Raw genomic sequence first — 72089 nt, forward strand, 5'->3', positions numbered from 1 at the left:
AACAGTGGTGTATCGGGAGTAGCTGGGCAGTTGTATGGGCTCCCTGTGTGAAGCCTGAGAACCCCAATCCACTGCCTGACAGAACTAAAGGCAGAAGAATAAGACCCCCTTGCATCATTTTAATTGAGGAGAGAAATGCATTATGATATTGTTTTGAATAACAATGGTGCCAAGGAGCTTTTGGAAGGAAAATGTGTGTTCTAGCTAGCATTTATATAGTGTCTAATGTATTAAAAATATCCCTTATAAACAAAGAAGTAAGTGGACAACATTTTGTAAAAGTGTTTGTCCTTTGGGCTACATAAAACCAGGACAATGAGAGAATCGCACCCTCCTAGATCTACAGGGAAGAAAATGTTCATATCCAAGGCGTCAATGTTTTCACCACTATGGGAATGCTGTGATTGTGTGTGCAGTGGTGTGACATAATTGTAAGGAAGGGCTGACAAGCTGCATGCAAACAGATACACTCAAGAGGCCCTGAGACCTCTCCTCCAATTAACAGAGCTCTTGCTGTGGGCTGCAGGGCCTGAGGAGCAGTGCACGCTGGGGTGTGCTCTTTGTTTCATAGTGCTAATGATATCCCATCTCTCCAGGAATCATGGCTGAATGACAGTTCACCTCAGCCGACTGGAGCCTCATGTTTTAAAACGGGCTGACCACTACTGTCTGAGTATGTCACTGAGGACATCACTGTCCTGGCTGAGGTTGTGCACACACACAGACGCTCCCGCACGCACACGCATCAGTAAAGGGATTGATGCCCGTTACTGATGGACTACACTGATTGAGTCATCATGTCAAAGGTTACTTGAAATATTGAACATAGGAAATGTCTCTATGTTTCTGCGAGAGAAAACTTTTGGGATTTGGCAAGGATTTTATTAGGCCATCATTCAGACTGGCATTCATATACGGAAACTGTTTGGTATTTTTAATTTTTTTATTAGGATCTCCATTAGCTGTTGTGAAAGCAGCAGCTACTCTTCCTGAGGTCCACACAGAGCATGAAACTTGACATAGTACAGAACATTAATTGACAAGAACATCTCAAGGACAGAACTACATCAACTGTATGACACTCTTGATCCTCTCAGGACAGACATGAAAGGGTATGAAGTACTGACTAGGAAATCATGTGAAATGAAACAGCTGTCCACAAACTAATTCAGTGATTTAAACGATAGGAAAGCAAAAAGGTCATTTCTACCATGTTCCTTCATTTACACACAATAGAGAGGAATAGCTGTGGTGTGTAAAGTAAGCTGAGTGACAGACTATGTCAGAGAGAAGTTCTGGTGACAGCTTGCTCTGCGCTGTCCAGCAACATCTCCTCCTGTGGTGGCCAAAGATCCCAATTAACCCCCCCAACTACTACAAGTCACCCTCTCTATACACGCGCACTCACACACGCAGAGTGTGCGCATGCATACACAGCGCACCGATTCAAACTCTCTCAAACACACACACACACACACACACACACACACACACACACACACACACACACACACACACACACTTGAGTCTTGTGTAGTAGCGTGACAGCTGTAGGGCCGTGTCTTTATTAATCTGGCACGAAATTGAGCTCGTTCCGCTGGTTCAGACGTTGCTCGCAGTTGTCTCGCCCTATCCCAAGGTACCTCATTGTTTGCTGCTTGAGTGTTGTAGTATTCGAGTGGCCATGAAAAAAGTCTCTCGACATTTGACAATGGAGGAGGCAATAATTTATTCCTTCCTTTTATTAACACTAATATTGTCCGTTTGAATGTCATTATTAATTCAAGGGGAGAGACACATGCTGTACTGTCTTTTTTACAAAATGGATTCTGTAATAATTGCTTCAAAACCTTCATCTACATAATACTAGGATTTTAAGTGCATGTGGGCATTGAGAATGTAATGACGATGGTGGAGCTTGTTGCATCGACACAAACATGTTCCTTTGGGTCCCTCTAGTGTAGTGAGAGTGAAAAATAATGCAATGCACAATGCAAATAGTTCGGGTAGCCATTTGATTACCTGTTGAGGAATAAGCTTTGTCATGCCCTCTTCATGACTGTCTTGGTGTATTTGAACCATTCTAGTTTGTTGGTGATGTGGACAACAAGGAACTTGAAGCTCTCAACCTGCATGCTCAGTCCTCCTTTTCCTATAGTCCACAGTCATCTCCTTAGTCTTGGTTACGTTGAGGGATAGGTTGTTATTCTGGCACCACACAGCCAGGTCTCTGACCTCCTCCCTGTAGGTTGTCTCATCATTGTCGGTGATCAGGCCTACCACTGTTGTGTCGTCTGCAAACTTAATGATGGTGTTGGAGTCGTGCCTGGCCACGCAGTCGTCGGTGAGCAGGGAGTACAGGAAGGGACTGAGCACACACACCTGGGGGGCTCCAGTGTTGAGGATCAGCGTGGCAGATGTGTTGCTACCTACCCTCACCACCTGGGGACGGCCCGTCAGGAAGTCTAGGGTCCAGTTGAGGAGGGAGGTGTTTAGGCCTTTCAAATCTAAGCCATATGGGTCTGCCCAGAGTTTGCATACAGAGAAAAACATTCACATTAGTTTTTCTCTGATGATAACTTATGGGACATTAAAAGTCAAACTGCCTACCGCATTTTTGGTTACAGAATGTGGGCTTCTTAATTATGCAAGTATGATGCGTTGCCGCCAGGTATTGACCATGCATGTTGACAAACCCTCATATACAAAGTCGGTGTGGCAGCTGCACTTGTTCTGACACCATTTTAAAGTAGTCAACTGGGTGGGGATTCCTATGAGTTGGGAGAAATCAGCCAATGAAGAAGAAGAAAATGTACTACTTTAAAATTGAGATAGCCTCAATGGGAGCCTTTTGGGCTCCCGAGTGGTGCAGTGGTCTAAGCCTCTGCATCTCAGTGCTAGAGGCGTCACTACAGAACCTGGTTCGATTCCAGGCTGTATCACAACCGGCCATGATTTGGAGTCCTATAATTGGCTCGGCGTCATCCGGGTTAAGGTTTGGCCGGGGTAGGCCATCATTTTAAATAGTAATTTAATATTAACTGACTTGCATAGTTAAATAAAGGTTCATCAAAATAAAAGAAATCAAATGGCGCTGCCCATTCTGTCACAGAAGCTATAATGGCACAGATACAAAGGTCTCTATCTCTATGGAAGAGAGCTGTCGGACTCTCCTCTCTGTGTAAAGGTAGCCTACATTCTGCCCGCATTGAGTGCAGACTGGGCAGTTTTAAAGCACATTGTGCCACAACTTAAGATCTGATTCAAAGGGGTTGGGTTATATGCCGAAGACACATTTTGGTTTAATGCATTCAGCTGTGCAACTGACTAGGTTTCCTCTTTCCCCTTTCCCATATAATATAGCCAGGTCTCTATGTCTCTATTTGTCCACTTACTAAATTATCATGCATGGATAATGTCACTCTTTGTCATTTGAATGAATATATAAACAAAACCATTTATCAATACCATGTAGGTGACAGTACTTGGGACCCCAGTAGAAGAGGATGGAGGAGGGAAGGTCAACCTCATGGGCCTTTTGAAGACATGGGTGTTGCCTTCATGGCTCACTCCGCTCAACAGGATGTTGTCTTCATGGCTCACTTTGCTCAACAGGATGTTGTCTTCATGGCTCACTCCGCTCAACAGGATATTGTCTTCATGGCTCACCTTGCTCAACATGATGTTGTCTTCATGGCTCACTTTGCTCAACAGGATGTTGTCTTCATGGCTCACCTCGCTCAACATGATGTTGTCTCCATGGTTCACCACATTTCACAGGATGTTGTCTTCATGGCTCTCTCCGCTCAACAGGATGTTGTCTCCATGCCTCACCCCGTTCAACAGGATGTTTTATTCATGCTCTGTGTATCCATAACAGAGTAAGACACAGTTACCGTCTGTATCCAATTCAGGTCAACAACATTGTAATTGACTGTAATATGTATCAACTTTGGTTCACTTTTGGTTAATCTATTCTCAGTGTGACAGTGAAGTACCATAGGAAGGTGTCTCATGCTGCAGCCTACCCCTGGGACGGGATGCAGCCGTGCTGGCATACGACAGCCTGTCTGTTTTGAGGAAGCAGATGAAGCCAGACTGGAGATTCCATGGTAAGTACTAAATGAGAGGTTCATGGACATTAGATACTGAGTTAATTTTACTGTGTAAATAGATTATCTTAAGATAAATACACTCATTGTAAGTCATTGTAAGGATAAGTGCTTCTGGTAAATGACTAAAATGTAATGTAAAATGTCATTCACCCCTGCATTGATTAGGCTAGTACTTTTATGGTTTGTCATTGTGTTGATGTTGATGATATTGATGGTTCCATGTACTGCAACAAGCTTGTGGAACACACTACCATATTCACAGTCTCTGTGTACACCTCTTCCTTACCAGACTCAAACATGCAGTTGGTTTCTTATCTGTCTTTTTCTACAGGCATCATCAGACATGATGGAGTGAAGCCCAATATCATCTCAGCCTACACTGAGCTGGAGTACTATCTGCCAGGGACCTGTCTGACCTCTAAGTCAAGGCCGAGGCTGGCTTCAGGTCAGATGCCATGGCAACTGGTTGTCAAGTAAGCATGCTCAAAATAGTCCGGTTATTTAAGGACAGTTTCCGTTATTAAAGGACAGCCATGAAGATCAACGGAAATACATTGGTGGGTTACTCGTGTAGTATTTGGACGAAACTTATCCAAACCATACATACTCCAATATCCTTCCCAGAACCACCCTTGCACACCTCTATCAAGAGAATGGCAGAGCCCCAGGGATTGAGTTTGAGGAGGTGCCCAGCCCTTTCTCAGGTAGCAAAAATGAAATAATAATAATTGTAGAGATGTAAAGTGATAGATAAGAGTAGTCATGATATTACTGGCGATAAGCACTTGTCTACGTGATCTTGTCTATGTAGTCTTGTCTATGAAGTCTTGTCCACATAGTGTTGTCTACGTAGTCTTGTCTATGTAGTCGTGTCTATGTAGTCTTGTCTACGTAACATAGTCTTGCCTATGTAGTCTTGCCTATGTAGTCTTGTCTATGTGGTCTTGTCTATGTAGTCTTGTCTACATAGTCTTGTCTACGTAGTCTTGTCTATGTAGTCTTGTCTAAGTAGTCTTATCTATGTAGTCTTGTCTACGTAACATAGTCTTGTCTATGTAGTCTTGTCTATGTAGTCGTGTCTACGTAGTCTTGTCTACGTAACATAGTATTGTCTATATAGTACTGTGTCGTGTCTTTGGCTATGCCGTATTAAGTGATATGACATGCTATTCTATAAAATAATTTATCCGTAATTAATATTACCGGATTGAGCTAATCATGTAAATGTAATTAACTAGAGAGTCGGGCACCACAAAATAATATTTATAGAGCTGTTATCTTCCGAATAAACTCTTAAAGACCTAGTAATATTTTACATCAATAGCAGTCAACATTAATCGTCACCTTTATTCAGTCTCATCTGAAAGTTGTAAATTCTTAGTTATCTGCACGAACCCTGGCTAACAAGTTAAATCAGCAATACAAAATTGGGTTTAATTATTTATTTACTAAATACCTAACCAATCACACAGAATTACACATACACATATTTAAATCATAACTTGATTACAAATTACGTCACAAAGGAAAACGTCCCTAGCGGGCGGAACAGATATGACAGCTTGTTACACAAAGGAAAAGGGCTGGGTTTGAGTGAAAGAGCGGGAAGACTGAGGAACAAAGGCCGAAGCTGTGCTATCATAAATACAGTATCTTATGCATTCTAAATTAACACCCATTTGGGAAAGGAAAATGCAATAAATATTTACTCTGAGCTGTGCTTCTGTAGGTTGGTGGTAGATGGAAGGCCGTGTTGCCCTACCGAGTCCTTTGAAGAATGTCTATGGTTGTCAATTGGATACGTTGTAGTAACGTCGTTGTGTGGTAGACGGGATACTCTGTCTGTTCCTTCCTAACCTGCGTTTGCATCTGCTGTTGCTAACTCAATGGCTAGGAGGTATCACTTCTGTAGTGAATAGGAGGTTATATTGTCGTCAAGGGCTTATATAGGAAGGGAGAGGAGGGCGTGTTTGAAAAGTTTTATAGCCCATGTCCCTTCACAGGGGCGGGCCACTGATTGAGCAGCCCTATCTTATGAAAAACCAAATCTCTCATTTTAGAAGCTAACATCACATTTCATCCCATCACAAATAATTTCATATTCAAACATTTATATTGAACAACAATTCTATGTGAATCCGATAACTCTGTTGTGTAGACTTTCCACTGTAGAGTTTACGTCACCTGATCATTGATGAGAATGTCTCAGATGACAACCGAACTGACATCATATTCATTAAGTACCACCGCATATGTTCAATTGGTCGGATTACCAGAATACAGTTCATTTCCCCCACCTTCTGATGTTCCCAGAATCTCAATGTTAACCAAGGGTTTTGCAAATGTAACCTCAGTAGGGTAGAGAGAGGAAAAAGGGGGGAAGAGGGATTTATGACTGTCATAAACCTACCCCCCAGGCCAACGTCAGGACAACTGTCTACATAGTCTTGTCCATGTAATCTTGTCTATTTGGTCTTGTCTATGTATCAAATCAAATCAAATTTATTTATATAGCCCTTCGAACATCAGCTGATATCTCAAAGTGCTGTACAGAAATGCAACCTGAAACCCCAAACAGCAAGCAATGCAGGTGTTGAAGCACGTTGGCTAGGAAAAACTCCCTAGAAAGGCCAAAACCTAGGAAGAAACCTAGAAAGGAACCAGGCTATGAGGGGTGGCCAGTCCTCTTCTGGCTGTGTCGGGTGGAGATTATAACAGAACATGGCCAAGATGTTCAAATATTCATAAATAATAGGTCTGGGACATGTAGCAGCGGCACGGCCAGGTGGACTGGGGACAGCAAGGAGTCATCATGCCAGGTAGTCCTGAGGCATGGTCCTAGGGCTAGAAAGAGAGAAAAAGAGAATTAGAGAGCTCATACTTAAATTCACACAGGACACCGGATAAGACAGGAGAAGTACTCCAGATATAACAAACTGACCCTAGCCCCCGACACATAAACTACTGCAGCATAAATACTGGAGGCTGAGACAGGAGGGGTCAGGAGACACTGTGGCCCCATCCGATGACACCCGGACAGGGCCAAACAGGAAGGATATAACCCCACCCACTTTGCCAAAGCACAGCCCCCACACCACTAGAGGGATATCTTCAACCACCAACTTACCATTCTGAGACAAGGCCGAGTATAGCCCCCAAAGATCTCCGCCACGGCACAACCCAAGGGGGGGCGCCAACCCAGACAGGAAGATCACATCAGTGACTCAACCCACTCAAGTGACGCACCCCTCCTAGGGACGGCATGAAAGAGCACCAGACTATGTCGTCTTGTCTACGTGGTCTTGTCTACGTAGTCTTGTCTACGTAGTCTTGTCTATAAAATCTATGCCTTGGGATCCACCCTTTCTTTTACATTGGCTCTGATGCACTGAACCATGCACTGACACTACGCTATAAACTTCAAGTGAAGTTTCTAATGAGACACTACACCATTGCAATTAAATGTCTTAACTATGCAGGAGGCTGGTTCAACATGTGTTCTTCCATTTCAGATTCAATTACTTTCTCTTTCTCAGAAAACATGACATTAGCTAAATGTTTTTAACAGATCATTCATAACATATCTTTCCAAAGGTGTGACCGTGTGAGTGATCATACTGATATTACTTGTGAAAAGAAGGGGTGCTGTGGGACACGATCTTTCCTAGTAAGACAATAATATATCCATCCTGTTTGGAGACAATAATATCCAGTAGCCATATGAGAGGTTATCGAATAGGTTATTTATTCAAACGCATCAAAGTGGAAAAATACTAAAACCTAAAACTACTACTACTACAGTGAATCTCAAAGCCTCAGTATATAATATACAATATGAGCTTCAAAATGATGAAGCAGCTGTGCTCTGTCTTTTGATCACCTCACATCTCGTATGTTTCACCGTGACAACAGTATCAAATTAGTGAAAAAGATTGTGATTTGGCATCAAATAACATAAATGTAGTACTGTAGTAGTCAGTAGTAGTGAATCGTTATGCGTTGCTCATTTATTACTGTAACATGTAGTTGTGCTATTGTCAAGTGCACAATGAAAAGGTGACAAAGTTGCTTAGCAACAAACTAGTAGAAGCAACATTACAAAACATCCAAATAGTGTGTTCATATGATATTACAAAATTGCAAGTACGAAAATAAAATTCTAGATATAACTGGAAATTCCAGATTTAGAGTTTAACAGAGGCTAGCATTCTCCTGGGCACTAGCTCTAGTCATAGTCATGCCAAGTTAACCAATAGTCATAGTCATGCCAAGTTAACTATTAGTCGTAGTCATGCCAAGTTAACTAATAATCATAGTCATGCCAAGTTAACTAATAGTCATAGTCATGCCAAGTTAATTAATAGTCGTAGTCATGCCAAGTTAACTAATAGTCATAGTCATGCCAAGTTAACCAATAGTCGTAGTCATAAATGTTGCAATGTCAAACAACTGTCTCAGAGATTATGATCATGTCTAAACAACATTGTATTTCAAAATTTGACATTCCCAAAACATTGTGCTATCTCAAATGGTTTTTCAGTCCCCAAGCAACAGTTTATCAATGCTAATTAATCTGATGCATAATGTTTGGGCAATCATAGTGCAACTGAAATATCTCAGAGGATGTTCACAGAAAAATACTGCACCCAATTTATATAGTGTTTCCAAGCCAGGAGGATAAATACCTCAGTCTACCTTTGGTCCGTCTGAGTCATTGATAATATTGTACACAATCCTAAACCCTTACCGTCTAGCTAACCACAGGATCTACAAATTAACTTGACCCGGTGGCTCAGTGGAAATGATGAGAAACCCTTATAACTTTTTTCTTGGATACACATGGAAAGAGTACATATTAGGAAAGTATTCAGACCCCTTCCCGTTTTCCACATTTTGTTATGTTACAGCCTTATTCTAAAATGGATTAAATTAAACATTTTCCTCATCAATCTACACACAATACCCCATAATGACAAAGTGAAAACAGGTTTTACATTTTTTTTCCTTCAACTTTATAAAAAGAAAAAAACAGAAATACCTTATTTACATAATATTCAGACCCTTTGCTATGAGACTCGAAATTGAGCTCAGGTGCATCCTGTTTCCATTGATGATTCTCGAGATGTTTCGACAACTTCATTGGACTCCACCTGTGGTAAATTCAATTGATTGGACATGATTTGGAAAGGCACACACCTGTCTATATTAGGTCCCACAGTTGACAAGGTATTTCAGAGCAAAAACCAAGCCATGAGGTCGAAGGAATTGTCCGTAGACAGGATTGTGTCGAGGCAGCGATCTAGGGAAGGGTAACAAAAAATGTCTGCAGCATTGAAGGTCCCCAAGAACACAGTGGCCTCCATAATTCTGAAATGGAAGAAGTTAGGAACCACCAAGACTTCCTAGAGCTGACCACCCGGCCAAACAATCGGGGGAGAAGGGTCTTGGTCAGGCAGGTGACCAAGAACCCGATGGTCACCCTGACAGAGCTCCAGAGTTCCTTTGTGGAGATGGGGGAACATTCCAGAAGGACAACCATCTCTGCAGCACTCCACCAATCAGGCCTTTATGGTAGAGTGGCCAGACGGAAGCCACTCGTCAGTAAAAGGCACATGACAGCCCACTTGGAATTTGCCAGTAGGCACTAAAGGACTATCAGAACATGAGAAACAAGATTCTCCGGTCTGATGAAACCAAGATTCAACTCTTTGGCCTGAATGCCAGCATCACTTCTGGAAGAAACCTTGCATCATCCCTACTGTGAAGCAATATGGTGGTAGCATCATGCTGGGGGTGTTTTTCAGCAGCAGGTACTGGGAGACCTGTCAGGATCGAGGGAAAAACCTGCTCAAGTGTGCTCAGGACCTAAGAATGGGGTGAATGAAGGTTCACCTTGCAACAGGACAATGACCCTAAGCACACAGTCAAGACAACACAGGAGTGGCTCCAGGATAAGTCTTTGAATGTCCTTGAGTGACCCAGACAGAGCCCGAACTTGAACCCGATTGAACATCTCTGGAGAAACCTGAAAATAGCTGTGCAGTGACGTTCCCCATCCAACCTGAAAGAGCTTGAGAGGATCTGCAGAGAAGAATGGGAGAAACTCCCCAAATAGAGTCTGTAATCGCTGTCAAAGGTTTTCAATTTGCAACATTTTCTACAAACCAGCTTTTGCTTTATCATTATGGGGTATTGTGTGTAGATTGAGAAAGAAAAACAACAACATTTAATCCATTTGAGAATAAGGCTGTAATGTAACTAAATGTGGAAAAAGTCAAGGGTTCTGAATACTTTCCAAATGCACTGTACTGTACATGAATAGGTCCATCGTTCTGAATGCACTGTACTGTACATGAATAGGTCCATCTTTCTGAATGCACTGTACTGTACATGAATAGGTCCATCTTTCTGAATGCACTGTACTGTACATCAATAGGTCCATCTTTCTGAATGCACTGTACTGTACATGAATAGGTCCATCTTTCTGAATGCACTGTACTGTACATGAATAGGTCCATCTTTCTGAATGCACTGTACTGTACATTAATAGGTCCTTCTTTCTGAATGCACTGTACTGTACATGAATAGGTCCATCTTTCTGAATGCACTGTACTGTACATGAATAGGTCCATTTAAGAGGCTGGGTCAAGTAGGCAATGTTCACCTCACAATTTATAATCCATATCTCAGTCTTTTGTCTTGAAAACAGAAACATGTTTTCTCTCTGCGTGGCCGTTATCCCTGTTAATGGAGTTACAGTGGTGTCCTGTTTTATATTCATGAGGGTATACTGTTGCAAAATGTAGCAAACGTTTTGCCCTGAAAAACGAAAACTCGTGTTTCTTATTGGACAAGTTCAGGTAGTCGATCCCTGCTTCAGTCAATTTTGTGCCGTTTGGTGCCTAATGAAATCAAACATGTTGTGCTCTAACTGCAGCATGTGGATGTGTTAGGGTAGTATGGTCCTTCCCCATTTGCCAGGCGTTAGGAGTAGATGGACCAGTAGATGATGTTGAACAGGACGTAGGAACCAGGGAAGACCATCCGTGAGTACTTGTCTATGGCATGGGTGTCTATCCAAATGTTCACATAGCCTGGCCTCTTTACCTGGCCCGTGAGCTGGGGATCCCCCAGAACCACCTGGGCAAACATCCTCTCCTGCCTGCCTCCGTTCTCCGGCATCCCATAGTTCCCTGCGCTACCATAGTTCCCTATACTGTTGACGTCCATGGTGGTGTAACCAGTGATCTGGGGGTCGTACATGGCGTCGTCAGGGTTTCCGATGCCACATGTACACGGCAACTGCAGATAGCAGGGAGTAAAAAAGAAAAAGGTTGAATTAAAGGACAATACTTTGAAACGGTAAAACTTAAGTGGCTTTAAATCTACTGATGTCTAATGTATTTAGTAATTTTCGAGCTTAGGGCTTGTTGTTCGTGGCCATCACTAACATTGATTTGCTGCTGCCAACATACTGACTCAACTCTAGCCACTTTAATAATGGAAAAATTGATGTAATAAATGTATCACTAGCCACTTTAACACTTGAAACAATGCCACTTTATATAATGTTTACATACCCTACATTACTCATCTCATATGTATATACTGTACTCTATACCATCTACTGCATCTTGCCTATGCAGTTCAGCCATCACTCATTCATATATTTTTATGTACATATTCTTATTCCTTCCTTTACACTTGGGTGTATAAGGTAGTTGTTTTGAAATTGTTAGGTTAGATTACTTGTTAGATATTACTGCATGGTCGGAACTAGAAGCACAAGCATTTCGCTACACTCGCATTAACATCTGCTAACCATGTGTATGTGACAAATACATTTTGATTTGATTTGATTTCCTCCTGAGGCATCTTATGTAGTTTCATTTCCACATGCCACAACATTAGGCAAATAGAGAAATATACAGCATGCAAAGTTGTTCACCAGAGGTAGTCCTAAAAATAAAAGTACACAGAAAAGCAGAAAAACATTTTATGTAAATGAAATGAAATAAACTGTACCCTCTCTCTTAGTTTCCTCTCTTTCCTTTCCTGCACGGTAGAGAGGTAGTTGACCGCGGCATACTCTATGACCGAGAGGAAGACAAACACGAAACTGACCCACAGGTAGATGTCCACCGCTTTGATGTAGGACACTCTGGGCATGGAGGCGTTGACTCCAGTGATGATGGTGGACATGGTGAGCACTGTGGTGATACCTGGACAGAGTCAAAAGACATTAGAGACAGTTACCCAGACAGATCTCCATTGAAATAGCTTTTTAGTCCAGGTCTTGGCTTGATCTTTTACAGTTGATGTCAATCTTTATTTGGGGCACTGTCGAGACCAAACAAACTTCACAATCACTGTTGGAAAGACACCAAGACTGTACTATATCTCAAATAAAACATGGAAATATCAATTTAGCCTAGAGCCAATAAAACATCCTGGTCCTTCTGGCAAAGGCCTTTCCTACCCAAAGGGACCCTAGCGGGGACGGCCCGGCGGTCAATCCAGAAGGAGACCCAGGACAGCATGACCATGAGGGTGGCTGGGAAGTAGGTCTGGAGCAGGAAGAAGAAGACGTGACGTCGCAGGGTGAAGTGGATGTACAGACGGTTGTACCAGCCTGAGAAGAAAAAAGAAACACAGCTGATATTCTACACAGAGCCAGTCCTTTTCACCTGTTTCCATTCCCATAGTGCAGGGGTCTGAAACTCACGACCAGCGGGCCAAATCTGGCCAGCAAGGCAATTTAATGTGGCCCACGGTCGTCTTTGTAAATACAACTATGGGCTATAACGTGTCTTTGTAATATCTAATCAATCTGTGACTTCAGGGTTACCTGTACTGCTATAGAAGGCCAGCTTTGTAGTGGTGTGAAACTTCTGGATAAGGAACTGGGATAAAGATATCCTCTCGTCTGTGTTCAGTGACTCGTTGCCTTTCTTCCAGTACAGCATGAGATCATCGTCCGTGTATGCATCTGACGAGAGAATGTTCAAAAACCCCAATGAATACCTCATATAAATATGATTGCTTATCTTTGATCATGTGATAAAAACATAATCAAATGTCATCAGAGATGTGTAGGTAAATAGTAAAGTTGAGAGGTGCACTCACAGCTCTCTATTTCCAGCGAGCAGGTCTGTGTGTCTAGAGGAAAGCGACTCAGGTCCATGTTGCACATGGCCGTGACCGTGACCCTGTGAGAACAAAAGTGGCATCAGAGCCTGACTTATGCCTGACCAGAATTTAATATGGATATAAAGTGATGATTATAATTGTGAATTGCTTTGATTGTTTGTGTTGCCTTTATGCTGAGCTGTAGCTGAAATGGATCAGTATGCCTATTATAAGCTCACTTGAATAGGGTATGAAACAGAAAATGCCAGGTATCAGAAGTTTTTATCTCAATATCAAATCATTTCTGGGCAACAATTAAGTACCTTATTGTAAAGGTTCTTCATAATAATGGCAAAAAAGAAAGAAAATTGCTTTTGAGCAAAAAACTATTTCTTATTAAGCCATACTTTTGCTAGGTCTGAGCAGAGCGGGAAAGGGCACCAAAGCAGTGCATTAACCACAGTTAGGATTGTGGTGCGGAGATCAATTCACCAGAGTGGAGGAGCCTGATGGGAGTGATATTGTAACCTGAAAACTAGCTTTTATTGGGAGAGAAGTTTGGAACTCTCTTTGTTATTGGTCTATTAATTTATGCCGCTTGATGATTTATCACCAAGCAAGTCAAAACTCCACCCATGCAAAACCTGCTGATTAGAATGTCCTATGTAGAAATAACACTGATTACATTTTTCATACTTTGAAAGTGTTAGTTTCATCAGCTGGTACAAAACACAGGAAAACAGAATTTTGAATCTACCGGGCCTTTAACAAAAAGTATTTGTAGTTAAAATAATTTAACAAAACATTGTTGTTGGGGATTGAGACTGCTTTTCCAATGTCAACTCCATGTAGGTGATCTAGGTCTAATTGCTAGGAGTCTACAGAATGTTATATCCGATGTTTCTGAAGGTTACATGAGGTCTCTATTTGGCGGCTGTCTTGTTTACAATTGGACTGGTGTTGATTAAATCTGTTCAATGAAGAACACTGGCAAGGGAACGGAAAATGTTTGTCATGCAGTCCTGATTATAACTGTGTTGTCCACCTGTCTCCTTAAACGGCTTAAACGGCACTACACGGCTGATTCAAATGATCAAAGCTTGAGTTGGTTATTTGAATCAGCGGTGCAGTGGGGGGGGGGGGGGCGATGAAACAACTGAGGGAAGCGAAGTGGGTGGGGGACCGTTGGGCAACACAAGCATAGATACTTCAGCTTTATAGCCCCTGTAATGTGTCTGGGTTTACCCTTCTGTCTGTGGCAACACTGCAGCTCCATTGTACGCGTTGCGTTGCCATTAGTGTTGCGTCAATGTGACATTCTAAATGCTACACAGAGACGTTTTCTCACCACCAAATATGGTAGTGAGAGGAAGACCAGTCATGGGCAGTGGGAGAGGATGGGAGTAGGTAAAACTGGCCCGACATTTAGCACATTTTCTCATCGATGAAACATCTGATCTCAATTAATATTTCTGTTTCCAAAACCAGAATATAATACGAATCCAGTGCACATAGTTTCATACACTTGAGGCTTTGCCAAAGTAAAAAAAAAAAGCCGTTGTTTAAAAGGAGTGCAATGCCAAATTTAATTTGTGCACACGCACACTTCACAGAGGTGTTCCATAACAGAAATTCACATTTTTATAAACTTTTATTTGTTTAGGGTAGCCCAATTGAGACCATGGTCGCATTCCCAATGGTGTCCTGAGTACAAACATTTTCTCATAACAGGAAAAACTATTCACATTACAATTAAAACAAGATTAATACTAATAACCACAAGGCACAACCGCAACACAACTATTTTAACAAATAAACCACTACAATCAATCGAAACAACTAAACTGCCCTAGTAGCACCAAGGAATCAATTTGAAAGGAATTTTGTAGGTTATTCCAACACTGGAGGGTACTAAAACTAAAAGAGGATTTACCTAAATTGGTCAAGACCAGAGGGACCTCAAGAGTTAAATCCTGCGAGCGGGTTTGTTTGCTCATACTTTTATACGTTAGCAACGAAGTTAGGTAAGTTGTAAGCTTGTGTAGTAGGGCTTTGTAAACAAAAAGGGAGTAATTCATTGATCTATGGGACTTTCATGGGGGATCAGCCAACCTTTTGATACAGGATGCAGTGGTGAGTATTAAACCTGTCACCAGTGATAAAACATATGGCACTACAGCATCCAAAGGTTTACGAGTAGTGGCTGCTGCAATCTGGTAAACGGTGTCATCCTAATCAAGAACTGGCAGGAAAGTTGACTGCAATCTGCTTTCTGCTACTTAGGGAAAAACAAGCCCACTTTAAATCTTAGCTTTTTAACTAGTTCAAAAGTATGTTTTTTAAACATGAAGTCTTTGTCAATCCAAATGCCCAGATATTTGTAGGCGGGAACCCGATCAATGGGAGAACCATCCAATGAATATGTCACGCCCTGATCTGTTTCACCTGTCCCTGTGATAGTCTCCACCCCCTCCAGGTATCGCTTATTTTCCTCAGTGTATTTATCCCTGTGTTACCTGTCTCTCTGTGCTAGTTTGTCTTGTATCTTTAGTCAAGTCAACCAGCGTGTTTTTCCCCGTACTCCTTTTCTATTCTCTTTTGCTAGTCTTCTCGGTTTTAACCACTGCCTGACTCTGGACTACTTTCCTGCCTGCCTGATCATCTTGCCTGCCCTGACCTTGAATCTGCCTGCCTTTCGGTACCTATTGGACTCTGATCTGGTCGCAACCTTTTGCCTGTACACGACCATTCTTGCCTACCCCTTTTTGGATTAATAAACATTGTAAGACTCCAATCATCTGCCTCCTGTGTCTGCACCTGGGTCTCGCCTTGTGCCTTGATAGAATACATATGTAGTCCATCTGAAACATTGAAGGACTACAGAAAAACATATATTTAGTTTTGCCTGAATTAAGTCCAATTTTTAAACAAACCAGGGCTTTCTGTAAAGTAAGAAGACCAGATTGCAGCTCTAACATAGCCTGGTCAGCAGTTGGGTCAATGGCATATATAACAGTGTAGTCTGCATTCAGATGAATATTACAAATTTTAACAGATAGACCAATATTATTTATATCAATTTATATCAATGGTAAAGAGTACTGACCCCTGTGGTACAGTTTTTGTGATAACCAGGAAACTAGACTTAACGCTATCAAAGATCACACATTTAGTCCTGTCTGACAGATACTTTTCAAACCACTTGCAAGAAGCCTGATCCAGGCCTATTTCAGTCAACCCCTGAATAAGAATGTGATGGTCATTGGTATTGAAGGCCTTGGAAAGGTCTATAAATAAGGCAGCACAATGATTTTTATGATCCAAGCAGTTTAACACATCATCTAAAACAAGTGTTTCCGCTGAAACCGTGCTATGTCCAGGTCAAAAAACGGATTTGTGCACATTAAGAACAGAGTGAGAAGTTTAAAAAGTTCTTAGGGAAAAGTTATTCAGAGATTCGAAAACTTTGGATAGGCAAGAATTTCGAAATTGGACCGTAGTTATCTAAGTCAGAAGGATCTCCACCTTTATTTAAGGTGAGGACATGCGCCGCTTTCCAGATCTTAGGGATAACGCCAGAAACAATAGTCAAGTAAAAAATAATGGTCAGTGGTTGTACAATTAGTGGTGCAGAGAGAGCTCCATTAAGAACACATGCTACAACATACCAATAGGATCTCGCTAGCTTGTGCTTGGCTTTTCCTACCTCCTTGCTTGTTCTGCACACAATGCGTTATTTGCACCCACTGTTAACGACACAGATTAACTTTCTTCGCAAAGTTGTAAATATCAGAGCATGTTTTTATTTCTCATTATTTCAATTCACAAGAAAGAATGAACATGCGAAAATTGAACCTCTGCAATTCTTAAGCTTGGATGCCCCCTTTGGACGTGATGCAATTTGTGCGCAACACAGGCAGTACAGCAGCTTTCATTGATTTCAAAGGAAGAATTTCCTCAATGGCTGATGGCTCCTGGCAATGCTGGATGCCCGATGGCTATAGTGTAGCAGGGCCATAACACTGTGGAGCTACCTCAGACTGTAAAGCACGTTGCCGTCAGGGTACACCCTCAGCATGACGTTGTCCGTGGTGGTGTCATGGATGAAGGACCTCTTGGAGTGGACGAAGAACATGTCAGGAACCCAGATCTTCTTGGCCAGCCTGCTGTCAAAGGTCATGCTCTGGTTATTGGTACTGGTGAAGGACAGGCGCTCGTCCTTCCAGTAGTGCCTCAGGTACAGGGTCATGGTGAAGTCCTGAAACAACACAGCAGGTTGGTGGGGGTGGTGGGAGTGGGGGTGTTGGTGGTGGGAGTGATTATGGTGGGGGTGGTGGTGTTGGGAGTGGCGGTGGTGGCTGTGTTGGTGGTGTTGGTGGTGGTGGGAGTGGCGGTGGTGGCTGTGTTGGTGTGTGTGGTGTGGGTGGTGGGAGTGGGGGTGTTGGTGACGGGAGTGATTATGCTGGGGGTGGTGGGGGTGGTGGTGTTGGGAGTGGCGGTGGTGGCTGTGTTGGTGGTGTTGGTGGTGGAGGGAGTGGCAGTGGTGGCGGAGGGAGTGGCGGTGGTGGCTGTGTTGGAGGCGGTGTTGGTGGCAGTAGTGGTGTTGGTGTTGGTGGTAGCGGTGGTGGTAGCGGTGGTGGGAGTGGTGGTAGTGGTGTTGGTGGTGTTGGTAGTGGTGGTGGTGGTGTTGGTGGTGGTGGTGGTGGTAGTGGTAGCGGTGGTGGTGGTGGGAGTGCTGTAGGACAATCACGCCTATTGATGAATGTGCTATTTGGATGCAACATAGGTACTGTATGTGTTTGGAGGATTCTACATGTGAGGTACAGTATCTGTTTGGGGAAAAGATTTTGCCTGGTCAAGCAGACTGATGGCTGTGCTCACGTTTCTGTTTCACAAACAGTATGTGAGCTATCGCGCGATCAGTCTCGTTCCACCAGGTTAGGAAAGATTACCCTTCACTGTGTAAAGATACTAAAATCCCACTCACCATATCCACTTCAGAGATTGTGTCCAGACTTTCAACCTGAACATCTACCCCAACTGGAATAGGGGGTCCTGTAATTAAATAAAATTGCATTGATAGAAATTTCAATGAGAGGTTAGATTTTCAGAATTAATTGACTATCCTGGACCTCTGTTCAAAAACCTATTTAAACATGTGCAGTACCATTTATCCTTAATTTCCTTCATTGCTATAATGGATACTTTAATTTAATTAAATGCATTTTATTTAACCTTTATTTAACTAGGCAAGTCAGTTAAGAACAAATTATTATTTAGTGATGGCAAAAAAAGGCAAAAGGCCTCCTGCGGGGATTTAAATATAGGACAAAACACACATCACGACAAGACAGACAACACAACACTACATAATGAGAGACCTAAACAACAACATAGCAAGTCAGCAACACACGACAACACACCATGGTAGCAACACAACATGACAACAACATGGTCGCAACACATCATGGTATCAGCACAAAACATGGTACAAACATTATTGGGCACAGACAACAGCACAAAGGGTAAGAAGGTAGAGACAACAGTACATCATGCAAAGCAGCTACAACTGTCATTAAGAGTGCCCATGATTGAGTGAATGAAGAGATTGAGATAAAACTGTCCAGTCTGAGTGTTTGTTGCAGCTCGTTCCAGTCGCTAGCTGCAGCGAAATGAAAAGACGAGCGACCCAGGGATGTGTGTGCTTTGGGGACCTTTAACAGAATGTGACTGGCAGAACGGATGTTGTACTTGGAAGATGAGGGCTGCAGTAGATATCTCAGATAGGTGGGAGTGAGGCCTAAGAGGCTTTATAAATGAGCATCAACCAGTGGGTCTTGCGACAGGTACACAGAGATGACCAGTTTACAGAGGAGTATAGAGTGCAGTGATGCAGTGATGGTGGGGGTGGAATGCTCTACTTTCTGGCTACCCGGATAAAGCACTAAATAAACTTCAGTTAGTGCCAAACACGGTTGCTAGAATTTTGACTAGAACCACGAAATCTGATCATATTACTCCAGTGCTAGCCTCTCTACACTGGCTTCCTGTTAAGGTAATGATTGATTTCAAGGTTTTACTGCTAACCTACAAAGCATTGCATGGGCTTGCTCCTACCCATCTTTCCGACTTGGACCTGCCGTACATACCTACATGTACGCTACGGTCACAAGACGCAGGCCTTCTAACTTTCCCTAGAATTTCTAAGCCAACAGCTGGAGGCAGGGCTTTCTCCTATAGAGCTAAATGTTTATGGAATGGTCTGCCTACCCATGTGAGAGAGGCAGACTCGTTCTCAACCTTTAAGTCTTTACTGAAGACTAATCTCTTCAGTAGGTCCTATGATTGAGTGTAGTCTGGCCCAGGAGTGTGAAGTGAACGGAAAGGCTCTGGAGCAACGAACCGCCCTTGCTGTCTCTGCCTGGCCGCTTCCCCTCTCTCCACTGGGATTCTCTGCCTCTAACCCTATTACAGGGGCTGAGTCACTGGCTTACTGGTGCTCTTCCATGCCGTCCCTAGGAGGGGTGCGTCACTTGAGTGGGTTGAGTCACTGACGTGATCTTCCTGTCTGGGTTGACGCCCCCCCTTGGCGGAGATCTTTGTGGGCTATACTCTGCCTTGTCTCAGGATGGTAAATTGGTGGTTGAAATATCCCTCTAGTGTTGTGGAGGCTGTGCTTTGGCAATGTGGGTGGGGTTATATCCTGCCTGTGTGTCCCTGTTCCCCGGACGTGCTACCTGTCCCAGACCTGCTGTTTTCAACTCTCTAGAGACAGCGAGAGCGGTAGAGATACTCTGAATGATCGGCTATGAAAAGCCAACTGACATTTACTCCTGAGGTGCTGACCTGTTGCACCCTCGACAACCACTGATTATTTTTATTTGACCCTACTAGTCATCTATGAACATTTGACCATCTTGGCCATGTTCTGTTATAGTCTCCACCCGGCACAGCCAGAAAAGGACTGGCCACCCCTTATATCCTGGTTCCTCTCTAGGTTTCTTCCTAGGTTCTGGCCTTTCTAGGGAGTTTTTCCTAGTCACCGTGCTTCTACATCTTCATTGCTTGCGGTTTGGGGTTTTAGGCTGGGTTTCTGTACAGCACTTTGAGATATCAGCTGATGTAAGAAGGGCTTTAAAAATAAATTTGATTTGTCCTATAAGGAGCAATGAAGGTAAATCTGATGGCCGAATGGTAAAGAACATTTAGCCGCTCAAGAGCAACCTCAACTGACAATCTATAAATTATGTCTCCGTAATCTAGCATGGGTAGGATGGTCGTCTGAATCAGGGTTAGTTTGGCAGCTGGGGTGAAAGAGGAGCGATTACGAAAGAGGAAACCAAGTCTAGATTTAACTTTAGCCTGCAGCTTTGATATGCGCTGAGAGAAGGACAGCGTACCGTCTAGCCATACACCGAAGTACTTGTATGAGGTGACTACCTCAAGCTCTAAGCCCTCAGAGGTAGTAACCACACCTGTGGGAAGAGGGGCATTCTTCTTACCAAACCACATGACCTTTGTTTTGGAGGTGTTCAGAACAAGGTTAAGTGTAGAGAAAACTTGTTGGACACTAAGAAAGCTTTGTTGTAGAGTATTTAACACAAAATACAGGGAGGGGCCAGCTGAGTATAAGACTGCATCATCTGCATATAAATGGACCACCACTCCCACCACCACCACCCCCACCCCCACCACCACTCCCACCACCACTTTGCGCTGTGGACCTTGAACAGAATGTTACTGGCAGAACGGGTGTTGTATGTGGAGGATAAGGGCTGCAGTAGATATCTCAGATAGGGGGAGTGAAGTCTAAGAGAGTTTTATATATAAGCATCAACCAGTGGGTCTTGCGACAGGTATACAGAGATTACCAGTTTACAGAGGAGTATAGAGTGCAGTGATGTGTCCTATAAGGAGCATTGAAGGCAAATCTGATGGCTGAATGGTAAAGAACACCTAGTCGCTCGAGAGCACCCTTACCTGCCGATCTATAAATTAAGTCTCCGTAATCTAGCATTGGTAGGATGGTCATCTGAATTAGGGTTAGTTTGGCAGCTGGGGTGAAAGAGGAGCGATTACGAAAGAGCAAACCAAGTCTAGATTTAACTTTAGCCTGCAGCTTTGATATGTGCTGAGAGAAGGACAGTGTACCATCTAGCCATACTCCGAAGTACTTGTATGTGTCATGTACTGTCATGTTGTGTCTTGTCTCTGTCCTTTCCCTTCACCCTGTCTCCCTCTGCTGGTCGTTGTTAGGTTACCTTTTCTCCCCCTCTTTCCCCCAGCTGTGCCTTGTCTCCTCCTAACCACCTTGTCACCCCTTTTCCCACCTGTTCCCTTTTTCCCTCTGATTAGGTCCCTATATCTCTCTCTGTTTCTGCTCCTGTCCTTGTCGGATTCTTGTTTGTTGTGTTTCATGCCTGAACCAGACTGTCGTCATGTTTGCTGTAACCTTGTCTTGTCCTGTCGGAATCTGCCGGTCCGTCTGAGCCTACCTATGTTTGGTAATTAAAGAAGCTCTGTTTAAGTTAATTCGCTTTTGGGTCCTCATTCACGCACCGTAACAGAAGAATCCGACCAAGAATGGACCCAGCGACTTCGGATCCTCTCCACTCAGCCGTCGGGATCCAGGGAGCGATGCTAGGCAGACACGAGCAGGAATTGTCTGCTGCTCGACATGCCGTTGAGACCCTGGCCACCCAAGTCTCCAACCTCACAGAACAGGTTCACCATCTCCGCCTCGATCCACCGGCCACTTCCAGGGCTTTCGAATCTCCGGAGCCCAGAATCAATAACCCGCCGTGTTACTCTGGGGAGCCCACTGAATGCCGCTCGTTCCTCACCCAGTGTGATATTGTGTTTTCTCTCCAGCCCTACACTTTCTCCAGGAGCACTGCTCGTGTCGCCTACGTCATATCTCTCCTTATTGGACGGGCTCGTGAGTGGGGCACGGCAATCTGGGAGGCAAGGGCTGAGTGTACTAACCAGTATCAGGACTTTAAGGAGGAGATGATACGGGTTTTTGATCGATCTGTTTTTGGGGAGGAGGCTTCCAGGGCCCTGTCTTCCCTATGTCAAGGTAATCGATCCATAACAGACTACTCTATTGAGTTTCGCACTCTTGCTGCCTCCAGTGGCTGGAACGAGCCGGCTTTGCTCGCTCGTCTTCTGGAGGGTCTCCGCGCAGAGGTAAAGGATGAGATTCTCTCCCGGGAGGTTCCTTCCAGCGTGGATTCCTTGATTGAACTCGCTATTCGCATTGAGCGACGGGTTGATCTTCGTCACCGAGCTCGTGGAAAGGAGCTCGCGTTCTCCGTTGCCCCCCTCTCCGCATCACTACCATCTTCCTCTGCCGGCTCGGGTGCTGAGCCCATGCAGCTGGGAGGTATCCGCATCTCGACTAAGGAGAGGGAACGGAGAATCACCAACCGCCTCTGTCTCTATTGCGGTTCCGCTGGTCATTTTGTCACTTCATGTCCAGTAAAAGGCCAGAGCTCATCAGTAAGCGGAGGGCTACTGGTGAGCGCTACTACTCCTGTCTCTCCTTCAAGATCCTGCACTACCTTGTCGGTCCATCTACGCTGGACCGGTTCGTCAGCTTCCTGCAGTGCCTTAATAGACTCTGGGGCGGAGGGCTGTTTTATGGACGAGACCTGGGCTCGGGAACATGACATTCCTCTCAGACAGTTAAAGGAGCCCACGGCCTTGTTCGCCCTGGATGGTAGTCCTCTCCCCAGGATTCAGCGTGAGACGCTACCTTTAACCCTCACTGTTTCTGGTAATCATAGTGAAACCATTTCTTTTTTAATTTTTCGTTCACCTTTTACACCTGTTGTTTTGGGCCATCCCTGGCTAGTTTGTCATAATCCTTCCATTAATTGGTCTAGTAATTCTATCCTCTCCTGGAACGTCTCTTGTCATGTGAAATGTTTAATGTCTGCTATCCCTCCTGTTTCCTCTGTCTCTTCTTCACAGGAGGAGCCTGGTGATTTGACAGGGGTGCCGGAGGAATATCACGATCTGCGCACGGTGTTCAGTCGGTCCAGGGCCACCTCTCTTCCTCCACACCGGTCGTATGATTGTAGTATTGATCTCCTTCCGGGAACCACCCCCCCCCCGGGGTAGACTATACTCTCTTTCGGCTCCCGAACGTAAGGCTCTCGAAGATTATTTGTCTGTAGCTCTTGACGCCGGTACCATAGTCCCCTCCTCCTCTCCCGCCGGAGCGGGGTTTTTTTTTGTCAAGAAGAAGGACGGGTCTCTGCTCCCCTGCATAGATTATCGAGGGCTGAATGACATAACAGTGAAGAATCGTTATCCGCTTCCTCTTATGTCTTCAGCCTTCGAGATCCTGCAGGGAGCCAGGTTTTTCACTAAGTTGGACCTTCGTAACGCTTACCATCTCGTGCGCATCAGGGAGGGGGACGAGTGGAAGACGGCGTTTAACACTCCGTTAGGGCACTTTGAATACCGGGTTCTTCCTTTCGGCCTCGCTAACGCTCCAGCTGTCTTTCAGGCATTAGTCAATGATGTCCTGGGAGACATGCTGAACATCTTTGTTTTCGTTTACCTTGACGATATCCTGATTTTTTCACCGTCACTCCAGATTCATGTTCAGCACGTTCGACGTGTCCTCCAGCGCCTTTTAGAGAATTGTCTTTTTGTGAAGGCTGAGAAGTGCACTTTTCATGCCTCCTCCGTCACATTTCTCGGTTCTGTTATTTCCGCTGAAGGCATTAAGATGGATCCCGCTAAGGTCCAAGCTGTCATTGATTGGCCCGTCCCTAAGTCACGCGTCGAGCTGCAGCGCTTTCTCGGCTTCGCGAACTTCTATCGTCGTTTCATCCGTAATTTCGGTCAGGTGGCAGCTCCTCTCACAGCCCTTACTTCTGTCAAGACGTGCTTTAAGTGGTCCGTTTCCGCCCAGGGAGCTTTTGATCTCCTCAAGAATCGTTTTACATCCGCTCCTATCCTTGTTACACCTGACGTCTCTAGACAGTTCGTTGTCGAGGTTGACGCGTCAGAGGTGGGCGTGGGAGCCATTCTTTCTCAGCGCTCCCTCTCTGACGACAAGGTCCACCCATGCGCGTATTTTTCTCATCGCCTGTCGCCGTCGGAACGTAACTATGATGTGGGTAACCGCGAACTGCTCGCCATCCGGTTAGCCCTAGGCGAATGGCGACAGTGGTTGGAGGGGGCGACCGTTCCTTTTGTCGTTTGGACTGACCATAGGAACCTTGAGTACATCCGTTCTGCCAAACGACTTAATGCGCGTCAGGCGCGTTGGGCGCTGTTTTTCGCTCGTTTCGAGTTCGTGATTTCTTATCGTCCGGGCTCTAAGAACACCAAGCCTGATGCTTTGTCTCGTCTCTTCAGTTCTTCAGTAGCCTCCACTGACCCCGAGGGGATTCTCCCTGAGGGGCGTGTTGTCGGGTTGACTGTCTGGGGAATTGAGAGGCAGGTAAAGCAAGCGCTCACTCACACTCCGTCGCCGCGCGCTTGTCCTAGGAACCTTCTTTTCGTTCCCGTTCCTACTCGTCTGGCCGTTCTTCAGTGGGCTCACTCTGCCAAGTTAGCCGGCCACCCTGGCGTTCGGGGTACGCTTGCTTCCATTCGCCAGCGTTTTTGGTGGCCCACCCGGGAGCATGACACGCGTCGTTTCGTGGCTGCTTGTTCGGTCTGCGCGCAGACTAAGTCCGGTAACTCTCCTCCTGCCGGCCGTCTCAGGCCGCTTCCTATTCCCTCTCGACCGTGGTCTCACATCGCCTTAGATTTTGTCACCGGACTGCCTTCGTCAGCGGCGACTGTTATTCTTACGGTTGTCGATAGGTTCTCTAAGGCGGCTCATTTCATTCCCCTTGCTAAGCTTCCTTCTGCTAAAGAGACGGCACAGATCATCATAGAGAATGTTTTCAGAATTCATGGCCTTCCGTCAGACGTCGTTTCGGACAGAGGTCCGCAATTCACGTCTCAATTTTGGAGGGAGTTTTGCCGTTTGATTGGGGCTTCCGTCAGTCTCTCTTCCGGCTTTCACCCCCAGTCTAACGGTCAAGCAGAACGGGCCAATCAGACTATTGGTCGCATCTTACGCAGTCTTTCTTTTCGCAACCCTGCGTCTTGGTCAGAACAGCTCCCCTGGGCAGAATACGCCCACAACTCGCTTCCTTCGTCTGCGACCGGGCTATCTCCTTTTCAGAGTAGCCTCGGGTACCAGCCTCCACTGTTCTCATCTCAGTTCGCCGAGTCCAGCGTCCCCTCCGCTCAGGCTTTTGTCCAACGTTGCGAGCGCACCTGGAAGAGGGTCAGGTCTGCACTTTGCCGTTATAGGCCGCAGACTGTGAGGGCTGCTAATAAGCGTAGAACTAAGAGTCCTAGATATTGTCGCGGTCAGAGAGTTTGGCTCTCCACTCAGAACCTTCCCCTTAAGACAGCTTCTCGCAAGTTGACCCCGCGGTTCATTGGTCCGTTCCGTATTTCTCGGGTCATTAATCCTGTCGCAGTTCGACTTCTTCTTCCGCGATACCTTCGTCGCGTCCACCCGGTCTTCCATGTCTCCTGCATCAAGCCCGTCCTTCGCGCCCCCGCTCGTCTTCCCCCCCCCCCCCCCCCCATCCTTGTCGAGGGCGCACCCATCTACAGGGTCCGTAGAATTTTGGACATGCGTCCTCGGGGCCGTGGTCACCAGTACCTCGTAGATTGGGAGGGGTACGGTCCTGAGGAGAGGAGTTGGGTTCCCTCTCGGGACGTGCTGGACCGTGCGCTGATCGAGGATTTCCTCCGTTGCCGCCAGGTTTCCTCCTCGAGTGCGCCAGGAGGCGCTCGGTGAGTGGGGGGGTACTGTCATGTACTGTCATGTTGTGTCTTGTCTCTGTCCTTTCCCTTCACCCTGTCTCCCTCTGCTGGTCGTTGTTAGGTTACCTTTTCTCCCCCTCTTTCCCCCAGCTGTGCCTTGTCTCCTCCTAACCACCTCGTCACCCCTTTTCCCACCTGTTCCCTTTTTCCCTCTGATTAGGTCCCTATATCTCTCTCTGTTTCTGCTCCTGTCCTTGTCGGATTCTTGTTTGTTGTGTTTCATGCCTGAACCAGACTGTCGTCATGTTTGCTGTAACCTTGTCTTGTCCTGTCGGAATCTGCCGGTCCGTCTGAGCCTACCTATGTTTGGTAATTAAAGAAGCTCTGTTTAAGTTAATTCGCTTTTGGGTCCTCATTCACGCACCGTAACAGTATGAGGTGACAACCTCAAGCTCTAAGCCCTCGGTGGTAGTAACCACACCTGTGGGGAGAAGGGCATTCTTCTTACCAAACCACATGACCTTTGTTTTTGGTTTTGTTCAGAACAAGGTTAAGGGTAGAGAAAGCTTGTTGGACACTAAGAAAGCTTTGTTGTAGAGCATTTAACACAAAATCCAGGAGGGGCCAGCTGAGTATAAGACTGTATCATCTGCATACAGTGGGGCAAAAAAGTATTTAGTCAGCCACCAATTGTGCAAGTTCTCCAACTTAAAAAGATGAGAGAGGCCTGTAATTTTCATCATAGGTACACGTCAACTGTGACAGACAAAATGAGAAAAAAAATCCAGAAAATCACATTGTAGGATTTTTAATGAATGTATTTGCAAATTATGGTGGAAAATAAGTATTTGGTCACCTACAAACAAGCAAGATTTCTGGCTCTCACAGACCTGTAACTTCTTCTTTAAGAGGCTCCTCTGTCCTCCACTCGTTACCTGTATTAATTGCACCTGTTTGAACTTGTTATCAGTATAAAAGACACCTGTCCACAACCTCAAACAGTCACACTCCAAACTCCACTATGGCCAAGACCAAAGAGCTGTCAAAGGACACCAGAAACAAAATTGTAGACCTGCACCAGGCTGGGAAGACTGAATCTGCAATAGGTAAGCAGCTTGGTTTGAAGAAATCAACTGTGGGAGCAATTATTAGGAAATGGAAGACATACAAGACCACTGATAATCTCCCTCGATCTGGGGCTATTCATTGACCACAGCTCAGCGTTCAACACCATAGTTCCCTCAAAGCTCATCACTAAGCTATGGACCCAGGGACACCTCCCTCTGCAACTGGATCCTTGACTTCCTGACTGACCGCCCCCAGGTGGTAAGGATAGGAAACAACACATCCGCCACGCTGATTCTCAACACGGGGGCCCCTCAGGGGTGCATGCTCAGTCCCCTCCTGTACTCCCTGTTCACTCATGACTGCACAGCCAGACACGACTCCAACACCATCATTAAGTTTGCAGATCACCGACAACAACGAGACAGCCTATAGGGAGGAGGTCAGAGACCTGACCGTGTGGTGCAAGGACAACAACCTCAATGTGATCAAGGCAAAGCAGATGATTTTGGACTACAGGAAAAGGAGGACTGAGCACGCCCCCATTCTCATTGACAGGGCTGTAATAGAGCAGGTTGAGAGCTTCAAGTTCCTTGGCTTCCACATCACCAAGACACTAACATGGTCCAAGCACACCAAGACAGTCATGAAGAGGGCACGACAAAACCTATTCCCCCTCAGGAGACGGAAAAGATTTGGCAATATTTTACAGCTGCAATCCTGACGGGTTGCATCACTGCCTGATATGGCAACTGCTCGTTCTCCGACCCCAAGGCACTACAGAAGGTAGTGCGTACGGCCCAGTACATCACTGGGGCCAAGCTTCCTGCCATCCAGGACCTCTATACCAGGCGGTGTCAGCCATCCTAGTCATGGGCTGTTCTCTCTGCTACCGCACGGCAAGCGGAGCTCCAAGTCAAGATCCAAGAGGCTTCTATACAGCTTCTACCCCCAAGCCATATGGCTACCCAGAGTATTTGCATTGCCCCCCCCCACCCCCCCCCACCCCACAATCTGCTGCTACTCTCTGATACTATCTATGCACAGCCACTTTAATAACTCTACCTACATGTGCATAATTACCTCAATTACCTCGACACCGGTGCCCCCCACACATTGACACATTGACTCCGTACCGGTACCCCCTGTATATAGCCCCGCTATAGTTATTTACTGCTGCTCTTTAATGATTTATTATTCTTATCTCTTACCTCTTTAGAGATCTATGGAGTGCTTGGACCATGTTAGTTTGCTGTTGATGTGGACACCAAGGAACTTTAAACTGCATTGTTGGTTAAGGGCTTGTAAGTAAGCATTTCTCTGTAAGGTTCGGCGCATGTGACAAATAACATTTGATTTGAGTTGGTGACAGGCAGTGGCTAAGACAGCAGATTTTCTGACTTTATACACTGCACTCTTTGAGAGAGGTAATTATCAAACCAGGCCAAAGACCCCTTGGAGACACCAATACTCCTTAGCCGGCCCACAAGAATGGAATGGTCTACCGTATCAAAAGAATTGGCCAAGTGCTTCAATAACCATTGATTCTATCACAAATAACGTCATGTATTGTGACTATACTATGTGTAATGCAATATACAGTAGTTTCATTCAGTCAGTGTAAGCCTAATACAAAAAATACACTACAATAAATTCAGCGCTGCATTGTCAGCCAATAAACTGGATTTGCTTGTGCCATGACGGGCTGGATTCTATTTTTTTTTAAAAACTGTTTTAACCTTCACTCTCCATCATCCGCCTTAGTACAGGAACACAATTAGGTCACAATGGATCACAGTTGCTGCAGCCGCAAACATCTGGATGCCTTTCCAATCTCTCTTTCCTAGATCTATTTTCTTTCTTAATAGGATACATTTTAAAGGAGGCCCAGAGGGGTCATTCATAGTGTGATGTTTTTTTAGACTCAGATTGCATTTACAGCTGTTTATTTTTATGTATTCATAAAACAAGACATACAGTGCCTTGCAAAAGTATTCGGCCCCCTTGAACTTTGCAACCTTTTGCCACATTTCAGGCTTCAAACATAAAGATATAAAACTGTATTTTTTTTGTGAAGAATCAACAACAAGTGGGACACAATCATGAAGTGGAACGACATTTATTGGATATTTCAAACTTTTTTAACAAATCAAAAACGGAAAAATTGGGCGTGCAAAATTATTCAGCCCCCTTATTTCAAAAGGGGGATACCTAGTCAGTTGTACAACTGAATGCATTCAACTGAAATGTGTCTTCCGTGTCTTCGGGCGCCGAGGGAACAGTGGGTTAACTGCCTTGCCCGGGGGCAGAAAAACTGATTTTTACCTTGTCAGCTCGGAGATGCGATTCAGCATATATACCTCTTTATTTAGGTTGATGGCATTACGTTGAAACAATTACGTTGATTCAAACATTATTTTACTATCAACATTGAAACAAGGTAAAATCAACTATGTCTAATCAAATATAAAATGTTACATAAGTTCAACCCCGCAATATATATATATAGAGTATACCCCCCATGAAAAACCCAGCAGCGTTGCAGTTGTTGACACAAACTGGTGCATCTGGCAACTACTACCATACCCTGTTTGAAGGAACTTACATTTTGTGTCTCGCCCATTCACCCTCTGAATGGCATACATACACAATCCATGTCTCAACTGTCTCAAGGCTTTAAAATGATTCTTTAACTGTCTCCTCCCCTTCATCTACACTGATTGAAGTGGATTTAACAATTGACGTCAATAAGGGATCATAGCTTTCACCTGGATTCACCTGGTCAGTCTATGTCATGGAAAGAGCATGTTTTGTATAATCAGTGTATATTGAATATAGGATGAAAAGATTTTGAACGTTTCCATGTGAAATTTCAACAAATGCATAGATCCAATTATTATGTTGAAATTACAGAAGATTTATGTATATCAATGTATTTCAATTTAAGTTTTACCCTAATTTCAATGTTTAAAACGCTGGTTGAAATGAAATGAAAACAGTACTGGTTGATTACTTTTAAAAATCCAATGTATTTTTCACACTGGTTCCACATCAAAATATGTTGACAAATTATGTTGAAACAACTTTGATTCAACCAGTGTGTGCCCAGTGGGATATGTCCTGTAATCCCACAACAGTAAATCCCCTGTACGATGACCATGAAACCACAAACACTCTGTCAACATCTGTGTTAAAAGAAAGAGTACAAATATAGGATCTTCATTTGAGACAGTTTGCTACAGCAGGAAAATAGTCCTGCAGCAACAGGAAATGTTAATTATTATGTGGATTATAATGAATGGACATTTTTTGTAGGGGTTCATGAAAATTCTTAGCAACAAAAGAGTGATCAAATTAAGATCCAACATCTGTACTAGCATGACAATATACAGCTTGCCATGTTATTGGTGTCATTAGGGCTTCTAGAGGGCTGAGCTGATAAGACCATTGGATAGATTGTCTGACCCTGTTTAAAGTTAAAAAGGAGTTTGTGTTGGTGCTCTAAGAAACATCAAAACAGCAAACACAACTAAAGGGAGTCAAAAACCCATTTGTGCATTACCATCAAAGTAATAATTAGTGTTGATGCAGGGTAGGTACAAAGCTTATGTGGAGCATGTTTTTCACATACTAAACCTGATGATTTTACTAGGTAGAAATATACACATTATATGACTCCTGTAAAGTCTTACCTCCAAATGCTGGTCTCATGGTAAAGTCATGGTCATCTATTCTTAAGAGCTGCTCAGATTTTGTCATGGGAGATTTTGTCATGTCTGGACCTCGTTTTAGGATTGGGCTGTAGTGAGGAAAAGAGGTTGTCTTTTTAGGGTTAGGCTGTAAGTTGAGGATCTCTTTTTTCAATGGGCAAAGACATGTTGTACACTGTCAAGTACGGTAGCATTTTACAATATCAGCTTTGCTATATTTACAATATCAAATGTATTGATAAAACTTTTCCTGTCATGCTTCAAATTGGCAAACCACTTTTGCAGATCAGTGTTTTGTACAATGACATTGAACTCTAACCTTGCGGTCTTGCTGTGAGCTCCTCCATCATCCATTCTTGATGTTTCTCTCCTGGATCTGTTGATGAAAAATATTTGAACACATCAATCAACAGCTAGTAAACTATACATATCTATATACACATCAATTACACAATACATAGCTATATACAGTACACATTATTACACTATACATCAAAAGAAAACATAAAACACGAAGAGAAAAACACAATCATATGAAAAAACAAACACATTCTTTAATAAAAAGGCCCTGTAACGTTGTAAATTGTTTTTAGGAAAGGAATAGTGACATTAACCTGGGCATAATGAAAAGATCACAAAATGATTTCAAACAGCTTCTGGTCAAAATGGCAAGATGAACTCCAGTATAGGTGATAGATATACAATAAATGACACAGGAGTGGCTCAGTTGGTAGCGCATGGCACTTGCAATGCCGGAGTGGAGGGTTCAAATCCCACAAGGGGCCAGTATGAATTCAAATGCATGCACTCACATTGCTCTGCATAACAGCATTGACGTAAGTATAAAATAACCTTTAATCTAACTGAGACCATTGTCAGGCTGAAATACAATGCAAGTTTTCTGCAGTTTAGCAACAACAACAAATAAATAATTCAAACAAGCAACAACCAGACAGTAGAAATGGTTGTTATCATGTTTTTTTATAAAGCTAAGCAGAAATGTGTCTTTTACTCTCAACTTGACTCAAGGAGCCAAATCAGGCTGATTCGTTGCCATTTTCATCCCCAAAACACAAGAAGGGCATGAGTGCATTCAGATAAACACTATTTCAAGAGAACGTCTCTTGTCAACGCTCAAAGGGATCCTACATCTGAACGCTTGTCGCTTTGATAGCGTTATCCAGGTCACGGCAGAAACATAAAAAATAATTACAAAAAATAGATTTTCCCCTAAAAACCCTCAACTGGATTAATGGGTGGCCTGCGGGCGAGTGCATGCTGTGACAGTGCCCCACAGGCGTGCATGGAGAGAGGAGAACAGCAGACAGCAATATTATCTACCGTGACAATCAGACAGAGAGCAAGAGAGAGTGCTGCTGGGCGCTAACCGGTGTGGGCTGATGGGTGATATTCCTCTCTGTCCTCCCCAGCAGCTGGTTGATAATCCGCTTGGCACAAATGTCTCTCCAATCCCCTCCAAGGGCCAGAGTCTAGAAAAGTCTGTCTGTGTGTGTGTGTATGCATGTGTGTGTGTGTGTGTGTCTATCTGCAGAACACTGCCTTGGGGATTCCTATCGTTCTGCTGTTGCTATACAGTTGCCTGCCTTTTCTGGCCTAACAGAGTCAACAACAGGGTCATTAATCAACTCCTGTTAAGTGCACATAACAAGGAAGGGCTCAGTTGAAAGTGCATCGCAGTTCACTGGTGCCAATTTAAACTCAATTATTTTTTGAATTGCTCTGTCCGGATATGGGTTTGCTCCAGTTCCGTGAAAAGGTTTCACAGCAGTCCAGTCATAACCAAACGTTGCGTTTCTCAGAAGCTGATTGTACTACTGACTGTTGTTGTTATTTTCATGCCATTCAAGAGGACAGAGAATGCTTTTCATATGAACTTTAGAGAAACAACTGTGGGGTGAGAAGTCGGGTTTAGTTTTCCATCAGTGTCTGTTAAGCTAAGACTGTCTGATACTGCTTTGATGGACTGTGTTCTCCTGTTGTTTTTTGAAGAGAGAAAATAAACACATGTTCAAGTCCGTCGCCCTATATGTTTATGGGGCCTGTTTCAAGTTATGTGTCGCTAACATTTTGGTTTCACTCACAGCAATATACTGTGTTCCAATGTTACAAAATGTGTGGCATCTGTTCATGACCATAACATTTCCAATCTACATGAGAGAAAAAGTGGTGATCTACAACAATATGTGTAACTTTGAAATAAAGGGCTTTTCATTTTCCTTGAAAATAGAATTGTGATTGAATATCTTAACACAATATTTTATTTTTATTACATTTTTTTGTTAAAGTAAAACCCACCTCAGTCTTCTCAAAACCTAACCCATTATTTTTCAGCAACACAATGCAACAAATGTTAATGCCAAAGACACACCAGAATGGCGTTCCAAGACGTGTTGAGTGTTCAAGTCTCAGTCCAGACTTAAATTTGCTTGAAAATCAGAGACAATGTTTAATTCTATTGGTGTCCATTAATGACTCCCAACCAAATTCAATGAGCGTAAGCAATTCTGACAAAAAAACGATGGATATACAGTACATGTACAGTGCCTTGCGAAAGTATTCGGCCCCCTTGAACTTTGCGACCTTTTGCCACATTTCAGGCTTCAAACATAAAGATATAAAACTGTATTTTTTTGTGAAGAATCAACAACAAGTGGGACACAATCATGAAGTGGAACGACATTTATTGGATATTTCAAACTTTTTTAACAAATCAAAAACTGAAATATTGGGCGTGCAAAATTATTCAGCCCCTTTACTTTCAGTGCAGCAAACTCTCTCCAGAAGTTCAGTGAGGATCTCTGAATGAACCAATGTTGACCTAAATGACTAAAGATGATAAATACAATCCACCTGTGTGTAATCAAGTCTCCGTATAAATGCACCTGCACTGTGATAGTCTCAGAGGTCCGTTAAAAGCGCAGAGAGCATCATTAAGAACAAGGAACACACCAGGCAGGTCCGAGATACTGTTGTGAAGACGTTTAGAGCCGGATTTAGATACAAAAAGATTTCCCAAGCTTTAAACATCCCAAGGAGCACTGTGCAAGCGATAATATTGAAATGGAAGGAGTATCAGACCACTGCAAATCTACCAAGACCTGGCCGTCCCTCTAAACTTTCAGCTCAGAGATGCAGCCAAGAGGCCCATGATCACTCTGGATGAACTGCAGAGATCTTCAGCTGAGGTGGGAGACTCTGTCCATAGGACAACAATCAGTCGTATATTGCACAAATCTGGCCTTTATGGAAGAGTGGCAAGAAGAAAGCCATTTCTTAAAGATATCCATAAAAAGTGTAGTTTAAAGTTTGCCACAAGCCACCTGGGAGACACACCAAACATGTGGAAGAAGGTGCTCTGGTCAGATAAAACCAAAATTGAACTTTTTGGCAACAATCCAAAACGTTATGTTTGGCATAAAAGCAACACAGCTCATCACCCTGAACACACACCATCCCCACTGTCAAACATGGTGGTGGCAGCATCATGGTTTGGGCCTGCTTTTCTTCAGCAGGGACAGGGAAGATGGTTAAAATTGATGGAAAGATGGATGGAGCCAAATACAGGACCATTCTGGAAGAAAACCTGATGGAGTCTGCAAAAGACCTGAGACTGGGACGGAGATTTGTCTTCCAACAAGACAATGATCCAAAACAAAAAGCAAAATCTTCAATGGAATGGTTCAAAAATAAACATATCCAGGTGTTAGAATGGCCAAGTCAAAGTCCAGACCTGAATCCAATCGAGAATCTGTGGAAAGAACTGAAAACTGCTGTTCACAAATGCTCTCTATCCAACCTCACTGAGCTCGAGCTGTTTTGCAAGGAGGAATGGGAAAAAATTTCAGTCTCTCGATGTGCAAAACTGATAGAGACATACCCCAAGCGACTTACAGCTGTAATCGCAGCAAAAGGTGGCGCTACAAAGTATTAACTTAAGGGGGCTGAATAATTTGGCACGCCCAATTTTTCAGTTTTTGATTTGTTAAAAAAGTTGAAATATCCAATAAATGTCGTTCCACTTCATGATTGTGTCCCACTTGTTGTTGATTCTTCACAAAAAAATACAGTTTTATATCTTTATGTTTGAAGCCTGAAATGTGGCAAAAGGTCTCAAAGTTCAAGGGGGCCGAATACTTTCGCAAGGCACTGTATGTTGCCCTAAGAGTTGTGCAAAGTTGGTAGAATCTTATTCGGAATTATTCACAGCTATAATGGCTACCAAAGGTGCTTCCACCAAATATGAACTCAGGTTTGAAGACATATGCAATCATTCAAGACCTCATAGTTTTTTTTATTTTTAATACATTTTTAAAATGTTCTATATGTTTCTTTCACTTTGAACATCTGGAGTAGGTTGTGTAGATTGGTAGAGGAACATCTGGAGTAGGTTGTGTAGATTGGTAGAGGAACATCTGGAGTAGGTTGTGTAGATTGGTAGAGGAACATCCCGTTTGAATTCCTTTTTAGAATACATTTTAAGACTGCGCAAGGGGTGTGTAGACTTTCACTAGCGATTGTAAGAATAGATCAAAGAGCCATGATCACACGAGAGTGAAATTGTGTCTAGAGGAGACATGGTTTGTGGGATTAGGAAATGAAAGGGCCTTTGGAATGCACTAAGTGGGTATAAATCACTCAAAGCTGATAGTAGAGTCCAAAGGCACCCTGCAGTTTTTGGATGGGAAAAATCATTATCATCTTCACTAGAGATTAACAGGTGCACAGTTCTGTTTTTAGCATTGTACTGTAGGACTCGAGAGCTCTTACATTTGAGGAATATTTCATATTTTGCAGGTTATTATTGTTGTGTATAATAACGTGCATTTTAATGTGTAGGCCTATATGGATGTGTAGTTTGATGTATTTATTGTATGTGTATTGTGGTGCTATAGAGGGATCATCTGAAAAAGAGACCTTGGTCTCAGCATTGACTCCCTGACAAAATAAAGGTTATCTAAAATAATATTTACATTTTTAATGAATCCGTAGGCAATATGGCCAGACAACATGTTATGGTATTTGCGATTAATTATATCTTGGCTAGAAAATGTACTGTCCTAAAGCTATAACATTGAGACAACGTCGTCGGTCTTAAGGATCGTACTCTTTTTAATTTTATTTTGCCTAAAATGACATACCCAAATCTAACTGCCTGTAGCTCAGGACCTGAAGCATATTATTAATACCATTTGAGAGGAAACACGTTGAAACTTGTGGAATTTTTAAATTAATGTAGGAGAATATAACACATCTGGTAAAAGATAACACAAAGAAAAAAACATGCGCTTTTTTGTATTTTCATCTTTGAAATGCAAGAGAAAGGCCATAATGTATTATTGCAGTTTAGGCGCAATTTAGCTTTTGGCCACTAGATAGAAGCAGTGTGTGTGCAAAGTTTCAGATTGATCCAGTGAAGCATGGCAATACTGGACAGTATTTTGTATCAAGTCTGCCCAAATGTGTTGAATTTGTCAATTTATACATTTTCAAGTACATAACTATAGAGAACATACAAAAAGTCTACACATTCCCAGGAATGCCATACATTATGGATCATTAGCTTATACACAAACTATCACACATCTAGATGGCCGGGCGGGGTGGGTGTGGAGCCAGAGACAGCAGGGGTTCAAACTGGAGAACCCAGTTCCTACATTTGAATATAAAAATATATTTTATCAAACAAAACTATGCTACATTTTATCTCTGGGACCCTCAGGATGACAAATCAGAGCAAGATTCCTGAATGTAGTACATTATTTACCTTCAGAGGTGAATGTATCAAACCAGTTGCCGTGATAAAAGTGTTTTGTTGTTGTGCACTCTCCTCAAACAATAGCATGGTATTTTCCACTGTAATTGCTACTGTAAATCGGACCGTGCAGTTAAATTAAAAATAATTTAAGCTTTCTGCCCATATATGACATGTCTATGTCCTGGAAAGTTTGCTGCTATTTACAACTGTCATGCTAATCACATTAGCTCAACCGTCCCGGTATAGAGACATTGATCCTGTAGAGGTTAAAAGCATCCACTGTAGTAGATTTGCCATTCAGCTGTAACATACTGTACTGTATGTAATATACGGTATGCCTCATTGCCACTTAATCTATCAGTTCCACATAATTGGTTCTATATGTTGTTAACTGTATGCACTTCAAAGTATTGGTTGACCCTAGCCTGGTCCCAGGTCTGTTTGTGCGGTCTTGCCACCTCCTGTGGTTGCTGACATGTCAAAAACAGATAGGACCAGGCTAGGTTGAGTTAGGGCTCCATAAATATGTGTCATAAACTGATCAGAATGATATTCATTCCATCCAATAGCGCCACATCCAGTCCAGCCACCCATGGAGCAACAACCACAACATCCAACAATAGAACATTATGAGATACTGGAATATAGGCCCCCTCTCTAAATCCCCTTTCTGAATAAGTCTGAAATCACCTGGTGGGGGAGCAGAACAGGTGAGGACAACAGAACATTACCATCACCAATACAGATTCACATTTTAACCCATGTCTAGATATAAAATGTCAATCAAAGGATAAATTCAATGCCATACATCCAGTCTATGTTATGTATAGATCCTAGGATGGAATTTGCATTTACCTGCTCTGTTTGTAGGTCTCCAGCTTGTCACCTCTTTGATGAGCTGATCTCCCAGAAACCCCCATGAGGCAGACGCAGAACAGCACCAACACAGTATCCACCTGCATGGTGCACATACCCCAGTAAACCACTCAAACTCCAGTCAAATTCCACACCCTACCAGGGCTAAAACCTTTCTTCGTGGGTCCTGGGACATTGTCTTCAGCAGAACAGCATCGGGGCCGGGGAAGAAGCAGCAGCTCTGGCCTGACCAACAAACATCCCACGGTGCTTAATCTCCACAGTGGGCAAAAGCAATTTTGACTAAACCTATAAATCCCTGAGCATCAGATGGCACAGATTTGATCCCTCCAGTGGCGGATGTGGCTCATTCGCTCTGCCCTGTTGTTCTACTCTGCTCTGTACCGCCCAGACCAATTCTCATAATGATGCGGCGTGATCGTTTGGGAGGTCAATGGTGGGAGATAGATACAGGATCTGGTTCCCACAGTCAGACACAGAGTCCCTGATGTGGAAGACCATGAAGTCCCTCAGCTGTGTGCCTATCAGTGCTATTTTGCTGAGACATCTTCAAGGGCTGCTAAAATACGGCTTCAGCCTGAGTTTCACAAACATAGATATGTGGGATTAGCCTACATACACAAAGAGATTGGTCACTATTAGATAGGATTAACCTATTTCAACAAATAGTAGCCTTGATAATATGAATGAATCATATAGAGAGTATACTAGCCTACGCTGATGTCCTCCATTCTTTTATAAAGACCGCATTCTTTCTGTGTTGTTGTTGATAATCAGCAGCACATCAATCCAGCCTTGTAAATAAAGTAATCTTGAATGTTTGAAAGATCATGAATTTGGGATAGTTCCATGGGAGGTCAATTTGAGCATTGGTGTAAGTAATGTTAGGCATCTTTTATGTTTGATATTTTGTTGTATTCTTGGCGACCTATTTGAAGAGAACGGACAGCAATAGCAAAACAATCACATAGCTCATTACTCTGACTGATCCCAACATATGATGACTGCCTACTGTACAGTGGAAGCTGGTGGGAGGATCTATAGGAGGACGGGGTCAGTGTTATGGCTGCAATAAAATTAATGGAACAGAGTCAAAAATGTGGTTTCCATATCTTTGATGTGTATGATACTGTTGCATTTACTCTATTCCAGCCATTACAATGAGCCTGTCCTCCTATAGTTCATCCCACCAGCCCCCATTGCTACTGTAAATTATCAATATAACATTAGAATGTTATCTGAAGACTGAAAATAATCAGACCAATTTCAACAATTTTACTGAGTTATTGTTCATATATGGAAATCAGTCAATTTAAGTAAATTCATTAGGCCCTAATCTATGGATTTCACAAGGCTGGGAATACAGATATGCACCTGATGGTCACAAACACTGTTAAAAAAAAGATAGGCACTTGGATCAGAAAACCAGTCAATTTCTGATGTGATCACCATTTGCCTCATGCAGCACGACACATCTCCTTCGCATAGAGTTGATCAGGCTGTTGATTACGGCCTGTGGAATGTTGTCCCACTCCTCTTCAATGGCTGTGCAAAGTTGCTGGATATTGGAGGGAACTGAAACACGCTGTAGTACACATTGATCCAGAGCATCCCAAACATGCTCAATGGGTGACATGTCAGCTTCCAAGAATTGTGGACAGATCCTTGCGCCATGGCGCCATGCATTATCATGCTGAAACATGAGGTGATGGAAGCGTTTGAATGGCACGACAATGGGCCTCGTCACGGTATCTCTGTGTATTGAAATTGCAGTCGATAAAATGCAATTTTATTTGTTATCCGTAGTTTATGCCTGCTAATACCATAATCCCACCGCCACCATGGGGCACTCTGTTCACAATGTTGACATCAGCAAAACGCTATCTGCCCGGTACAGTTGGAACCGAGATTCATTCCTGAAGAGCACACTTCTCCAGCGTGCAAGTGGCAATCGAAGGTGAACATTTGCCCACTAAAGTCAGTTACAACGCCGAACTGCAGTCAGGTCGAGGCCCTGGAGAGGACGACAAGCATGCAGATGAGCTTCCCTGAGACGGTTTCTGACAGTTTGTGCAGAAATTATTCAGTTGTGCAAACCCACAATTTCATCAGCTGTCCGGTGGCTGGTCTCAGAAGATCCCGCAGGTATAGAAGCCGGGTGTGGAGGTCCTGGGCTGGCGTGGTTACATGTTATGAGGCCAGTTGGACATGGTGCCAAATTCTGTAAAACAACTTTGGAGGCGGCATATGGTAGAGACATTAACATTCAATGCTCTGGCAACAGCTCAGGTGGATATTCCTGCAGTCAGAAATTGCATGCACCCTCAAAACTTGAGACTACTGTGGCATTGTTTTGTGACAAAACTGTAAATTTTAGAGTGGATTTTTGTTTGTCCCCAGCACAAGGTACACCTGTGTAATGATCATTCTCTTTAATCAGTTTCTTGATATGCCACACCAGTTGGATGTATTATCTTGGCAAATGATAAATGGTCACTAACAGGGATGTAAACAAATGTGTCCACATATTTTGAGAGAAATACGATTTTGTCAGTATTTTATTTCAGCTCATGAAACACGGGACCAACACTTTACATTGGGTGTTCATATTTTCCCTTACCAAGAAGGACTCCTCAATGTGCTTGGACTTTCACGTTCAAGCGCCAGGTCATCAGCAAATAAACAACGTCCAAAGCAGTCATTGGTGTAAACATTGGCTGGGCTTTATGGAAAGTTATGGAGAGGATAACAAGTTATTTTAGCTACAGAACTGGTTAAATTTTAATAATCGGATAATATGGGAACTATGGATCACAACCAAGAATAAGATGAAGTGTAGAAACAGTATAATGAGGTAGCTAGACAGTAAAGTCGAACAGCACACAGACAAGAAAAACGTTAGCTGGCTAACTAGTGTCTTCACAATCACTTCATCGTTAGCCAGGCTACAGTCAAAGATAGCTAGCTTGCAGATCTTCAATTTATTTTTGGTTGTCAGGTCTGCCTACACTTTGACGGGACAAGATGAGCGCTGCCCGAGAGATAAAACATAAGTTGTTCACTTACTTCGATCTCGCAATGAATGAGTTCTTCTTGTTCTTTGGGATTGGGTTGGCGGATCACGTCCACAATTTAGGTGCATACATCCCCACCTACTGTACTGGAGAGTGAAGCCAATCACGGCCTACCTACATTAACTTCTGATAATGCAGAATTGGGAAAAAGGAAAATGACCCTGCCGACTATTAGCCTTCACAAAAACAAAAAAAACATTCCACTATTTAACCCTTTCTAATCCTACTCCAGGCCAAAGGTTTGGCAGGACAGAACACTACCACTTAACACCCCCTGCAAATCCTCTGCAGTAAAACCTTGCAATCCCAATTACGTCTCTGCAACTGCAACTTTCACCACAACCTCTTTTTTCATTGACTTGCATTCTATTTCTGCAGTACAGTTGTCAACCACGGATATGAATGTTAAGAAACCCACCTTACTGAAGCACATATTATTCCCATCCCTCTCTATTGGTCTCTGGCTACTCACAGGAATCCTCATAGGATCCTTCACCCTGTACCCATCTTCCTCTAGCCCTCTCTTCACTGCTTCAGCATACGACAGCATATGAATCTGTACTACTGACCCTGGAAACCTCAACCTGCCTTTCTCTCACCGGACACCTCCGATCTCAGCTCCATGGGCACCCCCACAGTTTACACACACAACGTTCTTCACCGATACTACACATTCCATCTAGGAATCTCCCTCCTACACACTGCTGCAACATGAACTTGGCACCTAAAACACATTAGTATTTTAGGAACAAAAGCTCCCACGGGATAACTAACACATCCTAACTTCACCTTGGTGGGCAACGACATCAAAACTCAGCAGGACAGACAATGCCTTCTCCGTTTCACCACACTCTCCACCGGGTCTGCATCACACCGAACGGCTGGCGTCACAGACACCAGGAATCTTCCATTTCATCTGATCCCCCTCAACACTTAATCCCACCCCTGTTACCACTCCTTTAATGAATGAGCTGGAAGTTTTGCAACAGACCAAAGGTTATGTAACGGAAACCGACTAATGAATAGTCCCCAGAACATTCTTTATTATGATTGTCTGGTTGCTGTTGTTGTTGACCAAACAATATCATAGCAAGACATTCAGCGTATTGGCATTTGTACATACACACTCATATCATACACAACATATTTCCCTCTCTTTCCCCACAGAACTACAGAAAGCAAAGAGCAAATCCCAGAGCAATAATATTTGGCCTGTATAGCAGGGTTTTTGGAATTGGAATTTCAGTGTACTTCCTGAATTGACTGGAATTAAAATGGAATTGATCCCAACCCGGCTGTATATTCAATGTGTCAAATTTAGTTTCACTGATGTTTATACCTGGTACATGTTGATACATCATCTCACTCACACACTGTTTTTCAGGTTAAAATCAGATTAATTTCCATATAAATGTCTGTTACTGTAATGACACTAACTGTTCTACATTTCTTTAAATGTTTCTAATCTACTCTGCGCCCTTTGAAGCTCTGCAGGACAGCCAGCTGTTTGATAGAGTACCACAGAGTCATAATACCCATAAAACCTAGTGGTCAAACAGGGTATTTGTTCCAAATGTTTTTCCACCATTCATTTTTCGTATAGGGAATTTTAGAAACACATAAAATAAGGGCTGTGTTTTATGTAGGCTTGCCCTGGCTTGACACTTTCATAACCGTGTAAATATCTCCAGGACAAGGTGACTTATCAATATATTCTCCTGTATTTAGCCCCTGTATTTACTTACCCCCAAAAAATGAAATACTAATTAGCTGCCAATGTGGCTATCATAAAGAACTATACATGCCATGATGATCTGGACGAGACTGCCAAAATGAGGCAAAGGTATGGATCTCTGGATTGACTAGCTAATGTTAGTGAAATGTAGTAATTCATCAATTGGATACATTTCTTTAATTGGACAATTCTGTGAACTGTCTTGGGCAAATTCTAAATTAACACAATTTTAAATTGACACAATACCTGTTAGCAAAGGTGTCAGCTAGAGATGATGTGCAGGAGCTTGTAGGGATTTGTAGTTTTACATGATGTCTACTTTGAAGCAAATTAGCATTTTTGAATCTGAGCGTAAATGGAGCTTAATATATTAATGAATGTTATCTTGTCTAAGAGAGATTTACATTTTTATCAAAATGTCACGCCAGGGTAAGCTTACACAAAACACAGCCCTTATTTGTATTCTTCCTAAAATCCCCTATGGAAAAAAATGAATGGTTGAAAAACTATTGGAACCATTTCACTGTTTGACCGCTAGGTTTTATGGGTATTATGACACCTCCACTGTGGGGCTCTACACAGAGAACTCATTCATCAATGGCCAGTCCAGGAGAGCACAGGACTTCTATGTGTGTTTCTGTGTGTGATGTGTGTCGTGTGTCCAGAGGAGAACAAGCATGTGTTTCGTCTGTTTGAGGTGCAGGACGGCTGTCCCTTCGTGTCAGTGTGTGGTCTCAGCCTGACCCCCTCCTCCCTCTCCCCCACTCCCTCAAACTGCAAGTCAGACTCACTCAGCTGTCTGGCAACTGTCTCCAAGACAACCTCTTCCCAGAGCTGTGCACCGGCTCCACCTCCTGGAAGTGTCCTCGAACCACATCATGTGGGAGGGTCTTAAAGAAGACAACAAACACCTTGGAAGGGCATCCTCAACCTGCTTTCCCGATAACTTAAGAGATAATTTGTGTATACTTAGTTTGTAAAAACTTTGTGTAATTTTTTGAGTAGTTGATCTTATTTGCTGGGGAAATAGTTTCAGCTGGAATAAGTGAAACTATGAAAGTCTAGGGCCTCATTTATAAACATTGCGTACGTTCAAAATATACCCCAAAACAGTTGTGCTCTAATTTTCATGCAAAAGTTGGCATTCATACAAAACTGAACTTGTCGTAAGAATGTGCTTAGCTTCCCGCAAGTAGGTTGTTGAAGGTTATTGCATTGCAAGCACACAAATACCTAGTCTGTTGTACAACCAAATGCTTTCAACCGAAATGTGTCTTCTGCATTTAACCCAACCCCTCTGCTGGGCTGTCTTAAGACAAATATAAGCACCACCAGCCCAAATTACTATTATTAATTAAATTATGGTGTGATGTATTCAGTGTTATGGTTTAAGGACATTTGAATATGTAATGTGAGAGTGGAAGTCAGGTTGGACAATAGTTTCTTCAGTCAATGTATGTCTTTAGTTATATTTATATCTATGGTTAAGTTCTGTTACTCAGTAGCAGGTTGAGTATTCTAATAGGAAGTTGCAGAAATGTCTACACTTTCTGCTAGTTCATAACATTTTGACCATAGCATACTATTACCATGCGCTTTTCCGGCTGTGTTTCCACTACTTCCTGGTCATCAAGGTCAACCTCCCTCGTTTGTTAATTTAAAAAATGAAATAAAAAACATTTTCCATAATGTTAGTTTGTTGTAATTCTCCATTTCAGAAAACAACCACTTCCTCCAACGACTCCACATTCAGGAATTGTCATAATTTCTTTGGTTGGAAAACAATGGTGCAAAGCTAAATAAATATAAACACTGAGTTGTGTCTATTGTTCTATGTTGTTAGTCCGTATGTCCCACTCATACATTTCCACCCTGTTAGGCTAAATTATAGAGAACATTAACTAAATGTCAGTGTTCACCATTATGTTAGCTCAGTCTTGCTCACTCGCTATGGCTAATTTAGGCTTCACATTGCCACATTGCCATGTTAGCTTCCATCCTGTTGGAGCATGCATATAACAGGTTGAAAATGCACCAATGTGCCTGGGCATGACCGATGTCTCTTTTCTGATAGAACACACATTTAAAAAATATATTATAATCTTTCCTCAAAAAATTTATAAGAACCAAAATATAGGAATGACCAAACTGGCAATCAGCTGGCTTAAAATGTTGAGAGCCAGGTTGAAGCAAAGCTTTCTGGAGTCTGCTAAGTGGGTCCCGAAGAAGGTGAAGAACATGATTCCTAAACACAGGACAATTAAGGTACCAAACAGCATGACATATGACATCATTCTGCTTTACATGGATCCTACATGATGCAGGATTTGTAACCAATACGTGTTAGCTCTCAATGCTGTTGAAATGTGTGGTAAAAAGGTCTGCAGGTTTAACACTTGTTATAAGAATGTATGAGCCTTCATAATGTCTCAAGGTTTACAATACTTAATGGGTTTCTACTCTACAGAAACATATCTAACAGCTGGAGGCCTGTGATTGAATCTGTGATCGAATGGACTTTCTCCAGTCATTGTGCAAAAACAGTTGGTGCATAAGTTGATCAGTTTGATGCTGCTGACTGAAGAATTTTTCAACTACAGATTGTTTTTTGCTAGAATTAAGCTCTGCAAGTGAGGACTGTAAAAATACATGATTGCTTAACGTAATTTGTGAAAGGTGTGGAAATAGCTTTTCATCAGAGGCATGGTACTGTAGTAGCAATGTCATGTTTGATTTAATTGATTGGTTGGTGTAACTCTAATTCATAACTCTATAAAAATGATTCAGACGAAAGCCATTGCTGGATGTCATTTAAAGTAACTGTATAGTGAAAAGATCATATTCGATCAACTCAAACCAAAATAATTGTTGACTCATCCTATATTCGTATTTGTAGCAGAAGCATAAATTGGAGAAAAAACACATTTTCAAAAATGCTTGCTATTTCCTCAGAGAACATGATGTCATCTCCCTGAAGAGGATGAGCTGGCTAATCAGCGGTCCACTCGCATTAATATTTGTAATGACTGGTAAACGCCAACCCCATTCTCCTGTTTTGGTACGCCCACACCATTCACAGAAAAGCTGCTTTTTAACTGACTTAATTTGAAAAATTTGGAAAGGAAAACTTTTTAACTCATATTATAATTCATACTTATAAGTCATATTTCATAGAAATCTGGAAACACTGGACAATTACTTTAAGCCACATACCGAGCAATCAAGATTCTTTACTGAAAACGGAAATTCTAAATAAAAAAGGTAGCCAGAATTATACTACATGTTAATCAGTAAAAATTCTAATTGGATATATTTACAGAGTTATGTTAGAGGTGTCAAAGAAGGAGTTGTACTCTCTATCGATTGAGGTTTATTTTTTGCCAAACATTAAACATTTTAAACATTTGGGACTAAAGCTGCAAAAGGTTTACATTTGTACATGATACAAAATGTAATGCAATTTAAGAATGACGTATACTGATTGGCTGGGCCTGGCTCCCCAGTGGGTGGGCCTATGCCCTCCCAGGGCCACCCATGGCACCCCTGCCCAGTCATGTGAAATCCCATAGATTACGGCCTAAAGAATTTATTTCAATTGAATGATTTCCCTCTATGGGACTAAAGTAGCAAAAGGTATACCTTTGTAGATGATACAAAATGTACTACAATTTAAGACAGACACATACACTATTATAAACCGGATCGTTTGAGCCCTGGATGCTGATTGGCTGAAAGCCATGGTGTATGAGACAATATACCACCAGTATAGGGCCATTATACCACAGCTAAGGGCTGTATCCAGGCACTCTGCGTTGCATGGTGCATAAGAACAGCCCATAACCATGGTAAATTGGCCATGTACCACACCCCCTCTGGCCTTATTGATTAATTATAATACATGTTCCCAAAACATTATTTCAGAACATAATCATTCCAACTTCATCATCCATTTATACGATTGTGTTGTGACTAGTTTGAAAAAGAAAGAGCAAGAGGCTGGAAGCATAGCATTGTCTTGACACCTGAACATCCATCTTCTCACTTTGGAATCTGGATACTGGCTGCTTGGTCAGTAGCTCAGGTCCAATACTTCCTTTGGTCTAAAGATGCACAAAAATACTACATGAGTGGAAGATCGGAAGACATAACCCCATATTTTCATATCAATGAATACATTCTATTCAATAGCATTTCAATTATCAACCACAAGTGATCATTGCTATACTCTTTAGTCGTCTGAACAGTGACTAAAGAGCGTTTCGAATGGTTTCTGGTACTCACTTGCAGGCCTTAATGTTAACACAGATGGTCCTCACATCATGGCCTGCATTAAGCTCCTCAATCAGCACCCGCAAGTGTTTTTTCACCAGGCCTTTACACATAGATTTTGGGACGGATAATTTATCGCAAACGGACAATAGCTTCTGCTTTATCTCCTCCTATTGAAAATAAATCATCATCAACATCAGTTGACATTTTCAGAGAAATATCCCAGTAAATAGTTAATAGTGCAATTTCATGAAAGGACACTCTTATCAATTGTAATGCTATGGTAGCTACCGGGCTAGAGGAAGAGGAGATGGATTTCTTCACTTTGTTCAGTGCCCACTCACACACCCAGCAGATTCCCACTTGCTTTTGCTCCTTTGGAAAGCACAAACAGACAAGAAATGACATGGTAAAATTGTTTATAATAATCTGGCACTGTGAACTTGAGCAATGCACTTAACCCTAATTGCTTCAGGGGCTCTGTACAATGGCGATCATGGCCGTGACCCCAATCCCTGTGGATGTCTCAGGGGGTTGGGATATAAAAAATATATACATTTACATTAGACACTTGTGTAACGAGACAGATTTAAGCAACCCCCCACCTTTTATTATTATTAATTCAATTATGGTGTGATATATTGAGTGTTACGGTTTAAGCACTCTCACATTACATTTTAATATGTAATGTGAGAGTGAGAGGCAGGTTGGACAATAGTTTCTTCAGTCAATGTATGTTTTTAGTTATATTTATATCTATGGTTAGGTTCTGTTACTCAGTAGCAGGTTGAGTATTCTAATAGGAAGTTGCAGAAATGTCTACACTTTCTGCTAGTTCATAACATTTTGACCATAGCATACTATTACCATGCGCTTCTCTGGCTGTGCTTCCACTACTTCCTGGTCATCACGGTCAACCTCTTGGCATTGCCCTTGCATTTCCCAAACTGAAGAAAAAACGATACAACAGTCACTCAAGTGATGGGCGCTCCAATTGTGAACTTGGAGTTGATTTAGGCACCCTACCCACAGTTTCCCTTGCATCCTGACCCAATGTATGTGCTGAATATACAGTAGTTACTACTTGAGTTAACAAATAAAATCTCACCTGAACAAGCCAGCAGTCTGAGGGCAAGGAGGACCAGAGATGTATTCATGATTTGTGCTGGTAGAGATGTGAAGATTAAAAGTTGTGTTGGGTTTTGGTAAAGTGACTTAGGAATCAGACAAGCCCCTTTATATGTAGAGGCCCCTCTAACCACAGCCCCCTGTATAAACCCCACCTACGATCTATTGATAGTACATCTCACATTAACCACAAGACACAAACCTTACAAGTCAACAGGATGTTACCTGGAAGAACTTCATCTTCTCTTTCTGGTTTAGACCAACAGTACATACTGATGAGGAGTAATCTTCATAATCACCTTTTTCCATCTCTCCACTGTCTGAACTTCATTTACATTTCATTTTTGGTATACACAGTTTGTTTCCAGCAGAATAAACAACAACATATTGATTAAAACTTGTTCAGCAAGCTTACAAGTGATACATTTAGGGCTAGATCTACTAAAATAACATATGGAGTTGTTTTAAGACAGTAATAACCATTTGTATTTTAGGACACATGTATGTACGCATATGAAAACAACTTTGTTTTTATTATTTGATAAAGCATTACTTTTGCCCTTACTGCTATAGAAACCCATTATATAAAACAAAATTATATGACAAATAAATCAAAAGGAAGTATGTTTTGAAGTTTCTGAAATGCATCTAAGAGCTCTGGACAATATCAGGGACAAACATTTTCTACAGTAGTGTTTGTTTGTCGTTAACTAAGGAGAACACGTTTACACTACCCCAGAGTCCAATGGTGGAGAGCTTTACACCACTCCAATCAGACCTCGGGAGGGGGGGGGGGGGGGGGTACAGAACGGCAGGCAGGCTCAGGGCAGGCAAAGTGGTAAAAAAACAGGAGAACTAGAAAACAGGAACTGACAAGATTCAGGAGTACGGGAAGAAACACTGGTAGGCTTGACAAGACAAGACGAACAGGCAACAGATGAACAGAAACACAGGTATAAATCCACATTGGATAATGGGAAAAATGGGCGACACCTGGAGGGGGTGGAGACAAGCACAAGGGTGTGAGCCCAGTGGCCGAGCAGGGAGGGGTGTGATGGGTGTCCTCCACCCATACGAGTTACTGGGTCCATGTGGTGGGGTTGGCCGAGACAAGGCACCGAAGAGACGTCTCCTGGTCCTGATTGGCACGCGCCGACTGGCCATTAGATTTGGGATGAAACACGGAGGACAGGCTGGCCAACGACCCAATGAGTGTGCAGAACGCCTTCCAGAACCGGGACGACCACGGTCGGAAACCATGTCCACCGGAAGTCCATGGATCCGGAAGACGTGCTGCACCATGAGCTGGGCCGTCTCCTTGGCCAAAGGTAGCTTGGGGAGGGGAATGAATTGGGCGGCTTTGGAAAACCTGTCCACCATTGTGAGTATGAGTATACTGAATAGGTGGTGTACTTAACTGCAGTATAGTATTATTACTATTCATGGAAGCATGGTTATAATGGACACGGGTGTTGACAGTGACCTTTACCCTCCTGTGATGTCATCACCCAGAGCTGGCACAGTATTAACAACCGGCTGTGATTGGGAGTCCCATATGGCGGCACACAATTGGCCCAGCGTCATCCGGGTTAGGATTTGGCAGGGTTAGGCTATAATTGTAAATAAGAATTTGTTCTAAACTGACTTGCCTAGCTAAAAAAAGGTTAAATACATTTTTTTAAATAATAATTATCAGGACACTACCTCATGTTGAGACAAAGGAGAAGCAGAGTCTTCAGGACCAGCTCAAAGCCCATAGAGCCCAGGGAATTAAGGGACAGGTGCCCTGTGCCTGTAGGACGATGAGATGATTCTGATTCTTAGGTAATATTTCAAGAACCACCTCACAGATCTCAATGTATCCACATAGAGTTGAAAATTGATCTGATGCTAATAATATTTGTCATATAGGTTAAAAAGGGTGAGCCTGTTTACCTGCCAGGTTACTGGCCAGTAGGAGGCAGTGCTGCTGTTTACCTGTCAGGTTTCTGGCTAGTAGGGACAGTGCTGCTGTTTTCCTGCAAAGGTGCTGGTCAGTATGAGGCGGTGTTGCTACAGGCAGCACGCTGTAAGAATGCAGAGAAAGACTGGCCAGTAGGGGGCAGGATGACAGAGGAGCTATCTTTTTCTCAAAATTCGAGCACCATGACCCTGAGGACGCATGTAAGTCATTGAAACGTGTTAACCCTCACAAGGCTGCCAGCCCAGACGAACTCTCTAGCCGTGCCTTCAGAGCATGTGCATAACAGCTGGCTCTGAGATCTGGCATTTTAAACATCTTTCCCTAGCTCAGGCCTCTATTCCCATCTGCTTCAAGATGTCCACTTTCACCATATGTGCCCAAGAAAGGGAAATTAACTGAACTGAATGACTACCGATCAGTAGCACTCACTTCCGTCATCATGAAGCGCTTTGAGAGGCTAGGAAAAGACCATATTACCTCCTCACTCCCCCACACACACAACCATTTCCAATTCTCTACCGACCTGTCAGATCCACGGATGACGCAATCACCATTGCACTGCACACTACCCTTACCCACCTGGACAAAAGGAATGTGAGGATTCTGTTCATCGACTACAGCTCGGCCTTCCATACCATAGTGCCCTATGAGCTCATTACAAAGCCCACGGTCCAGTGTCTGAACTCCTCACTATGCAACTGAGTCATGGACTTCCTGACAGGCTGCCCAGAGGTGGTGAAGATAGGCAACATGAACTCCTCAACACTGATCCTCATCACGGGGGGCCACAAGGGTGTGTCCTCAGTTCTCTCCTGTATTCCCTGTATACCAAAGGCAATCTGAATGCTGTGTGTTACGGGGAAGACATCATCCTCCCTCATGTGGTACCCTTCCTGCAGGCTCATCCTGACATGACCCTCCAGCATGACAATGCCACCAGCCATACTGCTTGTTCTGTGCGTGATTTCCTGCAAGACAGGAATGTCAGTGTTCTGCCATGGCCAGCGAAGAGCCCGGATGTCAATCCCATTGAGCACGTCTGGGACCTGTTGGATCTGAGGGTGAGGGCTAAGGCCATTCCCCCCAGAAATGTCAGGGAACTTGCATGTGCCTTGGTGGAAGAGTGGGGTAACATCTCACAGCAAGAACTGGCAAATCTGGTGCAGTCCATGTGGAGGAGTGCACTGCAGCACTTAATGCAGCTGGTGGCCACACCAGATACTGACTCTTACTTTTGATTTTAATGCCCCCTTTGTTCAGGGACCCATTATTCAATTTCTGTAAGTCACATGTCTGTGGAACTTGTTCAGTGCATGTCTCAGTTGGTGAATCTTGTTATGTTAATGAAAATATTTACACATGTTAGATTAATGAAAATAAATTAAGTTGACAGCTAGAGGACTTTCCTTTTTTTGCTGAGTTTATGTCTATCAACCAATATGTCAGTGTTGAGTTCTCAACTTGGCCTCCAGCTTAAACATTACTAGTTGACATGAATCCTACTTACAGGGGGACCATCACTACATCTGTTCCTCTACTGAATACATTGCTATTGATTATTGCATTGTTGGGTTTGCAAGTGAGTCATTTCACTGTACTTCTGCATGTGACATGAAAACTTGAAACTTCTAGCTAGACTAGACCACAACCACATGCATGTCTTAGTATGACTGGCCTCAAACTCATAGGTTAGACACAGCAGCTGTGGGAAGAAACTACGTGACCACTGACATGCACTTGCTGCACTTTCTATAAAGTATAGTGCCTTGCAAAAGCCCCTTGGCATTTTTCCTAATTTGTTGCATTGCAACCTGTAATTTAAATTGATTTTTATTTGGATTTCATGTAATGGACATACACAACACAGTCCAAATTGGTGAAGGGAAAAAAACAACAACACCTGTTTCAAAGAATTCTGAAAAATAAAACATGGAAAAGTGGCGTGTGCATATTTATTCACCCCCTTTGCAATGAAGCCCCTGAATAAGATCTGGCACAACCAATTACCTTCAGAAGTCACATAATTAGTTAAATAAAGTCCACCTGTGTGCAATCTAAGTGTCACATGATCTGTCACATGATCTCAGTAAATATACACCTGTTCTGAAAGGCCCCAGAGTCTACAACACCACTAAGCAAGGGGCACCACCAAGCAAGTGGCACCATGAAGACCAAAGAGCTCTCCAAACAGGCCAGGAACAAAGTTGTGGAGAAGTACAGATCAGTGTTGGGTTATAAAAAAATATCAAAAACTCTAACATCCCATAGAGCATCATTAAATCCATTATTAAAAAATGGAAAGAATATGGCACTACAACAAACCTGCCAAGAGAGGGCCGCCCACCAAAACTCACAGACCAAGCAAGGAGGGCATTAATCAGAGAGGCAACAATGAGACCAAAGAAAACCCTGAAGGACTGCAAAGCTCCACAGCGGAGATTGGAGTATCTGTCCATAGTACCACTTTAAGCTGTACACTCCACAGAGCTGGGCTTTACGGAAGAGTGGCCAGAAAAACGCCATTGCTTAAAGAAAAAAATAAGCAAACACGTTTGGTGTTCGCCAAAAGGCATGTGGGAGACTCCCCAAACATATGGAAGAAGGTACTCTGGTCAGATGAGACTAAAATTAAGCATTTTGGACATCAAGGAAAATTGTATGTCTGGCGCAAACCTCTCAAACCTCTCATCACCCTGAGAATACCATCCCCACAGTGAAGCATGGTGGTGGCAGCATCATGCTGTGGGGATGTTTTTCAACAGCAGGGACTGGGAAACTGGTCAGAATTGAAGGAATGATGGATGGCGCTAAATACAGGGACATTCTTGAGGGAAACCTGTTTCAGTCTTCCAGAGATGTGAGACTGGGATGGAGGTTCACCTTCCAGCAGGACAATGACCCTAAGCATACTGCTAAAGCAACACAAGTGGTTTAAGGGGAAACATTTAAATGTCTTGGAATGGCCTAGTCAAAGCCCAGACCTCAATCCAATTGCAAATCTGTGGTATGATGAGGATTGGAACCCATCCAACTTGAAGGAGCTGGAGCAGTTTTTCCTTGAAGAATGGGCAACAATCCCAGTGGCATGATGTGCCAAGGTTATAGAGACATACCCCGAGAGACTTGTAGCTGTAATTTCTGCAAAAGGTTGCTCTACAAAGTACTGACTTTGGGGGGGGGGGGGGTGAATAGTTATGCACACTCAAGTTCTGTTTTCTTGTATTTCTTGTTTGTCTCACAATGAAAAAATATTTTGCATCTTCAAAGTGGTAGGCATGTTGTGTAAATAAAATGATACAAACCCCCCAACAATCTCTTTTAATTCCAGATTTTAAGGCAACAAAATAGGAAAAATGCCAAGGGGGTGAATACTTTCGCAAACACTGTATTTCAGAATGAAAGCATACTACATCTTTAACTGTGAAAAGGTTTGTGCGTGTTTTCAAAAATGTCCCCTTCCATAATAGTGTTGTTGGCAGCAGTGGCGCCACATTTGTTTTAGAGGTGGAGGGGGGACCTAAGCTGGCATGTTTTTGAGAGGGGGGAACTAGGGGGAAGAGATACAGCGGCTGTGGGAAGAGAATAGGGGGAACATGACAAAATGGAGTGATTTAATCATTTCTCAGCTTGACCATATATTCAGTCAGTCAACAAATGTTAGGAGGTTGCATGGAAAAACCCCAATGGCAAAAAGCAGTCCAAAAATAATGAGTATTATGTTCACTTAATATTTTTTTCTCTCCATTGAACACTTACAAAAACACACATCTTGCCATAGTGCTCCATTAAATCAAATGGTGTAGACACTTTAAGATACAACCATTGTATCCTAACTACCATATCAGCACATGCTTCTTGGGTTGAATACCAAAGGCAAAGTTTTACAGCAGATAAGTGGATGATATGCTTCCTTTTCAACCAGTGAAATGTTTTCAGTTTGCAAGGAGCCTGTCTCAGAACTGTGGTTTAGGTTTACTGGTTAGCAGACCATAGATAACAAGCGCTTTACGGAGAAACAAGAGTCTCATTACCAGATACCCAACCAATTGTTTCAACAATATCTGTTAAAAGCTTCTCATCATTTACTGATCTCTTTCTTGTATTTGTTGTCTTTATCATGGACCTTCCTGGACAGTTTTTTTTAGACAATGCTTGATTAAATTTCAGAGTACTCTATAGAATAACTAAATTTTAATTTGTGCGTGTATGTGTGTGCAATTGTGTGTGCGCATGTGTACATGTGTGTTTGTGAGAACCTGGTTGTTCTAGTGTGGACACTATTTAAAAGCCCAGGGCATTAAGGGACAGGTGTTCTGTACCTGTAGGACGATGAGATGATTCTGATTCTTAGACCACCTCACAAACAGATCTCAATGTGTCCACATAGAGTTGAAAGTTGGTGTCCCCCAAGGTTCCATTCTGGCTCCTGTAATTGCACCATTTATATAAATGATCTGATGCTAATAATATTTGTCATATCAGTTAAAAAAGGTATTCATGAGCCTGTTCACTTGCCAGGTCACTGGCCAGTAAGAGGCAGTGGTGCTGTTTACCTGCCAGGTTTCTGGCCAGTAGGAGGCGGTGTTGCTACAGGCAGCGGGGCTGTGAGAATGTAGAGAGAGGCTGCCCAGTAGGGGGCAGGATGACAGAGGAGCTAAACAGCTTTTTCTCAAGATTCGAGCACAATGACACTGAGATCTTATATAAGTCATTGAAACGTGTTAACCCTCACAAGGCTGCCAGCCCAGACGAAATCTCTACCCGTGCCTTTAGAGCATGTGCATAACAGCTGGCTGTTGTGAGTTCTGACATTTTTCATCTCTCCCTAGCTCAGGCCTCTATTCCCATCTGCTTCAAGATGTCAACTATCATCCCTGTGCCCAATAAATGGAAATTTACTGAACTGAATGACTACCGACCGGTAGCACTCACTTCTGTCATCATGAAGCACTTTGAGACGCTAGTCAAAGACCATATCACCTCCTCCCTCCCCGACACAATTCGCCTACCGACCTGTCAGATCCATGGATGACACAATCACCATTGCACTGCACACTACCCTTACCCACCTGTAAAAAAGGAATGTGAGGATTATTTTCTTCGACTACAGCTCGGCCTTCCATACCATAGTGCCCTATGAACTCATTACAAAGTTCACGGCCCAGGGTCTGAACTCCTCCCTATGCAACTGGGTCATGGACTTCCTGACAGGCTGCCCAGAGGTGATGAAAATATTCAACATGAACTCCTCAACACTGATCCTCATCACGGGGGGGCTCACAAGGGTGGGCCCTTCTCATGGGAGAAGCCTTCTCAGTTTCTGATTTGAAATCGACACTGCTGTCTTCTGTAATGTTCAAACTTGTGTCCTTGTTATATTTGTTTTGTGTCAAGATGCCATTCAATATGGCTGATAGCTCCTATACGCAGCATAAACAGAGGTTGCGTTTCATAAAAACCTATGCATGCTGCATGGACAGGTTTTATACATTTCAAACAGGACATGTAAATACCCTCACGAATGCATGGAAGCGGATCTGAAGAGCACTGGATTTGACACTATCTTTTGTGAAGGGGCCTTTTTCGAACATTTGCTAAAAACCTGTATGCTACCCAGCCAGCTTAGATGTTATCTGCATATGAGATAATATTGCATATTGATGCAGTCCTCTCCTGTATTCCCTGTATACCAAAGACTGCATGGCCTTACACAGTTCCAAATGCATCAAGTTGGCTGACGGCACAACAATAGTAGGCCTGATCGCCAACAACAACGAGGCTGCCTACTTCTTCTCTGTAGGCTGTCTGACGGCGTGGTGCAAGGTAAACAACTTGTCCATCAATGTTAGCAAAACAAAGGAGCTGATTGTGGACTTCTGGAGGAACCAGGCTGGACTTGCCCCCATTCTCATCAATGGGGCTGCCGTGGAGACGGTGAATAACTTCAAATTCCTCGGCGTACACATCGCAGAGAAGCTGAAATGGTCTTACTACACATTGACAGATTTTTCATCTAGTCAGCTCAGGAATTCAAACCAGCAACCTTTCGGTTACTGGCCCAATGCTCTTAACCCCTAGACCACCTGCCACCCCACTACTATTGTGAAAAATGTAAAATATATACTGAAAAAATATATAAACGCAACATGTAAAGTGTTTGTCATGTTTCATGAGCTGAAATAAAACATCTCAGACATATTCCATACACACGAAAAGCTTATTTCTCTCAATGTTTTTGTATACATTTTTTTTTACCTCCCTGTTAGTGAGCATTTGCATTTGCCAAGATAATCCATCCTTCTAACAGGTGTGGCATATCAAGAAGCTGATTAAACAGCATGATTATTATGCAGGTGCACCTCGTGCTGGGGACAAACATCCGCTATAAAATGTGCAGTTTTGTCACACAGGGCTATGATTGCCTCTAACAAAGTTAACTACCAACACTGAAAGGAGGAAAAAGGGCTACCTAAGTATGATTCTCAATCAGAGGCAACGATAGACAGCTGTCCCTGATTGAGAATCATATCCCTGATTGAGAACCATATCCGGCCAAAACATAGAAATAAAGAAACATAGACAACAAAACAATGCCCAACCACATCACACCCTGACCTAACCAAATAGAGAAATAAAACGAATCTCTAAGGTCAGGGCATGACAGGCCCACCCATGGTTGCATACCTCCCCAGTCATGTGCAATCCATAGCCTAATGAATTTATTTTAATTGACTGATTTCCTTTATGAACTATAACTCAGTAAAACCTTTTAAATTGTTGCATGTTGCCATTATATTTTTTAGTCAGTATATAGTTTTATATTGAGAATTTTCAGGTAGCTGCGGCATCCTCAGCACCCCTACTTCCCGCTGCTATGGCAGAGGCTGTGTTTGTTTTGGTTCTTCAAAGCTGTTGTGTGCATCATACCATCAAACAATCAATTAATTGCAGTCATTCTTACACCATGAGACCAATTATCAGTTCTAAACATGTATTTTTCTATACTCAATATCTATTTTCCTGCGCGCAAATGATAGACAGTTGGTTGTCGGAGCACGTCTCTGGTGCCGCTGAGTCGGAGGAGCGTGTATTACGCACTAGCTTGTCAAACGATGATTAAAATGAACGAGTCACTCAAACGATGATTAAAATGAACGAGTCACACAGAAAAACGAATCATGACAGTCGAGTCAGTAAACATAAACATAAAATAACGAATCGTTCGCGAAGTGCATATCACTATCAGACAGATAATGGAATTAACCCAGCAGACGAGCTCCCACACAAACAAGGAACATATCACATGCCTTAACTGTGTCTTGGTGTGTAGCCTTAACAGTAAATCTCACCGTCGCTGGAACGTCTGCATCAGATGGGATTCAACTCATGGCATGCAGGCTACTTTCTTTTTCGCTCTAGCGCTCTTCCTCTTCAACCATCCAGAAGCTGTCGAGTCATTCCTAGTTTGCGGTGCCGGAGGAGTAGTTCAAATCAAAATGTATTTGTCACATACACATGGCTAGCAGATGTTAATGCGAGTGTAGCGAAATGCTTGTGCTTCTAGTTCTGACAATGCAGTAATAACCAACAAGTAATCTAACCTAACAATTTCACAACAACTACCTTATACACACAAGTGTAAAGGGATGAAGAATATGTACATAAAGATATATGAATGAGTGATGGTACAGATCGGCATAGGCAAGATGCAGTAGATGGTATCGAGTACAGTATATACGTATGAAATAAGTAATGTAGGGTATGTAAACATTATATTAAGTGGCATTGTTTAAAGTGGCTAGTGATACATTTATTTCATCCATTTTTCCAATATTAAAGTGGCTGGAGTTGAGTCAGTATGTTGGCAGCAGCCACTCAATGTTAGTGGTGGCTGTTTAACAGTCTGATGGCCTTGAGATAGAAGCTGTTTTTCAGTCTCTCGGTCCCTGATTTGATGCACCTGTATTGACCTCACCTTCTGGATGATAGCGGGGTGAACAGGCAGTGGCTCGGGTGGTTGTTGTCCTTGATGATCTTTATGGCCTTCCTGTGACATCAGGTGGGGTAGGTGTCCTGGAGGGCAGGTAGTTTGCCCCGGTGATGCGTTGTGCAGACCTCACTACCCTCTGGAGAGCCTTACGGTTGTGGGCGGAGCAGTTGCCGTACCAGGCGGTGATACAGCCCGACAGGATGCTCTCGATTGTGCATCTGTAAAAGTTTGTGAGTGCTTTTGGTGACAAGCCAAATTTCTTCAGCCTCCTGAGGTTGAAGAGGCGCTGCTGCGCCTTCTTCACCATGCTGTCTGTGTGGGTGGACCAATTCAGTTTGTCCGTGATGTGTACGCCGAGGAACTTAAAACTTACTACCATCTCCACTACTGTCCCTTCGATGTGGATAGGGGGGTGCTCCCTCTGCTGTTTCCTGAAGTTCACGATCATCTCCTTTGTTTTGTTGACGTTGAGTGTGAGGTTATTTTCCTGACACCACACTCTGAGGGCCCTCACCTCCTCCCTGTAGGCCGTCTCGTCGTTGTTGGTAATCAAGCCTACCACTGTAGTTTCGTCTGCCAACTTGTTGATTGAGTTGGAGGCGTGCATGGCCACGCAGTCCTGGGTGAACAGGGAGTACAGGAGAGGGCTCAGAGCGCACCATTGTGGGGCCCCAGTGTTGAGGATCAGCGGGGTGGAGATGTTGTTACCTACCCTCACGACCTGAGGGCGGGGTCGTTTAGCTCAGTTACCTTAGCTTACTTGGTAACAGGAACTATGGTGGCTCTCTTGAAGGATGTGGAAACAGCAGACTAGGATAAGGATTGAATGAATATGTCTGTAAACACACCAGCCAGCTGGGCTGCGCATGCTCTGATGACGCGGCTGGGGATGCCTTCTGGGCCGGCAGCCTTGCGAGGGTTAACACGTTTAAATGTTTTACTCACGTTGGCTGCAGTGAAAGAGAGTCCGCAGGTTTTGGTAGCGGGCCCGTGTCAGTGGCACTGTATTGTCCTCAAAATGAGCAAAGAAGTTGTTTAGTCTGTCTGGGAGCAAGACACCCTGGTCCGCGACGGGGCTGGTTTTCTTTTTGTAAATCCGTGATTGACTGTAGACCCTGCCACATTCCTCTTGTGTCTGAGCCGTTGAATTGCGACTCTACTTTTTCTCTATACTGACACTGTCACGAATCCCGTTTCCTGAGTCTGTTTTTTACCTATGTTCTGTCCTGGAGAGTTTTTCCGGCATCCTGGAACGCACCCTGTCTGGTTGCCGGGCAATGTAGCCAGTTGGGGTTTCTGATTACCCGCACCTGTATCCCATCAGCTATCTGCACACCTGGTCCTGATCATCTCTCCTCTTCATAAGCCCGGACCTGACATCCATTCCCTGCCGGATCGTTAGCCATGAACAGTATGTTGTGCCAGAGTATCAGCCTCAAGTTGGATAGAAGTTGTTTTGTTGTTTGTTACGTATTGCTTGCCTTGAACTTACCTCTGTTTGTTCTGTCTTCAGTTACTCACCCGGATCATTTACCTCATTCCCGCCTGGTCGTCAGAAGATTCCCCATTGGATCCACCTATTTACTCCCATCAACTCATCACCGCTACCCGCTACACCACCTGGATATATCTACCCATTCACTTGTAAATAAATACTCACCTTTTTTCTACTCTCCTTGTCCTGGTCTGCTTCTGGGTTCGACTTTGAAGAATCGTGACAGAACGATCTGGCCAAGAATGAACCCAGCGGACCTGGATTCCGTTTGCCATGCCATTACCCAGCAGGGGAAGACATTGGACGGCGCTACAAGACGGCGCTACAGGAGATAGCGGTTGCAATCCAGAACTTATCTGCTAGCTTGACACAGATCCAGGATCAGCTCAGTTTGCTGGCGATTCATTCACCACCTGTTTCACCCATCTCACCTGCCGTGCCTGATGCGTTTTCCTTCCGTGAACCCAAGGTACCGACGCCTGATAAATATGAAGGGGATTTGGGAAGATGCCGTTCGTTTCTTATGCAGTGTGGGTTAGTTTTTGATCTGCAGCCCCATTCTTACGCCACTGACAAGGCTAGGATAGTCTTTGTTATTGAACTGCTGCGTGGAAGAGCTCTGGAATGGGCTTCAGCCGTTTGGGAACGACAGGGGACCTGCATGTCTTCATACCAGGAATTCACGAGAGAGCTGAGAAGGCTTTTTGATCATCCAGTCCGAGGTAAGGACGCAGCTAAACGTTTGTTCACTCTTCGCCAAGGAGCTCGCAGTGTGGCAGACTTTATGATCGAGTTCAGGACATTGTCTGTGGAGAGTGGTTGGAATGAGGAGTCACTACAAGCGGCTTTTTACCAGGGGTTGTCGGAGCAACTCAAGGACGAGCTGATATCCTATCCAGAGCCTAGTGATCTAGACAGCTTGGTCACTTTATCTATTCGGGTAGATAATAGAGTCCGAGAGAGGAGGGATAAGCAGTGGGGCCCATCCAATCAATCAGCAACTCGGTTACCATTCGGTTCAGGAAGTGAACCAGAACGTATTGATCGTTATTCCCCACACGGGATTAGTGGAGGGGTCTTGCCACCAGATCCTGAACCAATGCAAGTGGGGAGACACGGGCTAACTAAGGAGGAGCGCCAACGTAGACGTGAGACCAACAGCTGTCTCTACTGTGGTAGCTCAGGACATTACATCTCCACATGTCCACAGCGCTCGTTAAACTGCCCGGCTCGCTAGTTTTGGGAGGAATTTTAGCGAGCCAGATTCAACCTCTCCAGAATCCTGTCAGACCCCGTTTTCCTGCGACCCTTATGAATAAGGATCAGAGCTTAGAGATGAACGCTTTTATCGATTCAGGTGCCGATGGCAGCTTTATTGATGCCGACTTGGTGGAACAGCTGGGGCTTTCTAAGGAGCAATTGCCGGAAGCCATTGAAGCAACCACTCTGAACGGCAGTAGTCTGGCACGGATCACTATGAGGACTGAACCGGTTAAGATGTTGTTGTCGGGGAATCATTCAGAGTTTCTCTTTCTTCATTCTGTCCTCACCCCATGTTCCTCTGGTTCTTGGTTACCCCTGGCTGAAGGAACACAATCCCTCGTTTGATTGGGTGACGGGTAAGGTAACTAGTTGGAGCATTGATTGTCATGCTAACTGTCTTAGGACTGCCTGTTCTCCTGCCATTTCCAGTCAGGTCAGTGACTCTGTTCCTCCTGATTTGTCCCTGGTTCCTGAAACATATCACGAGTTGGGTGAAGTATTCAGTAAACAGAAGGCTCAGTCCCTTTCTCCCCACTGACCTTATGACTGTGCGATTAATCTGTTTCCTGGAGCCTCCTTACCCAAGGGACGGTTATACAGTATCTCTCGACCTGAACGTGAGGCCTTGGAGACCTACATCAAGGAGTCTCTAGCTGCAAGTCTCATTCGGCCCTCGTCATCACCTCTGGGAGCAGGATTTTTTTTTGTGAGCAAGAAGGATGGCTCTCTTCGACCGTGTATTGATTATCGGGGTTTGAATTATATTACGGTCAAGAACAAGTATCCCTGCCCTTGATGAGCTCGGCTTTCGATTCTTTACAGGGTGCTACGGTTTTTACGAAGCTTGATTTACGTAATGCTTATCATTTGGTTCGGATCAAGGAGGGAGACGAGTGGTTGACTGGGTTCAATACTCCGATGGGACATTTCGAGTACCAGGTGATGCCGTTTGGACTGACCAACGCTCCTGCTGTGTTCCAAAGTATGGTGAATGACGTTCTGAGAGATATGATTGGTATTTTTGTGTTTGTTTACCTGGATGATATCCTCATCTTCTCAAAGGAGTTTTCTAGCCACGTTCAGCATGTCAAGCAGGTCCTGCAGCGGTTATTGGAGAACCGTCTGTTCGTGAAGGCTGAGAAGTGTGATTTTCACGCACACACGACGTCCTACCTCGGTTACATCATCTCCAGGGGAGAGATCAAGATGGACCAAGAGAAGGTTCGGGCGGTTCGGGATTGGGTCCAGCCCGGTTCGAGATTGCAGCTCCAGAGATTCCTGGGGTTTGCAAATTTTTATCGGAGGTTTATCCGTGATTACAGCCGGGTGGCCGCCCCTTTAACTGTACTGACGTCTTGCACCAGAAAATTCTGTTGGTCTCCTGAGGCAGACCGAGCATTTCTAGATTTGAAGAGCCGATTCACCAACGCCCCGATTCTCTCTCAACCTGACACTTCCCGTCAGTTCGTTGTGGAGGTGGATGCGTCTGATGTGGGGGTGGGCGCCATCCTGTCCCAGCGTAGCTCCACTGACGGTAAACTCCATCCCTGCGCCTTCTACTCTTGTCGTCTTTCTCCAGCTGAAAGAAACTACGATGTGGGTAACCGGGAGCTTCTCGCTGTGAAGCTTGCCTTGGAGGAGTGGCGTCACTGGTTGGAGGGAGCGGAGCAACCGTTTGTGGTCTGGACTGACCACAAGAATCTGGCTTACGTGCAATCGGCTAAACGTCTCAACTCTCGTCAGGCCCGGTGGGCTTTGTTTTTTGGACGCTTCAATTTTTCCCTGACGTTCCGACCTGGGTTGAAGAACGGGAAGGCGGACGCCCTGTCCCGGATGTTCTCCAAGACGGAGGAGAGTGAGGCCAAGACTGAGACGATTCTTCCCCAGAACGTTGTCGTGGGAGCCGTTACATGGAGGATTGAGGAGGAGGTGATGGCGGCTCTTCGGACACAGCCCGTGCCCGGTAACGGTCCACCCGGTCGGTTGTTCGTGCCTGAGTCGGTTCGTTCTGCTGTCCTTCAGTGGTCCCACGCCAGCAAGATAGCTTGTCACCCTGGTGTTGCTCGGACTATGGCGCTACTGCGCAGACGATTTTGGTGGCCTGCCATGGGAGAAGATACCCGGAGGTTTGTTGCCGCTTGTCTTGTTTGTGCGCAGAATAAGAGTACCAATCGGGCCAGCTCTGGGCTTCTTCACCCCCTACCTATTCCCCGACGACCTTGGTCGCATCTGGCCCTGGATTTTGTCACGGGGTTGCCCTCTTCTGTTGGTAACACGGTTATTCTGACCATTGTGGATAGATTCAGCAAGTTTGCCCACTTTGTTCCCCTCTCCAAGCTGCCTTCTGCCACTGAGACGTCCGAGATACTGGTTAGGGAGGTGTTCAGGGTCCACGGGTTGCCCTGTGACATTGTTTCTGACCGTGGTCCTCAGTTTACCTCTGCTGTCTGGAAATCCTTCTGTTTGGCCATTGGAGCTACAGTCAGTCTCACATCTGGATTTCACCCCCAATCTAATGGTCAGGCGGAGAGAGCCAACCAGAAGATGGAGTCCACGCTGCGTTGTCTTGTCTCCTCTGATCCCACCTCTTGGTCAACTCAATTACCCTGGGTCGAGTATGCCCATAATACCCTTCCTTCATCTGCCACTGGGATGTCCCCCTTCCAATGCCTGTACGGATACCAACCTCCCTTGTTTCCTTCTCAGGAGAGGGATCTTTCGGTCCCTTCTGTCCAGGCCCACATTCGTCGTTGCCACCGGACCTGGCATCGGGCCAGGAAGGTCCTCCTTAGAGTTTCTGACCGGTATCAGATCCAGGCGAATCGTCGCCGTATTCCTGCTCCCGCTTATACCATCGGAGATAAGGTGTGGTTGGCTACACGGGATCTTCCTCTACGGACTGAGTCGAGGAAACTGTCACCAAAGTTCATTGATCCGTTCGTGGTGGAGAGAATCATTAACCCTGCTGTGGTCCGACTCAAATTGCCGGCAACGCTTCGAGTACACCCCACCTTTCATGTCTCCTGCCTCAAGCCGGTTCACCTCAGTCCTCTGTTACCCCCTCCTCCTCGTCCTCCTCCTCCTCGGATGATCGGAGGTGGTCCTGTCTACACGGTGCGCCGCATCATGGACTCCAGACGGCGGGGTCGAGGGTTCCAGTATTTAGTGGATTGGGAAGGATATGGTCCTGAGGAGAGGAGTTGGATTCCTCGGCGTCAGATCCTTGACGATGACCTGCTTCGTGACTTTTACCGCCTCCACCCTGGCGCTCCGGGTAGTCCGCCCGGTGGCGTTCGTCGGAGGGGGGGGTACTGTCACGAATCCCGTTTCCTGAGTCTGTTTTTTACCTATGTTCTGTCCTGGAGAGTTTTTCCGGCGTCCTGGAATGCACCCTGTCTGGTTGCCGGGTAATGTAGCCAGTTGGGGTTTCTGATTACCCGCACCTGTATCCCATCAGCTATCTGCACACCTGGTCCTGATCATCTCTCCTCTTCATAAGCCCGGACCTGACATCCATTCCCTGCCGGATCGTTAGCCATGAACAGTATGTTGTGCCAGAGTATCAGCCTCAAGTTGGATAGTTGTTTTGTTGTTTGTTACGTATTGCTTGCCTTGAACTTACCTCTGTTTGTTCTGTCTTCAGTTACTCACCCGGATCATTTACCTCATTCCCGCCTGGTCGTCAGAAGATTCCGCTTCCCCATTGGATCCACCTATTTACTCCCATCAACTCATCCCCGCTACACCACCTGGATATATCTACCCATTCACTTGTAAATAAATACTCACCTTTTTTCTACTCTCCTTGTCCTGGTCTGCTTCTGGGTTCGACTTTGAAGAATCGTGACAGACACTTAGCTTGTTTGATTGCCTTGCGGAGGGAATAGCTAGACTGTTTGTATTCGGTCATTTTTCAGTTCACCTTGCCCTGGTTAAAAGCAGTGGTTCGTGCTTTCCTTTTCACACGAATGCTGCCATCAATCCACGGTTTGGGAATGTTTTAATAGTTGCTGTGGGTATAACATCGCCAATGCACTTGCTAATAAACTCGCTCACCAAAACAGCGTATTCATCAATGTTGTTTTTGATGGGTTTACTGCCTTGCTCAAATGTAGAGTGCCAGATTTGTCCACCTTGCCCGCTCGGTGATTCAAACCTTTTCTGGAGATGTTAGGTTCATATTCCCAAAGTATCTTTAGCCTACTACAAATTACCATGCGCATCTCTCAGTTAATGATTTAATAGGCTATTATTTCAAGTATTTTGCTCTATGCATCCGAAACGCAGCGGGGGTTTTATATACAGTAGAGTTGAACAGATGAACAGACAGTTGATATTTTGCATTGAAGTGTGTAGGCTACTGCTGGAAGTGGGCCTACTATAAATGTACATTTTTGGGGTGGAGTAGACAGACAGTGCATTCATTATTTAGGTTTGGGAAAAAGTAAAAGCTAAATATTATTGAATTCAAGTGATCTGTTTACAGGTTTACAACAATTTGATATTGATTTTTTCTTTAAGAAACTGACCCACCAGAGACAGGCCCTTCAGCAAATGTCACTGAAAAAGTTAAAAACATTCTGCCAATACCTCCAGAGACATTTGATCAAGCTCACCATATATATTCTTTAGAAACTTCCTTGTCATAATTCCAATACTTCCAAAGTATACAGCAAAATAGGGGCATTATTTTCACCATAAAAGGTGAATGAGCTTCAAGACGGGTGAGATTTTTAACCAGAAACATGCATATATATGAATGTTGTTTCAGAAGCATCGGCACCCCAACAAGACAAACACCGTGGGAAACACTGACATATGATTCTGACTTGTAAGACTCTGGCTGTGTCCCTATATGGCCTTGTATCCTCTGTTCAGTGATGGTCACACCACCACCCCATCTTTCTGCAATAGCCTGACAGACAGAAGTGGGTGTGCGACAGGCCAGGCTAGGTGTTTGTGGTTGGAAATAGATCTGACTGTCTTGTGAGGCTATCTTCTAGTGGTCTGTGTAATTTGAGAAATATTGTCTGAAATTCATGTAAATTCAGAATAATATATGGCAGTAATGTTCCTATCTGTCAAAAGTTCAACTCAAGTAATTTATTATTCAAAGTTGAATACTTTAAAAGGCAGACATTTTTCTGTATTTGTCACACAAGCATTAACCAAACCAGCGGCTTTACACTTTTCTTAATATATGCCATCTGGTTTGCTTAAAATAACACATTTTAAATGATTTATCATTTTACTTTTACTTTGGTACTTAAGTATATTTTAAACCAAATACTTTTAGACTTTTACTCAAGTAGTATTTTACTGGGTGACTTTCACTTCTACTTGAGTCATTTTCTATTAAGGTATCTGTCACGACTTCCGCCGAAGTTGGTCCCTCTCCTTGTTCGGGTGGCGTTCAGCGGTCGACGTCACGGACCTTTTAGCCATCGCCAATCCACTTATAATTTTCCATTGGTTTTGTCTTGTCTTCCATCACACCTGGTTCCTATTCCATCCAGTACATGTCGTGTATTTAACCCTCTGTTCCCCTCCATGTCCTTGTCCGTAATTGTTTTGTGTAGTGCTTGTGCACGTTATGCTGGTGATTACCGGGTTTTGTTTGACCCATTTCATGTATTGTTCTGTTGATGGTGGTTTATGTTTATTAAACGACACCATTGTAAATCAGTTTTCACTCTCTAGCGCCTGACTTCTCTGCCGGCAGTACGCACCTCATTTTGTTCTCAATGCTACATGTTGAGTTTAACCCATCAGTGAGTTTGTGACCATATTCAAGATGTTCATTATGTAAAACCACTGCAATGATGTCCTTCTGTTTTCAGTTGGTTTGTTTCGATAAGCGTTGCTGGTTTGAGATCCAGGCAGTTTATTTGGCAGCTCCTTCCAATAAAGGTGTCTTCAAGTAGTAATTTGCATTTAAAAAAAAAATGTGCTTATGTAAATGTAGTGGTTAACTGTTATTTATTTTCTACCATCAGAAATACAGCATTGTTAGTCATTATTTTTGGTCTTCCTGTGATCTTGGTCATCTGTATCTTTATGAAAGCACTGTTGTATTTCATATTTTATTTCTGTTTCTTTTATCTAGTGGAATAAACAGATTAAAGTAATTTTGGTGTACTCTTGTTAATGTGTGTTATTTCTCTCAAACAAGCCTATTGGTTTGTTATAGCCTATTGGTTAGAGCGTTGGGCCAGTAACCGAAAGGTTTCTAGATTGAATAACCAAGCTGACAAGGTAAATATCTGTTGTTCAGCCCCTGAACAAGGCAGTTAATTCACTTTTGCTAGGCCTTCATTGTAAATAAGAACTTGATCTTAACTGACTTGCCTAGTTAAAAAAAATAATATCAACCCTTGTTCTTCTGTATTTAGCTATTTGAGCTTTCTGGGTCTTTTCAAAGTGTCTATCCTGTACACTACCTCTGGATCATGTGACCTGACTGTCCAATACTGAGATCTGTAAGTTCTGTGTGTCCTGCTGTCCAGGTGTCTGCCTGTCTGTCCCTCCATGGTGTCTGTGAACCTGTCCGGGAACCTGGCGGTGACCTAGGTGGTACTCCAAAGCCTCCTCTCCACCTAGCAACCTTTGACCTATTTCAACCTCCAAGGTACAGTAGGCCTATAGTAGTCATCTCTCGAGGTAGAGTGTCATGAGTCTCGCAAGTGAAACAATGTTCTCCCCCAAGTTGGTGTGAGCTTCTGAAGACACACAGCTTCACACTGTGGTTTCCTTGTTCTTAACACACTGACAGGCCTTCTTCTCACTGTTTAATATTTCCACAAAGGAGGGTGTTGGGTGGGCTTCAAGATACTGTGGGAAAGTTCCTAGTCACACATTATGTCACCTCAGTGTATCACTTTATCACTCAGAGATTGGGCCAAGGCAATTATGTTTAGGGTAACTAATTTTGTCACCTGTTATAGTAATTTCCAATTTATAAAAAGCAATTACTAAATGATTTCTGTTAGTGCAATTTGTGGATGGTGCTACTGCCATCTTGTTAACGATTTAAGCATACCCATTTGTTTGAAGTGCTGCTAAGCAGGGGCACAACTTTCAGTGGGGATGGGGGGTGTCATGTTCCCCACACAGTTTTATCATTGCAATGTGACACAAAAAGCGGCAACGGTGTGCTTTAGGACAATACGAACGCCTCTGTGCGGTCGGGTAGGCTGTTTTCAGTTTTAGCCTGCTTGAATGAGAACCCCACGGACATCAAAGAGTGGGCTGATAGGCTATGTGAAAGCAAAGGTTCTGGAAGAATGGCTAGACCAGCACGGTAGAGTTGAGCATACTGTAGTTCAGTGTGTATGTGTTGCATTCTTTCACCAAGTTGTAAAAGCAAGCAGAGCAGAAACGGGCTATTATTTAGTTGACTGATGTAGCTGGAAAGGTAACTGCTGTTTAGCTTCACAGAAAAAAATGAACTACGGTTTATTCCCAGTGCATATCATGCTGCAATGATCTCTGTTGGAACCCGCAGGTTCTGCAGGCACCCGTGGGAATACAGCCCTCTAGTGCAGTCACAAAACACTGTTCATCATGTCTTTGCATGTCTTCGCAGGATCAGATGATGAAACGGGTACCAGAAGGGTCAGAAAGACATGGAAGACCAGGTGAATTTTGCAGTATATTAACAATTTCAGTGAACGGTACTAAGTTCAACCTCGAATTGATGGGTACACCCCCCCCCCAAAAAAATATTTTTTGGGGGGGGCTGCCTCTCGTGCCTGCTCCGCTGTGCTAACTCCTCGTTAGCTTCGCCAGTCTGTTTTAGCTGCTTCCAGTTCCTCCTTAGGACGGCAATATTCACCAGCCTGTGCCCAGGGTCCCTTGCCCTCCAATATCTCCTCCCATGTCCATTCCTCCAGAAAGCGCTGCTCCTCCTTACCACGCTGCTTGGTCCGTTTGTGGTGGGAAGTTCTGTCACGACAGTTGTTCAAGGAAGACCAAGGTGCAGCGTGGTGAGCGTACATTTTATTTTATTTAGTAAAATGTCGCCAACAAAACAAGAAATAACAAAAACGACGAGAAGCTTACAAGGGCTATAGTGCCCCTAACAAAGACAACTTCCCACAATGACAAAGGGGAAAAAGGCTGCCTAAGTATGATTCACAATCAAAGACAATGATGACAGCTGTCCCTGATTGAGAACCATACCCGGCCAAAACATAGAAATACAAAAACATAGAAAACAGACGAGGGAACTCGGAACAGGAGATCAGATGAAAGTTCATCACTTCCTGGTGTTGGGAAACTGAAAGTCACAAGGAGGTAGTGACACGAGTGACAAGTCCAGATCCCAAAGGGCTTCCATCCAATGTAGTAACCCTCATGGGGTCACTTAGAGGTTCAGAGGGAACGCCATTCTCCTTCGCCCAGACACCATCCATGAAGTTACCTGCGGCACCAGAGTCTACCAAGGCTTGAAGGGGAAGCTCGTGGTTGTCCCAGGAAAGGGTGACTGGAATGAGCAGGCGGGAGTTGGATGGATGGGAGGAGGTTATGTTTCCCGTTACAGTCCTCCCAGGCCTGCATGGGACAGTGCGTTTCCCTGGAGCCCGGGACACGTGGAGCGGAAATGGCCCGGTTTGCCGCAATATAGACAGCATCGCTCCCTCATCCGGCGGTCTCTCTCAGCCTGGGAGATGCGTCCAATCTGCCAATCCTAACTTCACCTTGTTGGGCAACGACATCAACACTCAACAGGACAGACAATGTCTTCTCTGTTTCACCACGCTGCATCACACCAAACAGCTGGTGTCATAGACACCAGGAATCTTCAATTTAATCTGATCCCCCTCAACACCTAATCCCACCCCTGTTATCACTCCTTTAATGAATGAGATGGACTAGCTGCCAGAATTAGTCTGCTAGGGGTGTTTTAATTTCTCGGATTCTGTGGAAAAACATTTTGCAATGGAAACCATTTACTCCAAATGGAAAATGTTTAGCAACGAATACGACAGTTTCTATTGGACAGATACAGGTAGGTCCCTTCCCGTTTCATTCCATTTCATCTGTTTCTTTCCATTTGGTTCATATAGTAAAAGCTAAACGTTTTAATTTGCAAAAAGTTTTGAAACAGACCAAAGGTTTCAATGTACTTCCTGAATTGACTGGAATTAAAATATAATTGATCCCAAGCCTGCCGTATATTCAATGTGTCAAATTTATAGTTTCACTGATGTTTATCCCTAGTAAATGTGGCGAGTGGGTAATCTGCCTCTACTATTAGTCCTATTAGCCAAAGTACAACCATTGGATAACTAAATAGATGAGCCACGATCATGAATATCCTACCAACGGGACATTAAAAACTGTAATATCTTATGTTTCACCGAGTCATGGCTAAACGACAACATGGATAACATACAGCTGGCGGGTTTTACACTGCATCGGCAAGATAGAACAGCTGCCTCTGGTAAGACAAGGGGTGGTGGTCTGTGTATATTTGTAGACAACAGCTGGTGCACAAAATCTAATATTAAGGAAGTCTCAAGGTTTTGCTCACCTGAGGTAGAGTATCTCATGAAAAGCAGTAGGCTATTTACCAAGAGAGTTTTCATCTATATTTTTTGTAGTTCTCTATTTACCACCACAAACCGATGCTGGTACTAAGACCGCACCCAATGAGCTGTATATGGCTATTAGCAAACCGGAAAACGCTCATCCAAAGGCTCATAGTAGCTGAGGACTTTAATGCAGGGAAACGTTTTACCTAATTTCAACCAGCATGTTAAATGTGATAATGAACACAAAAAAACCTTGCTTACGCAGGTTCTAAGAAGCCCATTTATAACTTGAACGGACTTGTGATCTATAAATCTCAAATTAACTTAAAATTAACGCCACCTGAACGTGCCTTAAAATCAGTGATTTCCCATTATAGGATGCTAGCACAAATTAGTGTTTAGTCAGGAATAACCATGGACCAAAAGGGAAAGGCAAACTTTTTGGAAGACGTGATCACTTGTGACAGGATGCGGCTGAATGATGGCTGTGATATACCTGACCTGTCACTTATTTCCCTCTGGAATATCCCAGTAGTGAGGAATCCCAGAGTGGATAGTACTTGGACAGATACGGGTATGGCATGATTACAGCGTGTCTTCCTTTCCAGATTAGGGGCTAAATCCGCGCACAAATCTAACGGAACATTTCTTGGGAAACGATAGCGATGTGTAAACCATGGATCATCATGCGCGAAAAAGTAATTCCGGTCTCTGAAAACTCTCTCTCTTCTAATAGCACGGTTTACAATGTCTTCCAATAACGCAAGAACAGCCATGGTTATTTTTTTCTAATTTGACACACTATTTATAGAACATCGCATCCTGTTTCTAATTCAGACCTCCAGACCTTGCGTCTGGCAAATAATTCCTCACACCTTTAATTAATCATTCCTAACAAATTGTTCAGTTAGTGCAAAGTTCACCACAGACTTGGAAGTATATGCGTTCCAAACTGCAATACCCCTATATAACCAGTAGGTCAATCATTTACGTCAAGTCTAGACTTTACTTAGAGATAAGATAATTTCCACTTTAAAGTAAGGTTTTATAAATAACTACTTGTACGTGGTTTTCTGCGTAAGTAATATTTAAGATAAAAATGGACCAAAACCGATGTTTTTTCTCTCTAGTTCTGCAGTGTCGTTGTCCTCCAGTAAGGGATTCTCTCTGAGGACAACAGACGAAGACCCCCTTCCAAGTCACCCCAGACCCACCACAGCACTCAGCAGGTCAGAGACACAGAGTAAGAGCTGACCTGACTCAAATACTATTTGAGCATTTGCTTCAGCCTGCCGAAAGTGCCAGGTGGGCAGGGTTGCACTTCTGGACCTTTTGATACCATTGCAAAAGGCAACCTCAATCAAGTACAGCAAATACAGAATAGGCTAATACCGGAACATCAGTCATCAAGATTCTGTCTTAATTCATACGTAGACGTTGATGAATGTTAAGGATTAAAGTATGGAGATGGCGATATTGAGGTCCTAAAGAGGTAAACAAACAGTCAAAGATATGTCTTGGACTCTGGTGCAAGAGTGATGATGACACCCAATTGGAATTTTCCACTTGTATTTTGCATCATTGGATAGGCAGTTTATGTGAACGAATGGGTATTGAATGGTTTCTAACATAGAAATATAATGAATAGACTGGTTTACCCATCACAGATCATGAATTGGAATTGGGATTTAGGAACTATTTCTGGCATTTGAACACCTGAAGTGTATTGCTAATCCATACAGTTTGTGAGTGTGTCTGCATGTGTGTGATGTGATGTGTGTCCAGAGGAGAACAAGCATGTGGTTGGTCTGTGTGAGGTCAGGACGTCAGTCGCTCTGTGTTAGTGTGTGGCCTCAGCCTGTCTCACTCCTCCGTCTCTCCTCTCCTCCTCGCCCTCAAACTGAAGGCTAGACTAACCCAGCTGTCTGGCAATCATCTCCACGACGACCTCTTCCATGAGCTGGACGCCCCTACAATGCCCGGACTCCACTCCTGAAAGTGTCCTCCAATCACATAATGTGGGAGTGTCTTAAGACGACAGTGAATGCCTTGGAAGGGCATCCTCAACTTTCTTTCCCGGTTATTTATTATGGGTCATTTGTATTTACTTAGTTAAATTTGTATAAAATTAGTGTCATTTTTTGAGTAGTTGATATTGTTTGCTGGGGAAATA

At 43.6% G+C, this 72089-nt stretch overlaps 2 protein-coding genes across 2 annotated transcripts; both read right to left on the reverse strand.

Annotated features, from left to right (window-relative positions):
- Positions 1-10634: 10634 nt before the first annotated feature.
- On the reverse strand, positions 10635-37558 carry LOC110498132 (gamma-aminobutyric acid receptor subunit rho-1-like). The gene is made up of 10 exons (XM_021574734.2): positions 37443-37558; positions 31131-31187; positions 30794-30900; positions 18232-18299; positions 17279-17502; positions 13242-13324; positions 12964-13104; positions 12595-12747; positions 12141-12337; positions 10635-11417 (listed from the first exon to the last, which is right to left on the reverse strand). The coding sequence occupies exons 1-10, from the start codon at positions 37556-37558 to the stop codon at positions 11100-11102; spliced, it is 1464 nt and encodes a 487-aa protein (XP_021430409.2). The 3' UTR covers positions 10635-11099.
- An 8077-nt stretch (positions 37559-45635) lies between these two features.
- On the reverse strand, positions 45636-47882 carry LOC110498583 (antimicrobial peptide NK-lysin-like). Its single transcript, XM_021575236.2, has 5 exons — positions 47650-47882; positions 47409-47488; positions 46833-46916; positions 46554-46711; positions 45636-46372 (listed from the first exon to the last, which is right to left on the reverse strand). The coding sequence occupies exons 1-5, from the start codon at positions 47696-47698 to the stop codon at positions 46342-46344; spliced, it is 402 nt and encodes a 133-aa protein (XP_021430911.2). The 5' UTR covers positions 47699-47882; the 3' UTR covers positions 45636-46341.
- Positions 47883-72089: the final 24207 nt, after the last annotated feature.

This window comes from Oncorhynchus mykiss, chromosome 19 (assembly GCF_013265735.2).
Source record: "Oncorhynchus mykiss isolate Arlee chromosome 19, USDA_OmykA_1.1, whole genome shotgun sequence".
In the NCBI taxonomy this organism is placed as follows: Eukaryota; Metazoa; Chordata; class Actinopteri; order Salmoniformes; family Salmonidae; genus Oncorhynchus; species Oncorhynchus mykiss.

Bases quoted from the DNA above. Each gene is read 5' to 3' on its own strand.
- LOC110498132 (XM_021574734.2), bottom strand. From the start codon at position 37,558: ATGTGCACCATGCAGGTGGATACTGTGTTGGTGCTGTTCTGCGTCTGC. The intron at 31,188-37,442 runs GTAAATGCAAAT...TTTCATCAACAG, and splicing joins GAGACCTACAAACAGAGCAG to ATCCAGGAGAGAAACATCAA. The intron at 12,748-12,963 runs GTAACCCTGAAG...TTTTCTTCTCAG, and splicing joins GGCCTTCTATAGCAGTACAG to GCTGGTACAACCGTCTGTAC.
- LOC110498583 (XM_021575236.2), bottom strand. From the start codon at position 47,698: ATGAATACATCTCTGGTCCTCCTTGCCCTCAGACTGCTGGCTTGTTCA. The intron at 46,712-46,832 runs GTAGCTACCATA...TATTTTCAATAG, and splicing joins TCTCCTCTTCCTCTAGCCCG to GAGGAGATAAAGCAGAAGCT. The intron at 46,373-46,553 runs GTGAGTACCAGA...GTGCATCTTTAG, and splicing joins GTTAACATTAAGGCCTGCAA to ACCAAAGGAAGTATTGGACC.